The sequence below is a fragment of the Seriola dumerili genome, unplaced genomic scaffold (genome assembly GCF_002260705.1).
Source record: "Seriola dumerili isolate Sdu_G_001 unplaced genomic scaffold, Sdu_1.0 BDQW01001731.1, whole genome shotgun sequence".
Taxonomy (NCBI): domain Eukaryota; kingdom Metazoa; phylum Chordata; class Actinopteri; order Carangiformes; family Carangidae; genus Seriola; species Seriola dumerili.
The window spans coordinates 581,316-653,404 of NW_019175986.1; the positions used below are offsets into that span (position 1 = coordinate 581,316).

Genomic DNA, 72,089 nt, shown 5'->3' on the forward strand with positions numbered 1-72,089 from the left:
CTTTAATGCCCTCATATATGTTCAGATTTTTTTTTCGTTAGTCTATGATGAGTCAAATTTACCAAAAAAAAAAACAAAACAAGAGAACATATTTTTTTGTCTTTTAACCACTGGAGAGCCAACTTTTTTCTAAATCTGTTGTGGGATAACAAATAGATTGCACTTCCTTCTCAGACCGCACAATTAAGTGGGTCATTGCATTGGTAATGTGTACTGGCAGGGATCAAGTCTGTACTGGCACTTAACACCTCTTGTCTAGCCACAATTGAGCAAGCAACACTATCTTCTCTTGAGTGGCCCCTCCTTCAATCCTTCAGTCCCCTCATCCCTCTTCCTGTCTTGTTTTGGCCAAAGCAACAGCACAATAACATAAATCACAGGTCTGTTTGTAGCCAGAATGAGAAAACCAAGCCTGAAGCTACGAGAGCATCTGTTCTTCCCTCTAAAACACACAAACACACACAGACCTGCACGCAAACAAGCACATGCGCTTATGACGGCCTTGAGCTGTCATCACATGGGCCTGAATCCCACAAATGGTTATTTTTATATATATTGACAGGCAGGGAGGGATAGACCTGAGGCGTCATGTGGTCCAGATATGAGGAAAGGATGAAACCGTGGAAGAGCAGGAAAAGGCAGATGCAGATGAGGAAGCAACATACAGGAAAGATGTAGAAAAGGGCTGACAGGCCTTGATGATAAAGGAGATATTCCAAAAAGCACCTTCATGATCTCCAAGTATCAGAGCAGATGCATAGCAGAGGTAAAGGTTTGAAGCTTTAAAACATCAATATTTAACAGCAAAATCAACTAATTCCAATTGAATCACTGCAAACGATAGATTCACCTCACAGGGGCAAAGTAAGTTGTTGATAATTGCCCCACAAATTAGTGCCATCGACCAAAATCCGTCTTCGCAATGTTGACCTCTGACGGAACAGAGAGCAGGAAAGTTAAAAATGAAGGAGGCAGACCTTTATATACGCTCCTCACCTACCTACCCAATAGTTTATTTGAACTACCTTTTAACTTGTTCACGTACATCCTCGGACCGTGACAGTGCACAGACAGTTGTATGCACATCTCTATCACAGAGGCTATGCACACTGGAGATGCACCATATTTGGCATGCATGCAGTGTTTGCTACTATAGCAACCTTTTTGAATTCAGTGAGCTGACTAGCAGTACTATGCTCCCGGCCCACTACAGTGTTAGCAGCTACAGTACTACCAACAAATATTTTGAGGAATTTTGCTGTACCACTTTGACAGGGCCTTAAAACTGAACAAGCAGCCAAATATGTTACACAGACATCCAAGTCCCTTTGCTTCCCTTCTCAGACCTTTCAGCAGCTCATTTTCTGCTTCAGACCATCAGAGAGACTCTGGAGGGTTTCCTCAGCTGAGAGTCAGCAGTTCCTCTGAAGTTGTGCTTCCTGACAGTTTTTGATTCCCCGGTGTCAACGTGTGAATCTTTAAAATGTGACCTTACTTGAATCACAGGTAAGTATTCTTCACCCTGTCAGAGAAAAGAAGATAGATTGGATATTTCCAGTTTGAAATGAAATGCACAGATCAGTTTCAAATTCACAAGCTTATGTTGGGGAAACATGCTATAACTTCCTGACAGACGACCTGGGAATTGTTTCTGTCAAAAGAATTAGAGAAATTCGGAGAAACCTCCAACTGTGAAATACAGTAATATGTTGAGTTTATTAGCGAGCAGGGTTGTGCAGGTTGTCCATTAAAGAAGGTGATATTGTCTGGGAAAATCGCAACAACAATTTTTGTAACAGAATCCAAAAACCAGTAATGTTAAATGCACAGTAACCTCTATGGCACAGGTCCATCTCTCTCTCTCTCTCTCTCTCTCTCCCTCCATCTCTGTAAGGTGGGAATGTGACCATTCAAAGGGGGAGGAGGAACGAGCGCCAAGGCTGCCACTTCCTCCATGGCGGTTCTCAGGGAAGCGGGAGGGCTGGGAACAGGAAACTTCACAAAACACATCACAGACAGACGGAAATGAATATTTAAAGAAATGAAGTGTGTGCATGCCTCTGTGTGTGTGTGTTGGATGATGAGGTACCAAGGGTGTAAGGAGGAGAGAGGACAGGAAGAGAATTACATTAAAAAATGAGTTATACAGTGGAGAATAGTGTGAATGAGAGCCAAAAGAAGTTATGGCTGAAAAAGAAAGAGAGAGAGAAAGGAAAGAGAGAAAAACAGATGGAGGAATTAAAAGGAGGGAGGAATGGGAGTTTTGCACAGGTGGGATGGACGGATGGGTGGCTGGGTGGATGATGGAAAATCTCTTTGTCCTTCGTTCTTCCGCCTTCATCTAATTACGTGGCAGTGGATTTGCGGTGCCTGTCTTCTTCTGGTCAATCCCCACACACAGGTGCTTTGTGCCAAATCAAATCCTACCTCAATTTTATATCTCCCAAGGTCCACCCTGTGTTTTCCTAAAGTTTAAAAAGGGAAGTGGTTTTTTTTATTGGGAAACCGGTGACATGTGGTATGGACATATGGTAGCCATCACAGCTGGCTTAGGACCTGAGCAGGATAAAAGATGCGTAGGGTGAAGCAAAAGATGAGGAAAGAGGAGAGGAGAGGAGAGGAGAGGAGAGGAGAGGAGAGGAAGATGCTATGTTAGCATAGCAGCATGAAGACTACGTGTTGGGACAGCAGGTGAGCAGAGCCAATAGCAGTCCAGCTGGTCAACAAGGTCACCACTGCCCTGAGTACCACATGATGATTAACCCCCCCCCCCCCCCCCCCCTCTCTCTTTATGGGGATGGTGGTGAATACAACAAATTTAATTTGGTTCCCCCTCCCTTGAGGTGCTACTATCAAGTATATAAGGTGTCTATTAGGTCTTTTTATTCTATCACCTATTATTTTCACAAAGTGTTGTTTGTCATGTTACCTGCTGTGAATGTGAGAGGGCTGTCCATTATCTTGGTTTTCTCATTGGCGTCTTTTACCTTTGTTTATCAGTCAGTTTTGCATTACTTCTCATTTGAATACTATGTGTAAACCAAATTGCCCCTCAGGGACACTGGATGTCCACAGTTGTGGATATTTTACTAAATAAAAGTAGCAATACCACAGTGTAGAAATACTCTAAGAGGTACTCAAATATATACTTTTGTACAAAAAGTTAATACTCTCTAATCCATACTATTACATCATAATTTATTAGTTGATTATATTTTGTATTTATAATCTGAATCTTCAAAGTAAAGCCTCCAGATAAATGTAGTGGAGTGCATCAGTTCTTGCCTCACTTTTTTCCCACTCACATTCACTCGTCACACGCACTGTCAAACACAAAGCTTTCCCAGAGGGCTTCGAGTTATCAGCACTGGCCAGAATGTGAAGTTACACTCACTGAGTCTGCTTCCTCTGCTCACCGAAGAGGTTCAGCAAGTTCAGGATCAGCATCCACTCAGAATGTAAAGAAGCAGTTGCAACAGCTGATCCTCATACATGAAAGATATTAGCATCAGCCAATGGATCTCAGATTTTACAAGCCAGTTGAGCAGCAATGACCTCCCCCAAGCAGTGGCTAACGAGTCCAGTGTCATCGCAGTGGCTTCAGCACACTCCTTCATCTGACCACGGAAGTGCCCTCAAGAGAGGGAACAGCTTAGTGCAAAAATGCTGTAAAATACCCACACACTGCTATCTTCTTCCCTCTTCTTCTTTTATTCTGCATGGATATGACAACATTTAAACCACAACTCACAAACTGTAGTAGGACATTAGTGTATATTTCCATATTTGTGCATATGTATTTATTAGAGTTTATTTATTACAAATAATTTACTATAAATTCTACCATCCTGAGTTGTTATCAATTTACTTTAGCCCTCCTCCTAATATAAATTAAGAATAATTATTTTATTAATTAATTAATAATAAAAAATGATTCTTAAAGGAAATAATCATCTAAATTGTGCATGTGTGCATTCCTGGAGGTACAGAACACGGGGTAATTTGTGTGTTGCCGACTTTGAAAAAATGAACAGCATCCTCTAATACCACAAGTGTTAAAGGGATTCTCCAGCTTTTCTCCACATCCCAGCGGTGTGTTGGTGGATCTGGAGGCTTGTCAAAGGAAAGAGTTGGCCTGCACATCAAGGCAGAGGAACTGGGAGAGCACACCTGAGTCTGTCCATTCATTAATGTGAAAATGTGGAATGTATTTTACATGTCAGCCACTGAGTATTTACGGCTGTCCTACATCTTAGGCTACTAAAGCTTTAAAAAAAACAAAAAAAAAACACTGAAGTATCTAAAAAATAGGAGTATTAACATTGATTCTTCACCTTTAAATTATTAGTCTGACAAAAAATCTAAACACAAAGTCAATTTACCAGCTATTTCTAGAGCTTTCAACCACATTTCACAGTGTTTTGGTGCTCTGTTGTAATCATGTGACCAAAGTGCGTGACGTCTCGTTAACGAAGGCAGAGATACAGCGATTCATGGGACAGTGACTTAATGGCCCTATTTTGTTCTCAGCAGTTTACAGAATGTGATCTTTGTGAATAAAGGTCAGATACAAAATAGGAACCAGTGGTTAGTTAAAGTATCTCTTTTGACTGTTTCTTCAATGACCTTTAGTGACCTTTAGTGCTGTTTCTCTCTGCTTCTCATCTCCTCAAAGGAATCGTTTAAATATTTTTGGAAATGCACATTTTTGCTTTCTTGCAGAGAGTTGGATCAGAAGATTGACGATTGACCAAAATCTGCCTACCGGCACCTTGCGTCAGTCTGTGTTTCAGTCTTTATGCAAATATACGCTGAGCACCTGCAGGCTGTAGCTTTATATTCAATGAGAGTGGCATCAGTCTTCTCATAAAACACTTGGCAAGAAAGCGTACGAGAGTCTCTCCCAAAAACGTCAACCTATTCCTTTTAAAAGCTGCTTCAGAGTAATGAGGTTAATGTTCATATGAATGAAAACTTGCACATAAAAAACATAAACACAGAAAGTGTAAGATTTCGCTAGGGAAATGACTTTGAGGCATAGTTTTGTGTCTCCTTTATTTAACGGGAGTGAGCCTACAGAGAAGAAGAAGTCATGGAAAAACAATCAGGAGGCGACAGACTTCAAGCACCTAAGGATCCTGGGGCCTCGGGACACCAGGCTGCACTGTGGGTGTCCATAAGGTTTCATGATTAAAGTGGATCCTCTCCGAGAATGACTCACTCTCCAATTGCTGTGTTGACACCTCACATTAATTGTCTCTTTATTAACTTCGGATTACATGAGGGGACGGGCGTATTCAACACATTTTTCCGCTGTCAGGGCTCCAATGTCGCTGTCATCTGAGAATTTATGAAGGAGGGAAGAGTGGTTGATGATGAAAGAGGTGAACAGTTGCAATAAAAATTGGCAGGAATTCAAATATCAAGACCACTCCTTCCATGTATAAGTATGTCTATAATCGTACGAGTAAGTATGCACGTATGAAAGAAGTCGCTGACCCTTGAGTTAGTTTCACGTGGAAGATTGATTGCTTTCCGAAAGATCAGGCACAATCTCCTGTAGTCCACTGCTGACATCTCCATAAAGCTGAGGAAAGGGGAAAAACTAGAAGTCAAAGTAACAGCATAATCCTCCTTAAAGCCACAATTACAGATTTATTACTGTTCAGGGAAAAGAGAGAGAGGCCTGAGTCAGTGAAAGACAGTGAGGCTGTCTTCGCTGTTTACCTGTCCACCTGTGTGGCACAAAGAAAAAGACCTAACTGTAAATTAAACAGCTTATGAAAAATGCTGTACAACGAGAGGATGAACTGTCTTATCTAAATTATCATGAGTTAGCAGACACAAAAGAAATCTTGTTAGGGGTTTCTGTGTCTGGTTTTGCCTTCAATCTCTGGGTTTAATCGTATGTTTGGATCATTTCTCGGCTTCCTCCGCTCCTCCTTTCATCTCCTCTCCTCACTCGGCAGCAGACTGCAAACCTCAGTGTTAGTAGCTACAGTTGCTAATAAATAGAGAGGGCCTTCAGCCTTTATCCAGATGAAGACTCTCAGGAGAACTGCGCAGAAACAAATGGCTTGTCTCGATGATGACAATTCACATGATGAAAAGCTCCGGCTTACAGTCTTATACACTGATGTAGTCTCCGCTGAGTGCAAATAAATTGTGTTAGGAACCAGCTCAATGTGTGCCCTGGCTATATACTTCACATACCTGAGAGTTAGGCTGCAGAGACATGTGTTGGGATCTGCTCTGTGACAGTTTGTGAGTCCCGTCCTGTCCTCTTTGTGTTGGGAGGATGTTGAGAGGTTGAACAGAATCATATTCAATCTGTCCAAGGACAACCTGCTGGGAAGGTCCCTGCTTAATTTGTCTTCCCGCTGCTCTGCCATTGGCCCTTTGCCATATTTTAAAGTGAAGACAAACGGTCAAAACGTCTCTCACTCTTTCTTTCTTCCATTTCTCACTGCCGGTGCATGGGGTAGAAGGCAAATGGTACAAAGGACGAAGCTTGTTGCTTTCAAATTTGGCAATGAGGATACTGACAATGACAGAGCAACCCATCATTGAGTTAAAGCAAAAAGAAACTGAGAAAACATGGCGCTTCTAGTGTGACGTTAAGATATTTACTTGTAGTTCAACAAGGTCAGGTCTACCTCGTCCATTCTGCTCAACTCATGTAAGCCACTGACAGTTTAAATCCTTGTTTGGTGCAGGAAAGATGAGTTAAAATGTCCTGACAACTCCTTTCAGGGCCTTTACAAACACATGTTAATGCATACTGCAACATATTAGACAGAAGAAGTGTAAATCAATCAAGTTTCATATGAAATATCACAGTCCTATTAACAATCTGTGTATGTTCTCTAATCAGAAATAAGCCCTTGTGCACCAACTTCTATTGAATAACATCAAACCCTTCTGTCCATTCAATAAAACTGTTTCATCAGTAGTTTCACAAAGCCACTCAAGGTTCACTCAGTAGCTTTATCTGGAACTTTCAACCTCATCACATTGTGTTCATCAGAAGGCAGCGATTGCGGTCAGTTGTCATGGGGATGGATCAACAAACACACACACTTAGTAGCTGAAAAAGGTGATATGTGCTATGGATATGCAGAAAAAAAAGTTGTGTATGAAATATAAACAGCTGCTGAGCTCGCAGTGTGCTTCTCAAGACTATGTGATACAATTGACGACTCCAGAAAAAGCCAGTAAGTGGACCTTGATTCATGATGGCAATAAAACAACAAACAACAAACTTAGATGCTCAGTATCATCTGTGTCTCACCTCTAAAATGCGATATCGCCACAAAAATGACACATGTGCTTCTAAAAAATACTGGTAGAGGAACATGGGCTACTAATTTTGGGTTACTATAATCATGAATTTCTTTTCAGAGCTTTAAATACGAATAATCTCTGTTTATCTGTGTGTGTTTCTGAGCGTGTTGGAATGAAACACTTGATACTGAAACACTTGATGTTGTACACGATGGTGGGACATGAGTCATTGCTCCCCGAAGCATTTAGTTGGTAAGCACATTAGGCACTCTGGGAGGGTCAAGCACCTAATCATAAAGTGAAGGATCATGACACCACAAAGTGTGGTTTTTTAAGTGCTCCATCATTAACGATGTCTCATGAGTTGAAAAAAATAAAACAAAGACAGACTGCCACAGGCTGCAGGTTAAATCTGAGGTCTGTGCTGCCATCTGCTGCTGATGCTTTTCCATGCTGCTATCTCCTGTTGATGGTTCATTTGAAACTATCACATTCTCAAATGAGTGAACATGAACATACTGAATGTGTCTGTCCCATGTTTAGCAGCAAGGTGCTAATGATGAGTGATGACTGTCATGATTTAAACAAATGTGTATGTGTTAAGTAGCACATTGAGATGGATGTGATTCTTACCTTGACCAACACATAACATTTGTTATTGTTCTGGCGCGAGTGGGGAGTTTCACTACCTTTAACTTATGACTTTCAGTTTTATGTTTATGGAGTGGAGAAATGTATCTTCCAGTCAGGTGAAATCATGGACAGATTTCTGAATGGGCCTTCTGGGCACAGGCCAAGAGATCCAAGGGATCAGAGGGCTCCAGGCCAGAGCCTCACTATGAAGTGACTGATGGGGACATTTCTTCTTGGGAAGTCAATCAAATGACCAGAAAGGGTCGCCAATCTACCACAAAGAGATGTAAACTGAAGGAATGCAAAACAACCAAAAAGAGACACAAAATGACTACAGAGAGACAAAACAACCACAAAGATGTCACTTTGAATCTGTGGCTCTTGCTTTCATGTAGTGGGGGGGGCTTTTACATAGGGGCCCATTGTCTCATAATCTGTCCATGGGTGAAACACAGAGCACTGGTTACAAAATGCTTTACAAACTGTTTGCATCAGTTTTGTATGTAAAATCTTCAAAGACTGCAAAGTAACTATGGTTGTAAAAATAAATGCAGTGGAGTAAAAAGTACAATTTTTGCCTCTGAGTCGATGTATAAAGTTCTACAAATGAAAATACTCAAGCACAAGTACCTTGAAATTGTAATTAAGTCAGTTACTGTGGCTGTTCTTTGCCATAATATATTTACAAATCTCACCCACAGCAGTTAAAATTTAGAGCTCAAATACTTTATTGGGAGGTTGTACTTCCAAAATTGCACTGAAACTTGAAATCTCCCCCCACCTTCCCTTTTTTGAATTAAAGTGTCTCCACTAATTCAAACTCTGTATATCAGCATGGTCAGCTAAACCTCTACTGCCTCTCTCACTCTAAAAATCTAGCAGCTACAAATTGCATGCATCATCCAGTTGTTGTGATTCCTCCCTCACAACTTGCAGGTCCAAACTCAGCTCACACAGGTGTTTGGGTTTTTTTGTTTGTTTGTTTTTTTGTTTTTTTTTTTGATAAATTGACTTTGTGTTTGTGCTTTGTGCTTGTGCATAAAAATAAACCACATTTGCATCTGATAGACAAAAGTCTCCTCTTGCAGTGTTATTCGTCAGAATGTACTGTATGTGAGAGGGAGGTTGGGCTCATACAGATATCAGACAGCCAGTAGTGTTGTAAAATGCTGGAGAGTGAGATACCTCCATGCCACTGAGGAGCCAGGTGTCATCAATCAACACGTTACCGCCTGACTTGTATAAAAGTAGTGTTCTGTGTTTCAGTGTGTAGCTGCTATCTTTACTTGAAAGAAGTGCAGAGTACTGGTGACTATTGAGTATCTGGTGAGTATCGGCCTGTTTTAGTAACTAGTTTGAGGTGAGGATTTATTCAAATGATTTGACAATACCTTGAAATTCCTGTGTGTTTTCTCTAATCTGTAATCTACACTAAAGTATTTCTCTAAACTCAGACTAAAGATGTCTGGGCGTGGAAAGAAAGCTGTGCCCAAACCAAAATCTTCAGTGTCCCGGTCTTCCAGGGCAGGGGTCACTTTCCCAGTGGGCCGCATCCACAGGCTGCTCAGGAAAGGCCAGTACGCTAAGCGAGTCGGCACTGGCTCAGCAGTTTACCTATCGGCTGTCCTGGAGTACCTCTGTGCTGAGATCCTGGAGCTGGCAGGAAACGCTAGCCGTGACAACAAGAAGCACCGCATTGCTCCTCGGCACATCTTGTTGGCAGTGAAAAATGATGAGGAGCTCAACAAACTGCTGGCAGGGGTCACGATCTCAGAGGGTGGCGTCATCCCAAATATCCAGGCAAGCCTTCTCCCCAAGAAGACCAAGGCACCCAAAGATGACAGTTCTGCCAAAGATGTTGAGTCTCAAGAGTTTTAATCGTGAATGTTAAGTCTTGGAAATTTTTATCATATTAAAGTTCTACATTTTTTTTAAAAGGATGTATGTCTCCTTACTAGTTGAGTCATGGGGAAATGCTGTACACCTTGCTTTCTAGGAATGTGTGTTTTGGTGGGGTTGTGTGTTTTTAAGATTGTTTAGAGGCTATTTGTTTTCTGTACATGTCCATTAGAACTTGACTTTCTTTACTCAAACCCTGCTATTGTTCCTGCACAGGTTGTGAATGTCGGTGTGGGTTCTTGACAGTGTGTGTAGATGTGTCTATCGCAGGAAGTCTACACTGATGCATTTGTGGCAGAGGATTTAAGTTCCAAAATCAGGAAAGCAAGTTTAACACAGAGGCTGTTTACTTGGTCATCACTAAAATCTTGACTGAACCACAATGTTACAGGATCATTTCATCTCAAAACCTTAAGGAAGGATGACCTGCTGCAGGAGTGATTCAGGCCAAAATGTTCCATGTTCAGGGACAAAATGACAAGACTAACTGGCGTTAATTGTATCTATGCCACTTTAATTGTTTTGTAATTTAACATCTTGAATTGTTTAGCCACTGAATTGTGACAGCACTTGACTGAATTGCCCTGACAGCAGGTCAATTCAGGTCGGCATAAAGATGACCTGGCAGTATAGTTGGGATATTTGCCTGTAGGTTCTAGACTTTACATCTCTGAAACCCACTTCCTTCATAGATTAGTTTGGACATAACTTTTATTCCAAAAGTATTCAAATTAACCCTTGTAATTTCTTCGCTTTCAATGAGAAATGTTCCTTTCAGACAGGCTTGTTGCTGCTGAAGCTAAGAAACAATGATAGTGAAAGCATTCACACTCTCCAGTCTGTGCAATACTGAGACTGAAAGTTTCTCAAATATTGTTTTTCCTACAAATTAACTAGGACATTTACCAAACCATCCTGACATGAAACTGCATTGTTTACTGCACACTAATCATCTCACCTAATTTTGCATCACAACTGTCAATACTTCTCATCCAAAAGGTCTGGGGTTTTGCAAACCCCACTCATGCCAACGCACACGTTGGTTGATGAAGATACACCCTCTACATGTGGAGTTGGTGGAGAATTTTGGGTTGTCGGCACATGCACTAAAGCATTGTCTAAAGTGGGCGCATCCAGATTTACATCAGATAATGTATTTTTCTGTATTAACAGAACTGTGCAACCATCAGACATCACAGAACAAATGCAAAATAAGTTATAAATCAGTTCATACATGGCAATAATGTAAGAATGTATGAAATAGAATAAAAATTTAAATACTGCAAAACTTAATGTGATGTTTGGCAATAATATTTCCATGTGTTTCAGACATTCTTGATCATCACATACTAATCACTGCTTTCAATGCATCCTTGTAATTAGGTAATTCAAGGGGAAAAACTCAAAATTTGGGGGTTAAGGTCATACAGTACTGTGGAAAGGTTTTAGGGACTGTAGATGTCTAAATTCTTATCCATCATGCAATAGCATCAGGGTATTCCAAGATTGGCCCAAAATTCATTCTGCAAGATGAAAACAAACTCAAACACACAACCAGAGTCGTAAAAACCTTATCTTCAGCAACAAGAAGATCTTATAATCATGGAGTCAGTCTGGGACCACAAGCAGCAGAAGAAACAGAAGACAATGAAGCTGTCAATTGTGCAAGTTCTCCAAGACACCAGGATGTAAAGTTGAGTTGATTTCGTTTTTGCTGTTTACTATACTTACTATGACATTTACTGATGCACGGCATTATTTTTCAAAGCATCCTCACTTCACTTTTAGTGAGTAAAACTATTGCACATTACTGTTGCACTGTGTGGACTTTAGATGTGGACTTTGTCCAACAATATAATCAAATCGATTATTTATTGTTATACATTATATATTTTGGAGTGGAAGGATTACGATCAAAGTAAGCAACACTATTTCACTTTCCTAATTTCATATTATAATCTCAATATTGCTGTAAACCTTTCAAATATTGTCCAGTTTATGCAAATACATCAATGTGTTTATGCCTTTTTCTCAACCATCTGTAACACTGCGTCTGCTGAACGTACCCCTGTGGGTAACGACGTGCTGACGTAAGACGTGTGAACAACAAACAGTTGTTGGACTTCAACAAGCTAGCGAATGGCACTGCTAGATAAAAACTGGTTCAACAGACTTCTCCCGGATAGAGAGGGACCTACGGGACCTACCCGGTCGGAATATCATTAGTATAATCTCATTATAGTTAACGCTGTTAGTGCTGGCAAGTCTAGCGTCGGTACGGTTCCCTAGCGCCAACGTTAGCCACCGAAACATGCCCATTGCTCGGAGTGTGACGCCTGTTTTTTTTCTGGCTGCCGCTGGTCGAGGGTAGTGATGCGAGCCGACCTGCAGCGCGACAGAGGGTGAGACAAGAGCTATAACCGGAAAATATTTTTCTCGGCACAGGAGAATGGACTTTGTCGTGGGGAAGCAGACGAGCTCACTCAAAGAAGCAGGCATGCGACCGCACACGGGCCTGGATGTCATTGTTGGGCAACAACTTTAGCAAGCTAGCTAACGTTAGCTCTCTCAAATTCATGCAAATGAATCAGTTTGGTATCGGGCAGTAAGCTCACTTTGCTAGCGTAATGGAGGCACCCTGAGTGACTTGTTCATTTGAATTGACTGTCCTGGTCCTGTTAAATACTGCCGGCAATGTGCTGACGACTAGGGAGCCTTTAGTCGGTTCCCACTTGGAGCTTAAGGACACGGTTGGCAGAAATTATTAAGTGCTGGTTGCCTGCCTGGGTGATAGTTTAGCAAAGTTGCCTGGCCTGGCAAAGAAATAATTACTGAAACTATCTATTTCGCGCGGGTATCACATATTTCTTGCATTGATATTTGTGTGAAATTGCACTTTAATTAATTTTTCAAGAATGCACCAAAATGACCTGTGATTCAGGGGTTGGTGAAAATTAAAATTGAAAGAGCCGTCAATACAACAAACCGTTCAAGGTATAGGAATAATTTTTTGATTGCACTTGCATATAATTTGGTCAATTAAGGACCAGGATAGGTGCACATCTACATATATTGTTGTGAGAGACTGGCTCATCCATGTCATCTGGCTCCTAGTTGCTGTTGAACCTAATATCTAGGCTGTCTGGCACAGTTAAAGACTGAGTTTCACTGGAAATGAAAACATGAATATCGAAGAGCAGTGTTTAGATTTGTGCAATGTCAAGACAAAAGGCAATGTTGATGATGATCACAACACTACTAACAACACAGAAGGGGTCACCCCTCGGATCTCTGAACTGATGACAGATAGTAACACAGAAAAGCAAAATACTGTTCCCACAGAGGCCTCTGAAACATACCTGATGCCTCAGCTCACTGACAACCTTCAGACAGCTGAGGAGGATAACCACCAGGTACAAGACACACTGGAAATTGATGAGGTCAATGGAAACAGAAAAAGCAGTGCCATTGACACCCCTCTGATAGCGAATCCCACTGACTTGATCTTTTCTAATGATGAGCAGCACAAGAACGATATTGGGGTGGAGCAAATGAAGGAAGAGAAAGACACTGATCCTGTTGTGGGTAAAGGAGATGATGGTGGGGACATGGACATGGGTGTGGATTTGAGTCTGGATGAGAGTGGGGTGCTGGAAGCTGAATCGACAAACGTCAGGTCATTGTCAGACAATACTTTAGACTCAGAGTCCACGTCTCAGGATGTCCCAGTGGGCAGCACGGCAGAAAGTCCGTCAGATGCAAGCCAGACGAGTAGCACAGAGGCTTCTGCCACAGACCAGGCTGGACTGTACCCCTCGGTGGAGGAGGAGGACAATAAACAGAAACCAAGTGGCAAAAGGGTGACATTTCCCTCAGATGAGGACATTGTCTCTGGAGCAGTGGAGCCCAAGGACCCCTGGAGACATGGTAATACTGTGTATTTGTTTCTGCACGTGTGTATGTGTGAATGACTTTTATATATTTATCCTACTTGTGCCTGTATGAACATGTCAGTGCAATATATTTTGCCAGAATTAATTCTCATAGGACTTATAACAACATTTTCAAGCTCCTGACTGGAGAAAAAAAAAGCTGTTCGCTCTATTTAGACTGGGTTTAAAATGTGCCATGTCATGGTACATATTTCTGTGTTGTTGGTAAAAATGTGAATTGTGTATGGATGTTGACACTGATGCATTGGAGTTGTATCAGTGTGCCGGTCTTTGATGGGACTGTTGTTTTGTGTCTGTCTTCAAAGCTTACAGTCTATTCAGATCTCAGGCAACGCCTGTGCTCCCACCCCTTTTTCAAACATAAGTTTACTTCTGACTTTAAATTGTCAAATGAATAACAAAATAGCTTAGTCTTAGTAGATTTCTTATTCCCAACGGCCAAATGCACCTACATATCTAAATATAGTCCTAGGCCTGTGCTGTGTGCGGTGTTGTGAGTGGATCCCACCACTCCTTGAGGTGTGCCATTTTACCACAGTAGGTTCCTGTTTGTTCAGTGACAACACGTTTAATGGAAACTCTTGCAGGATATGCCCCTGCCTTTACTATGTTGATATAAGGTAACAAATCTTTAAAGTCTCAACAGATCTTTTTTTTATTTCTACAGTTAGTCTTCCATTTAATAATATGCATGTATTTTACAATAAATGTCATACATTTAGGGTAAAATGAAACTGATACCCAGCAAGTACATTTAGCACTACAGTAGCACAAAACACCAGACAGTTAAATAGGAACAAAATACAGATAAGAAGAGAAAATATATACAGTCATATACATTAAACCAGTGTGAATTAATGTAGTGTATGTTCAAAACCAATAACTTCTTCTGCCAGTCAAATAGATCAAATATATTTGGAATTTATTTTTGTACATAGATTAGTATTTATGTATATACCAGTATCCAAGTGTTATGAATACAATCAAGCATAATGTGAAATACAATTTGATTTGTTGTGCAATTTTTTTGTATCTTTTGATTAAATTCAACTTTACTCTCATTGCATAGAGTAAGTTATAGTACAGCAAAATGCGCTTTTTATTGCCATAAACAATGCATTTTTGGCTACATTGTTGTGTACCAGTAACTGAGGTAAATATTGTAGGAATTGTCCAAGCGGCTTTTCTTGCCCCCAGTCCTGATTCAGGACTAATAATATTGGTAATTTGCTTTTTATTATTCTATTTTGTTTATGTTTTTGCAGTCTAGTTCTTGTCATGTAGAGTTATACTGCTTCAGTATACAGTAGTTTCATGTTGAATGTTTTTTGGAAGAGCTGGGAAGTCGTGTGTGATCTGACTATGACTCACACGCTCCTTCATCTGGTGTGGACAATGGACATCATTGAATAAACAGAACTTACAGTCACAGTGCGAAAACTGGTGTTTGCTCACAGCACTGTGACGGCAGTCGACATAGTTACACAGCTGATGGTAGTCTGAGAAAATGCCAGATTTGTGTTAATTTAGAGTATGCTGTCAGCCAGGCCCTTAAGTCTCAGTGTCTGTGTGACGCGTGTGGCTGTAAGGGTAAGCCAGTGAGAGTCCTGTGTTTTTTCCTGGTGTATAAAACCAAAAATGTAGGCCAGGGCAATGCAAGGGTCAGTGGTGCGAAATGTCCAGATGGGGGAGGGGTAGTAGAAAGAAGCACAAAAGCAGCAAGATTAATATGCACAACCAATACTGCCTCATGTTCAGCTGGATATGAATTGTTCTATTAACACCCCTGCAACTGGTCAGAAAGACACTTATGTTTTCAGCCGTTCATCCTAACACATTTTGTAACTGTAAATTATATTCTACCCACTCAACATAATTTACATGTTTATAGCATCTATTCCCCTCACCACTTCATTTAACCCTGTTGCTTTTCCAAACTATCAGCAACTTTATAGTCCACATGCCAGGCAGCCACTCTGATAGTAAATTGGACCTGAAATATCTTAAGCCACACACTACAGGGGCAAAGTCCAATCCAGTTAGCCAAGAGTTCTGAGCCCTTATGAAACATCCAATGCCGGGAACAGTAAAGTATCTTGGTGACTGTAGTGTGGATTGAGATTATTTATCACTGCAAGTTTTTCATATAGTTGATTTAAGATCCAAAGGTCAGCTGATTGTGCAGTTTTTAGAAAGAGGTACACAGACAGTCGATGGCGGGGAAGTTAATCACATGATACAGAATGTTCTGTTTTTAATATGCACAAAGATAAGACTGGGCTAAATTTATCAGAACAATTTTAGTCAAGCGTGTCAGAATAATTTGAACTCCAAAATAGATTAATAAAGTGATTCAGTGTAGCACCGAAGTAGTTATATAGAATTTACCACTGTTCAGTGTATTATAGACAAAACTACACATTCCTGGTAATCTCAAAGTGTTACTGTTTTGAGGACTGTGTCTGCCCACTGATTCCATAAAACATCTAATTCTTTATCAAACTAATTGAGTTAATGGTTGGAGTTTAAATGGATTACTGTGTCATCTAAATGATCTGAGCTGTAAATATACCCAAAGCTGACAGCACATACATGTTAATTGTTAATAAGCTGGAAAAATTTATAGACATCCACTGTAAATAATTGCATAATGTAATTTTTTGCAACTAATGAAGCTAAATAATTACAAAACGCCCAAGGTTTAATAAATCTTATCTCATTTTGGAAATTACTTCTAGCACTCTGTTTTCAAAATTTGTTAAATAACTCTAATGGTCTGTCAGTGGTGAACTTCCTAAACTTTTGACATTCACCTGGATTTCTTTTCCTTTGTCCTGTTTCTGCCATCTGTCTTTAGGACATGTTCGTATTCGAGTGTGTTTGTGTGTGTGTCTGTGTGTCGCGTAAGTCCAGGAAATGAAATGTATCTGAATATCCACCCCAAGGCTCCTCATTCTTCTTCAGAAGTGAGCACTGTCCCACAATAGATCCACGATCCATCCAGACCCTTTATCTGCAGATCTAGTGTCAGGTTCTCCAGGTCCCTGTCCCATGTCATCTGTCAGAAACAAAACAGTGAAGAGGGTCTGAGCTCACAGAGCCTCGAGCTTCATTCGTGGTCACCACGAGTTACTGGTGTAGGAGCAGAGGGAAGAATATGTTAGATGGATATTGAGTGTTCATGAAGCAGCATATATCTCTTTAATTGCTCTCACGAAATGAGTTTCTGAACAGGATTAAACTTCATAGAGTCAAGAAAGCTGCCATTTAAAATAAACACCTGGGATTCAGGAGGAAATAGAGCCAGGAGAACAATAATAGCCAGCTGTGGTGTCATATTCCTATTTCTTTCTTGGTACTCTCATTTTTCCAGAATTTACTTCATCCAGTTTTGTGGTATCAGCTTACAGCAATGTGTGAGGCTAGAATTAACCAAAAAATACAGACCAGCAGCAGTTCTTGGAACTGTTTTTGTAATGCTTCACTCAAGAGCTTAATTTTGGCAGCATACATTTGAACAGCATAAGGGTAAAAAACTTGAATGTCATTTTGGTCTGAGTTAGATAATATCACTCTTCAGAAGTCTTTCTTTTTTCTTACCCCTCTCCCTGTCTAGACTTGAGGGACGCTTGTTCTTTCCCTCCAGGCCTGGGCAAATACTACATCATATCCTGAGATTCCTGAACTTCCCAGCATGCTGCGTTGCTTCCCCTCCTCCCCTGTTTCTTCTCCCTGGCTAGCCAATTCACTCTAGGTGCAGTTTGAGCTTAAATCCTCAAAGCATGTCTTTACACAAACACTGGTGCATACTGCAAGCAAATGCTAAGTAATTTCTTTCATCAGACCAGATTGATTTTGTTAAGTCATGATACACAGTAGCCATACAGAATAGTTAAGTATTACAGTACCTCAACTAGAGGACTACTACTTTATTGTAATACAGCTTTCCTTCACATTAATGTTTATCCTGCAAGCAACCATGCTCTTTGGCCTACGTGCAGCTCTGTCTCATGTCATCAGACCCAAGGCCCACTTGGCACTAGGTTATTAGAGGCTCTGTGACCCATGAAATGTTATGTGTTATGGCTGTGGACCAAGTTACCAACTGATAAGCAAAGCTTTCAGTGTAGAGAATGGACAAAGGCTTTGTAAATGTAGGAGTTAGTTCAGTTTGCACTAGAGGCGGACCAGTACTGGATTTGGGGGGGGCGGGGGCAATAAGGCCAGCAGAGTAAAAATAAAAGTCTCTTTATGGGGTCATCTGACCAAGACATAGCACATTTGATAAATTTACCATGATTGTTGACAGTGTTTTATGTATTCTGAAAGACCTTTTAGATTTGCAAAGATGCTTTTTTGTCTTATTGGGAACAACATGATTGTAAAAATTTAAGTGTTAAATCAAAGTTGCAAAGCTGATAATGCAAGCTGTCTTATTGGTGTCTGTCATGAAACTAAAAATGTATTGATCATTTTGTGCTTTTAGGAGTCTTCTTCATCTCTTGTCAGTGTTATTTTTGTAATACTTGTAATGATTTTTGAGTTGTTGGTTTTGTTATGGTTTCTTAAAATAAATGAAAATGATAGGAGTACATATATACATTTGGATGCAGAGAAATTGACTTGTGAAGAATATTTTGTTGTACACAACTTCATTTTGAGTTACTAACTTTAATATCCGTGAAGTGTGTACTCAACTGAGCAACTGATCTATAACACTATAAATACTTGATCAGTATAGGCTGCAACTAACAATTATTTTCATCATTGATTAATCTAGACATTACTTTCTCAATCAATTAGTCTTGCTTATAAATGTCAGTTTTCCAGAATCTAAGGTGACATCTACAGATACCTACAGGTATCTGACCAACTGTCTTAAAACCCAAAGATATTCAATTTACAATGATAAAAAAAAACACCAAATTGTTACATTGGAGAGGACCAAACAGGCAAATGTTTTGCTTGGAAAATGACTAATGATAATCAATTATTAGTTACAGAATCAATAGTTACCAAGTAATTCTCTATTAATCAATAATGAACTACGGTCATTGTTTTAGCTTGAGATCAGAACTCGGCGTTCAAACCAAGTAAAACTTGATTGGGACATCTATTTACTCTGACACAAGACTTCATACCAGCATCTGCTCAGCTGTCAAACAGCTACTCTGCTGACTCAGGTGTTGCAAAGTATTGTAAACACTGGAGTCTGCTAGATAAACTATGTGGCGATGACACTGTTTCTAAATTGACTTTTTTTTTTTCCAGTCAGCAATACACGCTGGTGCCATATATCTGTGGCATGATAATACCTGCTGATAATATCAGCCCTCTGGGGATGCTCCAGTTTGTACATTCATCCATTATGCATTTTTGACTGTCTGTGCTACACATGCATCTTTGTTTGTCTTGCAAATTTAAGAAAGTGTGCACCTGTTAGTGCTTGTTTTGTGATGATACCTGCTCGTTGACCTTTTGTCTGTCTGCACTGTAGTGCATGGGTCATTTTTACCAATAAAGCTGGGGATTGAAAGTAATTGGTAGGATAGACATAGAACATGCCAGTTCCTGAAACCAGCTTTTGTCTGTGATGATTTCTCATCCTGTCCCAACGTCTGCAAAGGACTTTCTGTCCTCGTCAAACAGGACTTGCTTGCTCTCCCCCTCCCATACCTGCCATTATCACTCCTGAGGAGGCTGGACGTGACAAATATTACCTACACTCTCTACACGTTGCACAAAATGCCCCCTCATTTAAAAATAGATGATACAACTGTTGTTCGCTCATAATGTCACTCTCCATCTGGTCTGGCAGCTTTCTTCCTCTCAGACGCAGGCTTGGTTTTATGTGGGAGATGATCGTTTAAAATGGCTGCTCTGTTTTTTTTTTTTTTAACCATCATCATGCCAAGAGAGAGGCTGTTGTTGATGCTCAGTTATAATGTCTTACACTGCTAAAGGAATGAAGTCAACATAGACATATTGTGATATTATATACTGTCAAGTTATATTTGCTGTGTCTGAAGTAATGTGCAAACAAACCTAAAATACTGGAGATCTATGCCGTGCGCGCAGTGGTGTGAAATTTGAGAACTAGTATTGTGTGGTATGTGTGTGTTTTCTTGGAGACCTGGAGGTTTTCTATACCTGTGCACTGATGATAGCCATGGCCTGAGGCATTGTTTTTTGGTTGTCCATCCATTCTCGTGATGCAATATCTCAGGAACGTCTTGAGGGAATTTCTTCACAATTGGCACAAACATCCTCTTGGACTCTCTTAAATTTTGGTGGTTAAAGGTCAAGGTCGCTGTGACCTCACAAAACATGTTTTTGGCCATACTCTATTCAAGCTAATATTTCACACAAATGTCGAATAGGATAAAATAAGTTATGAAGGTCAACTTCACTGTCACATCATAATGTTGTGCAAAAACACCCTTTCTGGCCATTATTCAACTATTTTTTCCCTAATTTTTCTCAATACTGGATCCAGAATCGAAATGTACATAAGTCTGTGCACCGAAGAAGATCTTCTGTGCTGCCTATGTGTATGAAGTAGGGCTGCACGATATTCAAAAAGTGATATTGCAATTATTTTGCCAGATACTGCGATATGCATTCAGTTGGGATGGTCGTTTCTGCATTTCATTTTCACTGAAATAAATTTAAAAATGACGATGATGTGAATTTTGTTTGGTCTTATACCAAACAAACATGTTCCTTTACATCTGGAGAATATGATTTGTAGGCCAGGGTATCTCTGCAGCACCACAACGCTTATGGCAATGTTGTGACACATTTTGCCTTTATCAAATCATTGCAGCTCCTGTGATTTGCCATTGTGATTTCGATTATATTTTGATTAATTGTGCAGCTGTAGTAGGAAGCATCCAGGTTTAAGAATGACGTATTTTCTGCTGTCATGGCGACAGCTTTGTGTTTTATCAGAATCATCTTTATTGGCCAAGCATGTGAACACATACAAGGAATTTGATTCTGTCTGTTATTTCTCTAAATGAACTTACATAATACTACAGTAGACATAACAGCAGAGCAAGGAACACAACAAAGCTTGACAAAGTGAAGTCATATCATTTATATTTATATATCCTTATATCACGCATTTAGAAAGGAAATACTTGTACCTTTTATTAAATTCGTTCAAAGTCTGGACAGGCATACATGTAAACTACAACTTTGCAGTCGTAGTAGTTCTAGTTCAGGTCCTGCCTCAGTTTACCTTGTGTGCTCTCTAGTAATTGTTGATCTGCATGCCACTACTTGCAATCAATTTCAGGGTTTTTGCATAAACACACTCCTACGATGTCTTGCCATTTCTTGAGCCACACCATTAGAAACCATCAAATGTACTTGGTTTGCTTTTGATCCTCTCCCTCATGCAAACCTGTGTTGTACAGTATGTACTGTATGATGTAGGTTATGTAAATGGTTTTAGGTGGTAGTTTAAACTTTGGGCTTATCTGTTTTAGAGCATAAGGCAGCTCCCCTCTAAAATTCGGAATTTTATCTCTTAGCTGTGTTTACCTACTGTCCTGTCTTGTCATCCAGACTGGTAGAAGCACACAGCAGCAGTGCCACAGACTCTGCCATTCTGCCCCACCTCTGACCAGCCAGCTGTCATGTGTGAATGACGCTGCTGTCACCACCCACAGCACAGCAGTGTGAAATGGCAGGGAACTGGACTGGAGACTGGGAGAGGGGGGCTATTTTGAACACTGGCACTTGCATGTTAAGTAGGAGCTGGCAGCACTTCTGTGTTCCACCTCCAACATACTTGCACCCGTCTCTGGAAGTTTGCCTAAAGGCTAGGCCTGTTATTTCATACATCTCTGTTGTCACCTCAAAATATACGCAATTTCATGTATTCAATGTAGACTACGTCCACACCAAGCCACCTAAATTTGAAAATGCTGCTTCTTGTGAAAACAAAATGCGTTCACCTTAGCATTTCCTGGTTGTTTTTAAAAAGATCTTTGTAGATCTTTGTCTACAGTGAACCACCTGAACAACATAATCAATATAAATACAGGTTAATGACAACAGCCGTGCAGTATCATCAGCTGTATCCATGTTTAAAATTTCATTACACAAAAAGTATCCTCTTAACTTTTCTGCCTCACAGCCCCAGTCTGTGAGTAGGCTATTCACGCAGCTGGTTACCCGGCCGAGTGACAGCCCATTACACATGCTTTTGCTGTCCTCCTGCTCTCTGTGGTCGCCTGTATGGTGTTTAAATACAATTTATTATGTAGGTGTTCTCATTTACATATTTTTTGTCATTTTAAACAGTGGCCCATAAATGCTACATGTTAACCTACAGTCATTCCCAAGCTGCTGCACTGCAGTGATAAGTTAAAATCTTAATTTTATAATCGTGACATCATCTGGTAAAATCTGCATTAAAACCAGGTTAAGAGTAACAGCTCTGCTGTGTATTTGGCTATAGATCACAGTAACATTTTGAGATAATATTGTCTTAGCTTTACTGGCACACAGCCCCCAACCCTCACTGGACTGGCTTAGGTCATCATTTTGCTCCAAAGCTCCATTTACCCCGTAAACACTGAAGCACCTCGCTGGTGTTTTCAGATTTTGCACACTCTGGAGGGCATTTTGGAAAAAGCTCAATTTTCTCTGATCATCTCTCTCTGATTACCTGTGCGGCGTTTAAATACAGCCTAACTCATGATACAGTTGTATTTATAATTTAAAATTAGTGATCAGAGTGTTTTAGAAGTGACAGAACATTGGCTTCTTACTGCTACATAAACACTGGCTGTCTCTGGGCACACTTAGGTCATTGTTATCCTTAAATTCAGTTATCCTCATCCAGTCTAAAACAGGTAGCCTGTGTTTTCAGTTTCATCCGCTTTGGAGACCATGTTCAGAAAGGGTAGGCATAGTGTGTATAAAAGGCCCAAACAGAGAGAATAAATTGCATTATCAAATGTAGCCAATATAATGTGACTGTAAGACCATTTTGTAGTTTTTGTACTGAATGTTATCCTTGGTCTTATAAAACATTTTTGACGCCAAACAAGATAAATTGAGATAATAATGAATGTCAAACAAATAAATAAATATATTGTGACATTTTATGTGTGCAGGATCTTCATCTGACAGCACCAAGATGCAAACAGTACAATACCTAACTGACTGACAGTGCAAACCATTTTCAGATGTGACTGGTTTCAGTCAGTGGGGCAGCAGATCACCTAAGGACTTCTGAAGATGTCAGCATACATCTGAAAAAGAATAATGTTAGTTGGACAGCTGGCCTCAATGTGTTAGTAAGTGCTCTGTACCCAGTCTTGGAGCACCTTTTTTGAGCTTCTGGTTAGGAGTAATTTCTTCTCAAAGCATGTAACCTGTCAACACTGGTTTCTCTGCTGTTACACTTCATAACAGACATTTTAGCTAATAATAATAAATTATGTCTAAATGATCAGTTCAAGGTGGATATCACTTTCCAGAGGCCACATGCTTTCAATTATGGAAGCATTTCCCTCCTATCAGCATGCTAATCCTTCAAGAGGATTGGTTGGTATTTGCTGTAGGTCATTATTTGTATTAGCTGCTGCCGAAGACATTGTCCAAGTATAAGGTGCCTACCTTGTTGCCTTGTAAGTCAGTCATCAAGCTGACTAGCTCTGTAAGAGAAAGGACTGTAGTGGGAAAAGTGCAGTATTTGTGTTATGTAACCAAAGATTTTTGAAACCCCAGCTGTCTATGCAGTTCCAGATGTGTGCAGATGGCAGGTCAGGTGTTTATCAACAGCAGCTTGTCTGAGGCTGGTACAGTCTTCACCACATTCCCAGTCTCTGCCAAATTTTTCTTAAGCTTTTGAAATGCAGAGCATGCTATATCATTCTTAACTAGTGAAACCAGTATGTGCGGACTAGTTAAACACAATAAATTCAAGACATTATGAAACTTGAACATTTTCAGTGGAATCCTCTCTTTGTGCCAGGTCTCTCAGTCGTATGTCTGTCTCTGCAAATATAGTCGCCTCTTTGTCTGCACACATGCAAACATTTGTCTTTGCTTGTTTCCTCCTTGTTGTTGGGCGGATGGGGAGAAAGCACAGCACCACCTGCAGACTGTGTGTTTGCACTTTGTTTCTTGTAAGTTAAACAAAGAATAAGAGTGAGTAATGACGGTACAAAGATGTCAAGGCTGACGAGGATAAACGGACATGTACAGAAATTGGGTCAGACTTCACTAGAATGCCTTCTCAAGAATTCAGGTAGCCTTCATCTGTACTTATCCTTGATACAGTGCAGTAAACAGCTACTCTGAAATGATGATTTGTTGTACAAAGGAGCAAGAGCGGGCAGAGGGTGATTTTGTGCTCAGATGATGGCTGTCTACATCTTTCAGCACCTTATGACAGCAGCCTCTACGTAGGTGAGGTGCTAGCTCTTTTTCAGCACCTTGAAAAATAAAAATTACGTGTGTATACAGGCCCTAAAGGTTTGGCTTCAACATCAAATGCTTTTGAAGAGATTCGTAACAAAATAGTTAGGGCCCTTACATGTTCCTTTTTAGATGTTTTTCAAAAAGTCTGAAAACAATGGAAAGCTGTTTTCATAAGTTCGGAGAAAGGGAGGTGTCAGTGTTGCCCAATTTTATTTTGTAATTTTCCAAAACTAACAATCCAATGGTTGTGCTGTCTTTGCAGCAATTGGCCAGGTGTGAATATGTGGGGGGGGGGAATGGGCAGTGCTTCAAGTCAAACCCCACAATCCTCACAGTCCTACTTCCATACCATGTTTTTCACCAAGTCATCAAAATGCGATGCCGTTTCCCTATCCTGTTTATTGATCTCTTACACCAACAAATACTTGTGCTTCATCATGCAACAAGTAGCCTCTCACCGCACGTTACATAGGTAGCTGCTCTGAAAAAGTGGAAACAATACAGTCACAAATTAAAATTCCTGACTTTATATCTTATATAATAGCCTGTCATGGAGATGGAGATGGTTTACACCAGTTCACTCATCTGTCCCAGTAAGACTAGCACAAACTGAGTCTGGTACTAAAAGCCCACGCTCACACTGTGGGCGCTCTGGGTCGATCTGTTCTGACCTTTTGTGGGTGGTGGTAGAGGCTTTGACTGCAACAATGTTATGATGTTGTTCAGCTACAAAGGAAAAAAGTCTTGTATTTTTAGCTGCTGCATTTAATAATGATACATCATTTTTTAATGAGTTGCCATACTTGCATAGTAGGAGGCTTGTTAGGCAACATTTGATTTGATGAGATGATATAAGGAACTTGCAGCGTTTAAAAAGGTGGCATTATTGACAGTAACCGAAAATAAACAAATTAGTTTACAGCATTGGTTTCCCCTATCCTTTGTCACCTCCACATAGCTGGCTAATCCCTGTTTAAAGTCAGTGTGAATGTCAGAAATTGTCGGAAATACCCCCCTGAAAAGGCCCAAATGATCGGTTGCAAGTACAAGTTTTCACAAGTCAGGTGAATGTATGACATGTACACCAAGTACAGGCTAAGAAGTGGAGGAGTTTGGTGGTGAAATGAATCAATGCAATGAATTGTATTGATTCATTGTGTATTGTGTAATTATGTGTGGCTGGAATTTGCCATGCTGACTGTGACCTCAGGTGTCTAATTACAAGTTACTGTTCTTATATCTGACTGCCATTGTTACAGTAAAATGACGTGTTAACTTTTTACTGAAAACCTTGACCTCGCCCTGTGCTTTATAGCTCCAAGACAAACTGTAACTTCACTTTAAAAAAATACTTTCTTTAGAAAGCTTTGACGTACTCTAAGCACCATTCTTATCTGAGCATATGTGCCCATACTTGTTGCAGCTCTGCCAGTTGCTCAGTTTAAGTAATTGATTTATAATATATGACAGGTACACCTCCCTCGCTGCCTGCAGTTTTTCCTCGCCGCAAGATACCAATCCAGCTGGCTGTGCACTGTTGCGCAGATGCAACAAAGCCAGAAGATGTTATTGTAGAGTTCAAACACACACAGTTTAGAGAAGAATTTAGTAACATTAAATCTGGTATTGTTATACATTTGGTATATTTATGCCGCACTAGACTGTTAGAGGAGCATACCCCAGCACATTAGATTATCCTGAATTCGTTTCCAGATCTGTTGCCATACTGAGACCATCTAGATTTGATTGTATTGATTTCCTATTGACCTTTAACTCTATAATAATGTGGGGAAATGTGTGAGGGTTAGAAAGCTGAAGAGTTGTTGTATGATATTGTTCAGCTTAATTCACTGGATGGACAGTGGATGGTGGCCAACAACAATAACAGGGGAAAAAAGGGGTGTGCTGCTTGTTTGTGTCATTAAGCAGATGCACTGAATCAGAGCAGAGATGGACCTTCCCTTCACTCCTTTATCTTTGCCTCATCTCCTTGTCTCTCCACACCTGCAATTTCAATCCAGGGTGTTTTTAAAGCAGCGGACCTGCCCTTTGTGTGTTTTTTTTGTCTTCAGTACAACATGAAGAGCTGGTTTCTGTCTATTGAAGGGATAGTCAGAGCAAATTTAGTATGGTGCAGTGCAACTAAGGAAAAATATTGCCTGACAGCTTTACTATGTTTATGAAATATCAGACCTTCCTAAGCTGTTTAGCAGTGCGATATTCAGTCATCTAGGTAGTTAAATGTATTGTCTCTCAGAGGAAGAGGTGGATTTAGTGATTTATTTTTTTTTATTTTTTTATTTTTTTATTTTTTTTTATTTTTTATTTTTTATTTTTTGCACAGTCAGTGTAATCTTACCTTTTTTTGACCGTGCATATCATCAGCTCTCTACTTCCTCGTAACCTGGTTTTCAAAGATGTTGTTTGGAGCAGTTGTTTTCCCTCCCTCTCTCCCCCTTCTGTGTACCTCCTCATCACCACTCCCTCCATACATGTACCAGCAGCACTGGAGGGAGTGCAATAAAACAAGGACAGAGCGAGCAGAAATGCAGGCAACAGCTGTAGCTCAGCTCTTAATGATCCTGCAGCCCTGAAGCTCACATCTCTGACTTCTACTTAACATCGAACATTTGACTCTGAAGTAGCTCTGTTACTGGTTTCTGTTTTTCTGTCTCTTTTTCACCATTCCCTGCTTTCACATTCTTATATTTTTTTTTCTGATGTGTTCAGCGTAATTTTCCATACAACCGTTTCTTTGCTTTTGGGTACAGTTGTGATAGATTATTTTTCATAAGAACAAATGGGCCCATCTTCTTGTTTTATTCTGTGTCCAACAGGCTCACCTCTACTTCTCTTTATAATTAATGAGCAATGCGTGAAAATACTGTATAGTAAGCATGGGACACCCCACCCCCAATACCCCACTGTCCCTCAGGAAGTGTTTACACACACACTTGCTCCACAGCGACTCTGCACAATAACACTTTTCCAAGGACACAGTGTTCACTGGAACGCACACACTGTTCTCTACTATTTTACAAGATTGCACTCTTCCATACTGGGAAGCAGAGGCATTTAGGTTAAATTAACAGAGCTGTGTCTAGATATGTTTTGTCGATAAAGTACACAATGTAAATTAGGACTAATTGGGTCAAATAAAAAATAAAATAAAAAATAAAAATGTCCTGGTTTGATGCCAATGAAACCCTGGAATTTGCATGAATGACGGTGAGCCTTACCTTGAATCCACCACAGTGAGTTATTAACGTGTTTTTATGATTGCAGGGCTACTTTGCATCATGGGTGTAGAGAAAAATGAGAGGTAAAACTTGAAAGAATAAAAAAAGAAGACAGTCTCCAAAAGAAACCCATCGCAATTTTGACAAAAGTAGGAACATTTGTGTCCCTGACATATAATATGTGACTGTTAGTGTCACCTTTGTGCTTGGTCGAAGTCTCTGTAGAGGTCATGATCATCATGTGTTGCTGTGCCTGCATTTCTACACCTAAAAATGTCGGACTGTGTGTCTTCTGGTGCTGCAGCTAACAATTATTTTCATTATTGATAAACTAATGAATTGTTTGATCTATAAAACATCAGAGAACATTGAAAAATGTCCATTGTAATATCCCTGAGCACAAGGTTGTGTCAGTCAATTGTCTTGAGAAATATTTCATTTTGTATAATAACAAAAAAACAGCAAAATGTCACATTTGCAAACCTGGAGAAATCAAATGTTTAATATTTTTGTTTTTAAATGTCGTAATGATTAATCCATTTTCAACGTAGTTGCTGATTAATTTTCTTTTGATCAACTAATCAATTAATTGACAAATAGTGGCAGCTCTAGTGTCTTTCTTTGTCTTCAGTCTCATCACGGGTATTGGTGTAAACTTCTTTTTATATATTCATGCTTTGTCAGATGCCCACTGTGGTATAAACTGAAAGACTTTATTCTGTTTAGTGAAGTCCTTAATTTAATATTTGGATTGTTTTTCTTTCATTTCTGGAAATTTCATGGGTATACATATTTCTATGTCTTTTTCAAAGTGAAGTTTAGATTTTAGACAGACAAGGTATTATCATAGAATTACTGCATTTACATTTCAATCTTGAGGCAAAATGTTAATTTCTTACTCACAAAATAACATTTTAAAAGCAAGGACATGTAGTGCAATTAATACTAAGAACCATTCTTATATAGACCCTTTAGTCCTTGGCAGGCAGTCTCCTCCATAACCTAGCAGGAGCATGTAGATTTCGATGGAATAATAGTTTGAATGATGTGACGATTTGAAGGTAATGAAAGACTCGTCATACGACACACGGTTTAAAGCCAGACGAGGGTTCTCATCCTTGTTAATGCACCAGTGATTCATTCTGGTTGGGGCTCTTGCACGGTGGACTGTGTGTGTGTATGTCCATACAGTATGTACCAGGAACCTGTTGCAGGATCAAAGAGTCACTGTTCTGGTGACTGTTTGGTGTGGGAATGAAAACACACACACACCATTACTCGCCACAATGCTGGTCTCTAGTAGTAATTTTCCGCCCTAGTCTGACGTTGCAGAGTTTCATTGAGACAGTAAATAACACGGTCAGTCAGACATGCATGGCTGCTCATGCAGGTTTTGAACTGCCTCTTTGTCCCACCAGCAGGTTATTCATTCTGACCTTGTACAAACCTATAGACATACAGATTCAACCATCCAAATCTGCACACTGCTAGTGGTGCTACACTCCAGGCCAGCAATGCCCTGTGCGTCAGCATTATTAGCAAGTTATATCACAAAACTATTTCAGAAGAGGTATCTCAGAATCTGGAGTACATGTTTACCTCTAAGGCAATACTGAAACTATTTGTAAAGAAAGACAAAGGTTTCATTATTACTTTTACATTAGTAATGCTAGCTAGTGTAGTTTGGTCTGTTGCTACATTGTACAGGTGGATGGATGGTAAACTTAAGAACATGCATCTGATACTGGGAGACAAAGGGGAGTGGAGATAGAGCTGATGGAAAAGTGAAGTGGACAAATTCTCACCTTGGCGAGAGAAATCAAAATGCTGACTTCAACACAAAGTCAGATACACACACACACACACACACACACACACACACACACACACACACACACACACACACACACACAACAGTGCCATGTGTTAGTACAGTAGGTTGGGCTCTGTCTGTAACAGCATACCCTGCTTACTCTGAATGTATTTATCTGTCTATGTATATACCTAGAGGATCTAAAATAAGTACCGATTGCAAGTAGAATGCATATCATGTCCTGTGATGTCCATGTAATTTCATGTCCTGACCTTTGAGTCCAATTTTTTTTTCTTCTATGTTTCTGTCATTATTTTTCTCTCTCTTTCTCTGCTTGAGTACCTCACTTCATCTCTCAACAGAGTCTCTCAGCCAGAACAGTGGGTTTGAATGTTGCCTAGTCACCTGACGGGAGTTAGCCCCCGCAACAGTCTGGGATGGCAGCAGCGGCTGACCCACACACACACTGAGAACAATACCTCCTTTTTGCTGACTTAAGTAGGGGAGTCCTTAAAGGGGTTACAATTTCTGATCCTCTCTGTCAGGAGAGTGCTCCCCAAGGCAGACACACAAATAGGTCTCATAAAAAGAAACTGTTTTCCAAGTGTGTCCCAGTCCTAGACCTTTATTATTTTGATAATTTACTGAGCTGAACTGCAGGAAGATCGGTATCAGGGCAGATTCATCCATGTTTCAGACATTTACCTCTGTAAAGCCCAAACCATTTCAGATGTTTTATCTGTTTGCTTTGCAAATGGTGGCTGTCAGAACCACTGTTGCGCTTTGTTGGACTAGTGTCACTGGCACCACAGCTTCATAAGCAAGTGACCTGCAAGTGAACTGCAGCGCTCACAAAAATAAATGGGCATCATTTTACTTAATGATATGGCAACTTACACCAGCAAGCAATGTGACCGCAGCCACTTGATTAAAAGCCTTTTGCATGTATTTATGCTTTGCATATTCCTACTGCTCACACCTTTAAAGTGATTCTTTTGAACTTCAGTGTTGGAGATAAAGTGAGCCTGTTTAAATCGCATCCAAACCTTCCTGACATATAACACAAAAGATTATAGGAAACCATCAGAGGAAAGCTCCCATGCAATTAAACTTTAGCACATAGGATTACTAGCTTTAATGTGTGTAAGTGTGAGCTTTGCAGCTTTATTATGTGGAAACAAAATTAACAGGAATATAATAAACAGAGTATCAACAAAGGTGAGACAGTATTAAAGGATGCAGAAAGAACAGGATCTGGACAAAACACTTGGTGTGATGTTTTCACTCAGTCTGATTCTTTTTGTGTGTGTGTTTGTTTACCACCTAGAGAGTGACAGATGTGCTCAAAGAAACAAAGCAATAAAAGCAATCCTAACCTTTTTAATCTTGTGTGTTTTACAGCTCAGAATGTGACAGTGGAGGAGATCCTCTCTTCCTACAAACAGGCCTGTCAGAAACTCAACTGTAAACCTATACCCAAAGTGCTCAAACAGATACAGGTAAGGCCCAACTTAACACAAACTTAACACAGCCAGCCCAATGCTAACAACATTGTTTCTTTACACTTTTGTCCCCTTTTTCTCTCTTGCACAGTTATGAGAGTGTTGATTGATAGTTTTCGATTCGATTCAATCGATTTGTCTGTTGTTAGAAAAGGAAAATAAAAATTTCACCCTGTGAGGAAATGCTGAGAACAATATCAGAGAGAGGACGAATAAGAAGGCCCACTTCAACTTTAAACTATGTTATTTGCCACCTCTTGTGAAACGTCATAATCCCCTCCTAAATCTCTTGGCAGAGTGGAAAGCCGTCACATCCCCAGCTGGCTGAATTTGCTTTTTTCCCCCGTTTGCTCTTAAATTTGATGTGGCTGGTTCCCCTTTACTGCAGACCTTGTCATTACAAACACGTCATGAAGCTGCCCATGGCTGCTTTTTGATGGCAAAGGCTTCATTAGGATACCCCAGATATCCCAGCAAACCACAAGTGCAGTCAGAAGGAAATGATTTCTGACCAGATCCCTCCACAAAGACAAAATCTAATTGTGTTTGTTTGTGATAAAGCTTTTTTTTTTTTTTTTTTGTAAAGAAGTGTAAATCATCTTTCACCTACCTTATTGTCAATAAATCCCTCTGTTAATCCTTTACTAACAATAAATATTTTAAATGGGGACAATTTTGTGAATGAAATAATCATTTCAGCAATCTTTTATCAAAATTACAATAATTGACAGGTTGGAGCTCCTCTAATGTTAGTATTTGGTGACTTCTTAGTCTTATGTGTTGGGGTTTTGGACTGGTGGTCAGACAAACAGGCACTTTGAAGTCTTGGGCTGTAGAAAATTGATGGACATTTTTCATGATTTTCTGCCATTTTATAGACCAATCAATGGATAATAAATAGAGGAAATAATGTGCAGATTAATTGATAACCAAAATAATGAGTTGTTTAGCATTGACATATAATAATATTTATTTTGCCTCATCACAGTGTGAATTAATATCTGGTCAAAATAGTTATTAAAGAATATGTATTTTATGAGCACCAAAAGATGGAGTTTGGAATCTACTGTCGAATATGCCAGTGGGATAAAGGAGAGTGACCCTTCAATTATGATTTGAATATACATGTGAACAAAATTTGTTTTCAGTGTCTGAAGTGTACATGCTGTGCAAATTCAAAACCCCTGGTGTAAAAATAACTATATACTCACTCATATATATTCACCAATAGAAACTTATACAGTTGTGCCAGCAGTGGGCTGCACTGTGCAGCCAGGAGCTGGACAAGTAACAGTTAGGAAGTCGCAGTGGTTCCACCCAAACGTTCTTGGTAATTGTGAGGGTTCCTGTTCTTGAGGTTGAACAAAATATTCTTTTTGTCTCGTGATGAAAACACTTCAAAAGCCTGTTAATGTAGCTTGAGGGCACGACATAACGCGCCAAAGCATGAGCCTGGACAAAGTATCCAGTGGAGTTAGGCCTTTTTCCTTTTTCAGCAAGCGTGGTTGTGACTTCCAGCAGGCAGACGGGTGTTTTGTGTCTTTTTTTTTTTCTTTCTTTTTTTTTGTCTTTCTCTTGTGGGTTAGCCAGCACAGTCATGTGTCCCATAATCCCTCTGTATAAGCATTTCTTCAAATCCAGTGAGGAAAGCCTCGGGGCTGTTTGTTTTTATAGTTCTACCAACCTCGTGCCTCTATGTGAATTGGTGCACATGCTTGATCTGTGTTGCGATTGTTAACATACTCAAATGTTTCCTTGTGAGGGTGTTGTGTCTACAGAATGTGAGACATGCCGTATCAAAGAGGAGCAGGCAGAGGAAACATGAATGAATAGGCAGAGCTTTTTTTAATGCCCTTCTCAAGCAGACATAAATTCCTGTCCACTTATCACCCAGTGTTAATGGGGCTGGATACCTGAGGCTAGAGGACTCAACTTGTATTGTAGATATAACTAAGTAAAAAGGCCTATTAGTTATCATGAAGCAATGCATATTATAGCAATATGTTTCATGTGAATGTGTCATATGATGGCCTGGAAAAAATATATTTAAGACACAAAAGCTCTCTTTTGTGTAGGTAAATAAAGGCCAGAGCCGTTACTGAAAATTTTAATGCTGGATCTGATAACTCTGATAATTTAGAACTGTGTGTCTGCAAACATATGGGTGCCTGTCTCTTGCCTTCTATTTGAGATACTGACAGGACAGAGGAGTTTACAGTGCTAGCCTTTGCAGCAGGGGCACATTAGCACTTTCGCTTGTTTGTTCTGCCGCACAGTCACCACAGCACACGCTCATATAACCTTAACTGGGCCTCTCTGCTGGAGCTTTGCACATTTGTACCTGCAGGTGTGTCTCCATGTGTGTGTGATGATGTTGAAGGAGAGTGAGCCCCAGCTGGAAACACATTTGTGATTCGAGAGACTCTGCAAAGAAATCCCCACACGCCATGTCAGCTGATAGAGAGAAGTTCTGTTAACATCTCAGCTACTTGTGGAAATGCACATCACTGTGCTAAGCTGCTGCTGTGGGCTTCATTTAGTCCTATGGTCTGGGTACATTTCCACTGGGAGATGACTGACCTGAGATTCGTGGTCATCACAGAGTTGTCCCACCTTCTCCCCTCCTTCCCTCCCTCATTTTCTGCATTTTTGTTATTACTCATGGTTGCTCATGTCTGGCCTCTCTCCATCCCTCCCTTCCACTGGAGTCTTTTGGTCCACTACATCCCCCTCTCATTTCTGCTTAGTCATCCTTGCAGTAACCAGCCAAATAAACAAGCCGGTCAGACCAAATGGCTGGCCAGTGAGAGGGGAGTTAGCAAGAGCAGCTCAACTATTTACAGTTTTTTCCTCTTTCACTCTAAATGCTTTCTTTATTAAGTTCAACTGCACAGTACACGTGGCAGCCTGCCAGGGGCCCTACAGATTATGTACATTTCTGGCCAGTTGTTTGTGTGTCTGTGTGTTTATAAGGGTTGCTATTTAGCGACTGCATGTTGAATGTCTGCTCCGCAGTAACTCCCATCAGAGTCTTAAAACCTGGACACTTGGTAGCCTTGTGTCACATTTCTGCTGCTGCAATTCCCCCCAGGGACAAGTGGTTTCCCTATTATGCAATGTCTCGCACGCAACTAGGGTGCACACTTGCTTTCTGTGAATATGCAGAAACATGCTCTCCTTAAATGCTGGTGGTGGGTCATATGTTACAGGGAGTATACAGAAACATGCAAAAAAATATGCAAAATCTTCAGCCACGTGTACATCATGCTGTGCTCATGCTGCTGCAATTGTGATATGAAAACACAGATATATTGTTGCACATTGAGGACACCATTCAGAGGCCATGTAGGCTGTGTCACAGTTTAAGGGTTGGACCCTTCAAAGTCCATATTTCTAGACTAAAGATGTCATTGGGCCGACAAGACATTTTAAACGCCTCTTCAAATGCGGCTTAGAAATGCAGCTTTCTTTTCAGCAAATTTGGAGGACTCAACTGATTTTCACCCTTAGTATCATAATTCCTTCAGGACCATTCAGTTGTATATTGAAGTGATTTCCACAAAGTCTGGAAATGTCATGACACTCAGCCATATGTAGCTGTTTCTATTCAGATTGTAATACATTTACAGATAACTTGATCTCACGCTGAAGTACGCCCATGTCCTGAAGTAATCCTTTACATTTTCCTGACTGATCGCACAATACAAAGTACCATTGGTAAAACAAAGCTTATAGTGAATGGATTTGAAGTGTACGCACAGCCATTAGACAATGGAAAAGCATTTGGGTACTTACCAAAATTTCTGGTCAGTCGGAAGTCAGTAGGCCGGTCACTTAGTCAGCGAGTGTAGCCACTAGCCGACAGACTGAGTCAATTCTTCTCTCACTCTCATTCTTCTCTCTTAGAGTTGTTTGACATTTTCTCCCTGGTTCACATCTGCAGTAAAGACTTGGTGAAACATCACAAACTCATTTTCAGTCATCATGAATTTATTTCTTCCGTGGCAGCAAAACATGTTACACCTGCCTTCAGAAACTCCTGCAGGTTAAACTGGGCTAATGAAACATTTGTAGGGCTGACTAACTCTGAAACACTCACTGTGAACAGACTGAAAAACACTCACTAGCCTAGCAACAATAAGGCTACAAACAACCCGCAACCGAACTACTTGGTCTGTCTGTAGGGCGCATCTAGTGTGTGCTTTGAGCATCAAATTATGTGACATGATGCTGCCAATGTATGTTGCGCTTGAACAGCACAAGGACCTTGTAACTGTCTCATTTGGAGGGGAGGAGCAGGTCCTCTGACGGGCCGATTATAAGGGCCATGTCTTTTAAAAGATCCAGCTGCTGAATTTGGACTTTTTTTGTAGAATCCTTCAATAACAAGCAACAGGAAGTTTTTTCGCGTGCACCTCCACCTGTCCTTTCCCATTTGAAAACTCAGCAATCATTGATTACAGGCTAATAATTTGGTTTGCAGAAGGTCATTAGACTATAGGACGCTGTTTCAGAAATGTACGAATATACAATATACAGTCTGTTTAACATGCAGGCACATCATGGCAATAGTCACCACAGCATTTAATGAACAAGATCACAAATGGAGTCAGTAGCTCAGTGTAGTACACCCACTGTACACCCACCCACACACACACACACACACACCCATACCACCACTCATGCAGAGGCTCACTGTGCGTCATGGGCTATTTTGGGTTCTGGCACCTCTGTCGGAGAAGTATTTACACTGATACAGTCATTCTCACTGACAGATGCCCAAGTTAATGGTAGGTGAAGATTGACTTTCTGTTAAATTGCCCAAAATGTGCAAAAAATGTTTGCACAGTCAACGCCCTCTGGATTCTGAAGAACATCACGTTTTTGATTAAACCATATCTCCCAAAACATACTGAGAAAATACTGTTGAAATTGAAATACTACCTAAAATGAATGGTTCATTTCGTTTATAACTCCTGTGATATATTATTTAGCATCATAGTGTTTCCTGCTGTTTTTATTTATTGGAATACAGATTTTTAGATGTGGCGTGTGTGTGTGGTACATGTCTTTGGGACCTGTTGAGTCATGCAGGAGGCGGTGAACCCTCAGTACAACTAAACCAGCATCTGTATGTTCAGCCACACACAGAGGAGTGGTGGCAAGAGGGCAGAGGTTATGGAGTTCATGCTGAATGGGTTGGGCAGCCAACTAGAGAGAGAGGGATTTGCTGGTACATAGTTTTGAGGGCAGTTCTCTGTATGTTTTCATGTTTGTGTGGTTGGTTGGCTGTTTTACCAGGACAAGAGGTTAAATAACTTTCCACCTTTTGATCTGTTCTCCTGTGGTGTCAAACTACATCGCAGAATAGATGACATGGTCAGGTTGAACACTCACACTGACAGCAGTACATGTTCAGGTTTAAAAAATCAGCTGGTACATACAATGGGCTCAACGTTTAAACGGTCAAGGCACATTTAAGCCAAGTTTCCATGTGCCTGTTTTAATGTCGCTGAGTCTTGCCTAGCCGTGAACATGAATATCTTCACATGAATCTGTGGCTCTGAATTTAGCTCGACTCTAATGTGCCTGTTCATACTGTAGATATCAGCCGTATTTTCCATTTTACTGAACAATATCAGCTGTATCAGAGCTGTGCTGTTACTACTGATGCAAACCAAATATTTACAACTGTTCTGCTTCATATTAAGAGTTTTCCACCAGCAAACCAAAGGGAGCCATTTATTGTGAAGCAGTTATAGGGATTGCAATGTATTTTTTCGCCAAGTTATCAGGGCTTCACTGCTACACACTGCGCCATACTAAGAAAACAGCATTAGGGATGGCAGAGCCCCTCTTCCATCTAATGCTCTGCTCCTATCAAAGTTGCTATCATTGGGAGTCACTCAATATTCATATTCAGTACTTTCCAAAACTTACAAATGGTGCTCAAAGGCACAGTGATATAGCGGTTACACACCAGAAGTGTGTCCTGCAGATGCTTTTCTTTTCAGCAATGGTTTATCTTAGTTTACGCAAGATGTGTATTTTGTCTCGAGTGCTGATTTATCAAATTGCCTCCTGTGTTATGTGAAAATTTCAACATGTGAAAAGCAAAGTTTACTCCCATGGGGAAATACATAAGCTCACAAGCTTTTACTGACTCGGCTTCTTTTTGTTTCTGTAGGAACTGAAAGACCTGACACAGCGAAATGAATGCTTAGATCTCAAAGGTAAGCTCCCATACAACAGCCTGAGAGCTACGTCAACACTAAAAATGTAACTTGTGTTGAAAATTTTACAGATTTCACAAACTTTGTGTTACGTAACAAGATACTGTGTGCTGCTACAAAATGGTTAATTGACCAGACGTGTATGTCTTTAGGTGAGAAGCTGGACTACAAAGCATGTGAGTCTCTGGAAGAGATTTTGAAGAGGGTCCAGTTTAAAGTGATAGACCTGGAGCAGACCAACCTGGATGAAGATGTAAGAAAATCTCACTTAAAAAAAAAATCTGTCTCTGTCCTTCTCCTTCTCTTCATTTCTCTTAGTGTAGCTTACATACTTTTATATTTTCTTCATCCTCGTCTCTTTTTATCATTCACCCTCTGTCACTGTTGTGATCTGCCTTCAGTCTCACACTGGTCCTCTTTTTCACTCTTACTGCACCGGCAGGATGTGGAGGGTTTGCCATGGGTTTTCTGATTACTCCAGATGTCCACTTGTGTAAACACCATTAGGGACTTTTGGGCTGTAGACATGCAAAGGATAGAGACAGCGCTGCACTGTGGAGCAGAGGGACACAGGCCCTTACCACTTCCTGTCACACAGAGTCCCAAATATACTGTAGAGTGCTGTATCACACACAGACACAAGGACTGCTTTTAGCCACAGTCACACAAGATACATTCCTTTAGGGTAGGTAGGGTCACTTTAATTACTGTTCATTATTTTTATACCTGTCTGGGAAAGCCTTGTCAGTTCTTTCACCCTTTAACTGCAGAGTTAAATTTGGCCCTGGTCTCCTTTGGTTTTTCAACACGCTTGTAGATGGTCTGATAATTGTGGTCCTGTCTTCAGAGACACTTGTGGACTTGTGGATATTTGGGCAGCTGTTATGTTACTTCCAGACTGTCAGTCAAGTATGCAGTTAAATTTTTCTTTTCCATGAGAGAGAGGATGAATTAAACGTACCCTGTGGAGTTTTTGACCAGTGGTCATGCTATTAAGCAATATCTTAAAGAGTCATCCCATTTTGTTTGTGTCATGTGCAACTGCATGAGGACACCCGTAAACGTGCACACAGTTGACAGGATACACACTGCTGATAGTTTTTTGACCTTATGTATCCCTCCCCTTTTTCATTTGTTCCATTTCTTTCTCTCTTCATTTCTGGTTGCTATTGCTGACTACAGTAAATACAAATACAAAGTTATAGTCCTGGACAGTTCAGACAGACTACTATACATTTCTCAAAATTGTGAACACATCCATATTTTTGAGGAGGTCACATGTCCTGACAGCATCACATACACCACAGATATGGGATTAAAACACTTCAAACCCACATTAACTCCAACCTCGGAGCTATTAAAACAGAAAATTAACGCCTGTGCTATAATTACCAATGATTTATTTTGGTCATACGATTTATTAGCAGGCAATAATAGTACCTCAGTGAAGAGCACTATTACAGAGCATGAAGGACCAAATAAGTAGCCCCAACCCTTTCTGTGTAGAGGATGCATCTTCTCCCTGTGATTTTGAGGTTTTCCTTTGTTTACTCTGGGTTTCTCCTGGTTTCTAATTTAATAATAACCTAATCAAAGTTTAACAGACTGAACGTGTTAGCCCTGAGATGGACTGGTGTGTTGTGCGGGGCATTTCCTTGTACTGCTTATGGGGGTGAAGTCCAGCCCCACAAGACGGCACAGACAAATACATCACCACATCTAGGTGAAATTTCACTGGCAAGTGAAACAGATTTTACCCAGTTGTGTACGGAAACCTTTTCTTATTGGTTTATCAAGATAAACAGCTGGTGGCTCAAATTTTCCAGTCAGCTGGCATTCAACCATTGCAGAAAATGCACAGAAAAACGAGTGGATGGAAACGCACCTAACACTGGTATACGTGGTAAGAGGCCTTCCAGTTTTTCTAGATACATAAAGCAAAATGCAAGCGGTTACATTCATGGACCATACTGTACAAATACTTTTTTAACAGTTACTTGTTTTACAAAATACACACACAGCTTAGACACACATGCACCAAGGCCTCACATAACACAAACAAATGCAGAGTGACATACGCACTTTTTTCACACAGCATGGAGCACTGCCCCGGAAATATGAATGGAGTAGCTGAATGAGTCAGTGACTGAATCACAAGAGAGCAGCATCTTGGTCTGAGACAAGTGTCTTGCCTCAGGCTCAGATAAAATGAGACTCTGAAAGGAGAAAAATTGAGGAAGTGTTGCTGATTGAGGAGAGAATAGAGGAAGCTGGGATCGAGAAGGAATCGAATGGGGATGTGAGAGGATGGGTTCATCTTTGAAGTGACTGAGATTTACAGTAGATGGCTTGATTTGGAAAAGATATATTTGCAGTAGTGGCGTCTTGTCGGGAACGATATGAAAAGTTCAAAGACGAAAAATTGTTTTGGAGAGATGAAGGAGCGTGAGGAAGAGCAGGCATGTGGCGCACTAACACAGGCTGGCTTTTATTGGGCTGAATGTGACTCATCATCTTCTCCCGCCCTGTAGACAAACACACATGTATACTCAGTAATGTTTCCCAGTATACACACACAAAGGGGAAAACGGTATAAGATGCTTTGCAGTAGCCTGTCTGATTTTTTTTCAGCTCATTAGCCTCAGTAGAGGATAAACTCATACACCCATACTCCCACTTTAATATGCACACATCCTGAAACTATCAGTATAGGAGCAAGTCCACCACTGGCTGATGATTGTGTTTTTAAGTCTATGACATCAAATGAAAAAATACAAAATAGACAGCAATCCATTCTCCACTCCACTGTCACAAATACATTCACAGAGTCAGTGTATCAGTAATAGATGGAGCCCCACAGTGCCACCAAAACCAAAATGAGATTAAAACACTCTGATCACATGAGTGCACTTCGACCTTATCCCGCATCACCTGACATTTAATTTGAGCTCTGTGTCTGCTCCCGACTAGGTTTGGTCCCTACAATTTTTATGCTGATAGTTTTGCACAAGTTTTCAGTCTATGATAAATATCAAAATATTGCTTACATTAAACCAGTTTTTCATAAAATCTTTGTCAAGAGTGTGTAGTTTGTGGCCCTTGCGATGTCTCAAATCTCTGACTTGTTAGCAACAAAGGGAGATTTCCTCTCTAAACTTCTCAGATGGTTTAATTTAAATAACAGTTTGAAGCCTAAAGAGGTAAAATTATACAAAATTTCTCAAAAAGCAAAAATCTGATTATACTTGATCTACATTTTGTTTTTACCTAAGTAAAGGGTAGGAATACTTCTACCACTGACTGCTGCCCTGCTCTAAAATAAAGTTCTGTCTTTAAGATAGAAGCTGTTACTCTGTTCATTTTCACATTTTCACATTTTCAATCCTACTGAATCATTTTTTTTTTTATTTGCAACAACAGACAGGAGCCCAGATGGGTGCCTCTTTACCCCCACCTGAGGCCCTCAGCAGGTCTCACCTACCCTGAGGGTCTGTTACCGTGGCAACAACAGTTGCTCCTGACTGTATCTTGCAACATCTCTTTCAGGGTTTTGACACTGTGACCAACTGTGAGATTTGTTTAAACTGTTGGATGTTAATCTGAAATGCCATAAAAGTTGATATATTAATTTTTTCTCTCTCTTCCATCTCTCTTTTTGCTTTTCAGGGTGCATCAGCTCTGTTTGACATGATAGAGTATTATGAGTCAGCCACACATCTCAACATCTCCTTCAACAAGCACATTGGCACTCGAGGATGGCAGGCTGCCGCTCACATGATGAGAAAGGTGAGAGTTCATGGATAGCTCATCTGGACAGGAAACGGACAGGGTGGGAAAAAGAAAGGATTTGATTAGATTATTTATTGATCTAAAGAAAATACCCAACGATCCAAGGAATAACATGTTCAAGTAAGAACCATTTGTTCCAAAATGGTCCCTAGATATTATAAGACAGACATAAAACATTGAACATAAAATTAAACAATGGAGTCTTAAATACAAAACCACATCACTCTAAAGTAAGACATTAAATAAATATCTACCCAGATACAACATAAACAGATTTACAGTGCAATAAAAATGTCAGTAAGAACATAAATAAGATCTGACCTGACCTCTAGGTTCAAGATAGAATTTATTGTCATTCACTCCATGTGTAATAATCACTATACAGGAGGACAACATTGCATTTCATCAGTGCTGGTGTTTTCACAATAAGAACAGATGCAATAAAACACAAATACAAAGACAGTAATGTGTAAGTATTATTCTGTTAAGTGCATAGGACTAAAATGAATAAATAAAATGGATTTAAAAAAAAAAGGAAAAAGGACTAAAATTAATTAAAAATATTCTAATGGATAAACAAATTCTATAAAATGTATTAATAACTGCAAAAATAAACTCATAACACATAAGATGGGAACAGGAATGGCACTAGTAGCAGCATAAATATTTAATAAAATATCAAGCAGAGCACCAGTAAAGATAATAAGAGGATGGGTGGGATTGTGACAGAATAAACAGGATGATGGCAGTGTCGAGCAAAAGGTTTTCTTCTCTCACAGAGGGCTTTAAGAATGGACAATAAAAGCAGTCATTCGTAAAGTAAAAATGGTGTTTGATGGAAAGACCAAACTGAGTGCAACATATCTTCTTATCGTATCTTACTGTATTTGGCCATAAAAGTGTGTGTTTGGTCTCAAATACTACTGACTTCAAAGTAAAGTCTTTTCCTCTACTTTTGTAATTGTGGCTTTGTGCTCGGGGAAAAGACCAGTCTTTCCACTGTTCTATATCACTGGCCAGTTTGTGTTGTGCAGCGCTGCTGTTTTCTGTCAGCACTCAGACATGCTCGCATGCTCTTCCAAAGTCATGCTCTTGCCCTTTACGGTGCACTTTGACGTCAGTCATCACTTATTACTGTTAAGAATACAAATTGGTAGTGAGGCAAACACATTAATATATCACGTTTCAAGCTGAATATGTAAGAAACACAGGGAAACAGCTGCATGTTAGTTTAAACAAGTGGGTTTTTTTTAATCAAACAAAGGCAAGGAACCGTTGATTTTATGTCAGAGGAATGGGAAGGGTAAAACCACTCTACAAAAACAGATTTCATACAGTTTTTTTGTATCATTTCATACTGCACAGTAGTTTAAAGTGTAAGAGAAAATGTGAGATGAAACATGCAATAAAAAAAAATGTCCTTAACCAAATGTCATAAATTAAGCATTAATAAAAAATCTCTCAGTTCCATTTGTACATTAGGTTTGCTAGATTGTGGAGCTTGTGGGTATTTTCACTGTATTGTTGCTTGTCCTGGCAGTGTACCGCAGGGAACAGCACTAATCTGTTTGCCAAACCACAAACTACTTTGCAGTCTTTATTATTAATATTGTGTCCTGTTTATTTGTTTTTTTTAAGATTCTGTTCATTACTCCCCATCCTAGAGGGGGAAACAATAGATTCTTAATCACAGTTACTAATGACTCAATAACCATGTTTACAGAATGGTATGAGTACCATAGCTCTACTGTAATCACAACTGTGACTGTGTGAGAAGCTAATTCTTCAACTGATCAGTGTTTGTACTAAAAGGAAATCCCATGTCTACAATCATGGAGTGTGTGACAATAGATTAAAAACTGCTTGGAGACACTTCACACGTGTACTCCAGCTTGTAGATTGGCTGTGTCATAGGTTGATGATAAAAAGTCGTCACTTATTTGAGCAAAGCCCAAAAGATCTTAACACATAAGTGCTTTGACAGGTGAAGCTCTTAGAATCTCTCAGGTGAGGCCTTGGATTAAACAGATGAAAAAACAGTGCGTCATTGCCTTTATCTGGGCTTCATTGTGCATTCATAAGTTATGTCATTTGAGGATAATGTTGTATTTATCGAGTCTGGTGAAGCTCTTAGCTGTCATCAGTGTACTACTGCAGCTATAATGACAGATAATGAGAAGTTACTTGATTAGGATAAAGGCATCCAACTCCCTCAAGATCCACACTTAGTGTATATAAAGACTCATCACATTAATGAAGACATTTTTTCACACATGATTATGATTTCTGATATGGGTAAATGCACTTTTTATCCATGCATACCAAATTAATTGTCTCTGTTGGTGTTTCCCCCTCAGACGAGCTCTCTGCAGTATCTCGATGCACGTAACACTCCTCTGCTGGACCACTCGGCTCCCTTTGTAGCGCGAGCACTCAGGATCAGTGGCAGCCTGGCAGTCCTCCACCTGGAGAATGCTGGCCTGTCTGGCAGGCCACTCATGTTACTGGGTAAGATAGGCGAAGTGACAGTAGAGGATGTACAAGGAGAGGGGTTTTTCTCTTTCCAGTCCCATCTTCATTATCAGACAGTCCTGATAAATTTATACATTTATTCTTGACATTTTTGTTTTTCTTCTTTCCACCATATCTCCCTTTCTTCCCTCCTCTTCATTTATGTCTTACTCTTCTGGTCAGCTACGGCTCTGAAGATGAATATGAACCTGCGGGAGTTGTACCTTGCAGACAACAAGCTCAATGGCCTACAGGACTCAGCCCAACTTGGCAACTTGCTCAAATTCAACTACAACATCCAGATCCTGGACCTGCGTAACAACCACATCCTGGACTCTGGTATGCAGCAGTGATCGAGCACAAACACATACGGTGGCATTGTTATTTTATAGCCGTGAACGCTTTCTCTAGGTGGGATTGTTTTGTTAAGAAGATTTGTTTATTGTGCGTACATCTCAATACCTTTTCACAACGTCAGATAAGATGAGAGTTTATTGATCCCTGTGAGGAAATTAGGTCAGAATGTGCCTTCTGTGTATTTACCAGCTGTAGGACAAAGGTGTATAAAGCCAAATATGAGTTTTGTCTTCTGTCCACAGTATAGTATGATAGGATAGGCTTTTTAGGATTGTAGTTTTAGTCTTCATCCCAATCTTTTTAATTTGAATGATTTGGTTTTAGTTAAATCGAAACAATGATTGCTATCCACACTATGAAACAAACAGAAGTTGGTAAGAAGTATTATTACAGAAGTATTATACCTCGTCCTTTTTGTTGTTTGTATTGTTTCGTTTTGTAACAGCTTATCAAATTAACATCATTGTGATATTTCTTTGGGATTTATGGATAGGGATATTTATGGTTTTATTGATAGGGTAAAACTTTCTGTAAAAGAAAATGGAAAAAAATACAAGACAGTGCAAATAAGCTCTCTGCTAATGCACCAGACTCCCTTAAATTAGACATTTTATTTTAGTTAATGATATTTTGTTAAAATTGTGATATCGTTAAGTTAAATGTGCATGTACTATCTCAGTTGTTTTATGTCTCTGTTTGTCATCACAGGTCTGGCTTATGTGTGCGAAGGACTAAAAGAGCAGAGGAAAGGCCTCGTCACTTTGGTGCTATGGAACAACCAGCTCACACACAATGGGATGGGTTACCTCGCTGCTGCACTGGTACACACACACACACACACACACACACACACACACACACACACACACACACACATTTATCAGAGTTTTTGTGCGTGTGTGTATAACAGCTGGCACAAGTAGAATTCAATTTTCTCCTCATTACCCTATCAGAGAAGGGATCATAATAAAAACTCCGCTGTTTGTTATACCTCCCTTCACCTCCTATCTGTTCATGTTTAGCTGCTGGACCACAGCGTACTGTCACATCTGCACATTGTAATTGTCACTTGATTTCATCTACACCAAGTATGTGTGTTGTGTAATGGATAGGCAGACATCTGCTCATTTACCACCAGCAGCATGTATACACACCTGTAGCTGTACCTGTGGGATCCTGTTTAAAACAAATAAGATTAAGACCTTTGTATTTTTATGGAGTAAGACGGATGAATCATATTTGCGTTTCACCAGAGAAATCGCAACCTGATTTGATTGTGTAAACTTAAGAGTAACAGGTATGTAGCTGAGACATTGATGTGCTGTGAAAGTAGGTGTTATAATGTGAGATTTGCCTGAACTTTTCCACATGGGCTCCTCATTAATACACCTGACATTTTCTGCAGTCATTTCTCACTCTGTGAACAAATGTGAGCTCAAGTCTTAGTGCCACACCATTTCCCACAATTCAGCTTGGTATGAGTTCACAGCTGGCTGGTCTAGATTATCTATTACTAAAGTAATTGGTTGCATTTCTGTTGTTGAGCGATAGCGCCATTATCTCTTGTGCTCTGTTTTCCTTGTGGGATATCAGCATGTTTTTTTAGTATTACAGTGTTTATATTCAGATACTGCTGAGTCATACAGTCTCAGCCTCATCAGAGTAAGAAACTTTTTTCTGCTGTTTTTAATGTTCAAATGTTTTGTTAAGGTTCTGTTATATTAATATAAAAATATATAATATAAAATATATAAAAGGATATTTTTAGCTGTAAAACTGTGTGGACCACCAAAAACACCTTGGAGAAGCATTGGAGCGTTTAGCAGCTCAAGAACCAAGCAGAGCTAAAGAAGAGAGAATATTAGACTTAAATTCACCAGGTGGCAATAAACTCAACTCCAAATGAAGGATGATGTTGCTTTATAACTGCTGGAAATCAGAAAGAGTTCCCCTTATAAACTTAAAGGTGGAATGTCAGTGCTGTTTTGACAACTTTTTCCCACTGCCCCCAAGTGGCCAAAAAGAACAGTTATCAGGTTTGAATACGAAACAGTGGTTAATGATTCAGGAAGATTTTATCAGTAATATCTTTCATTTTGTTTATTAACTGTTAATGGATCAGATAGCTATTGTTACATTTTCTCATAATGTTTATGTATATCTATTTGCAGTTGATGCTGTTGTATACCACTACAGTCCATTTACATACCTTTCTGTGTAGTTCATCTAATGTGTCCCTGATGCAGAAAACGGAGGCCAAGAGAAAATAATTTATTTGTACAAAAACCTTATTACAACGACAGCTTATGTAGATGAACATTGTTCTTTATTGGCAGAATTTGAAGTTTCAAGTGAAGCTTCTTTAATTTCAGTTAATGGAAATAAATGGATGGATATAAAATCAAACATCAGGGGATAGACTCCAGTGATGTGACCAGTAACTACTGAAGATCAGGAAGGTTTGATTAAACAAAAAGTATTAAATCTGAGCTCTATAGACGAAAGATATTGTTAATTATGGAGAATTATGACACAGCAGGCTGTTTATTTTTAGAAGCACGCAATTGTTTTGCTTTTAGAACATAAAATACTGCATTTTTGAACTCTTCCATGAAACCCATCTGGTGTTTTTTACTGAGGCTTGTACGATGTGCAGGACACACAAAATGACTTGAAACCTCCAATTATACTGATAAGGTACATCTCAGGACTGTCCTGTCTGCTGATAACCCTGGACATAACCACATTGTAGCTTGCTGCCTTAATGCAATATATATAGTCATTAGAAATACAAACTATTATGATATGATTTCACTTATCATATTATGTGAATCATGTTGTTTCATCAACATCCAGAGCAGTTATACAATAAATTATATGAAACAGACTGTACAGTAATACAGATGGCACAGCTACACAAAGCTACACGTTTTACACTTACTGTAATATCAGAAAATTCTCAGCAAAACAGCATATTCAACAATGTGATTTTATGATGAACCGTCCCATAGCAAAACTTTTATTTGTGTATTAAAATAATTGTATTATTTTGAACATTAAATACGGACATGTTTGCATCTCTGTTTGCATTTTTAAATAACTTTTCATTCTCTTCTGTTGTTTCTCTCAGCCATGCACCCAGAGTCTTGAGACTCTGAACCTTGGCAATAACTCAGTGGGTAACGAAGGGGTCCACAAGCTGAAAGACGGACTGATTGCCAACCGCTCTGTGCTCAGACTGGGCCTCGCTTCTACCAAACTGTCCTGCGAAGGTGGGAGTTAGTGCCTGTGTGCCTCTGGTCCAGTTTTTGTGGAGGTTTTTTGCTGTCTTGCATTTTATAACTCCTGTTTCTTCCTGTCATCTGTGCTATAGGAGCTGTGGCTGTGGCTGAATTCATCGCTGAGAGCCCCAGACTGGTGCGCCTGGACCTTCGAGAGAATGAGATCAAGACAGGTGGACTGATGGCCCTGTCACTCGCCATAAAAGTCAACACCTCTCTGCTACGTCTCGATCTCGACCGGGAGCCCAAGAAAGAAACTGTGAGTATAGGGATAAGGCGTAGGGATGGGGATAGAGGAGAGTAGGTAAATGGCCAGATATAGTCTAAACAGACATGGCAGTGTTTATCCTCCATTGGGTGTCTTGTTCACATGTTCGTCAGCACAGGTAGTCTGATTGATCAATCCCAGGCTACATAGATGTATGTCAAACAGGCTCTTCCACATGGATTTGGAATTCTGGGCTCAAGTCTGGCAATATTATATATTTTTCTTATCATCAACAAATCCCATGAAAAGACCAAAACCAACAATGAACTGATCCTACCAAAAGTGTTGCACTAAAAAAGCAGTTGAAATGAATTCCCAACAAAAACACTATTTACTCCTGTTTGAACATTTGATGATGAAATTATTTTGCCTTGATTTGAATCAAAGTGTGTAGATTTATGTCTTCAGAAGGAAAGATCATGCTTGGTCGTGAGAGCTACAGACGGGGTAGAGAGGAACCTTGGTTCCATTTGTTAACAATAAATGCAATACAGAATAACACCAACCTTAGCCCCATTTTAAAATAATTTTTTGGGGCACTTCATGCCTTTATTTACCTTGCTGACAGTGGAGTGATGACAGGAAATGGGGGCAGAGGGAGATTGGGAGTGACAAGACCCATTTTTCTTTTAAAGAAAACTGTGGTTTGAAAGATGATAATCTTACTGACTAAAATATCAGACTGAAGAACTCAAATTACACCATAGGAATAGCTTTGATTTAGTTGTATTTATTCTGAAATACTTGTGGTTTATGTTGCATGTTTGAGCCATATTCTCTGTCTCTCAGGTGAAGAGTTTCATTGAGACCCAGCGCGCCCTGCTTTCTGAGATCCAGAACGGCTGCAAGAGGAACTTCATCCTGGCTAAAGAGAAGGAGGAAACCGAGCAGAAGATGAGGCAATCAGCCTCCATGGCTGAAATCGCCACAGAGGATGGAACTAGAGAACAGGAGGAGGAAGCAGCATCTGGGGAGAGAGCTGATGGAGGGGGGAAAGGGGGAGAAGAAGAGGAAGGGGGTGGAACAACAGGAAATGAAGGACAGACAAGCAACCAGGCAGGAGCAAGCTCTGAGATCGTTTCTCAAGTAAATCTGGAGTCGGACTCGGACACTGAGGATGAAGAGGAAGAGGAGGTGGTAACGAAGTCCTCCTCCACGTCAAACTCCTACACTCATTCAAACCAGACTGCTCCTCAAACCCGGAAAGCGGCTAAACCCCCCCCCCTTAGTGCCTCATGTACGTCATCATCCCAGTCTGCTTCACCTGCTGGAGGGCCAAGTCTCATTTCTGGCATCACAGTCACAGAATCCGCAGTTCCTCCTGGCACCCCTCCATCTCCTGGTCGCTGTATATCAGTCTCAAGCCCAGGGAGGGGACATAAGATCTTCATGGTAACCCGGGTGGAGAGCCCCCCTGAGCAGCAGCAGCTACAACTCCCGTTAAGTGCACCAGCAGCTCCCAGCCAAACTAAAGAGGCTTCAAAGAAGCCTGTAGAAACAAACACACAGCCCATCACACAGCAGACACAGCCCCTGCCTGCACCTCAAACACCTACACAAACACAGCTAACACAGGAGGACATGAAGGAGCGCTCACCTGCTCCGTCAACAGACTGTAAACTGACAGAGCAGAGTCCAGTAGCACACTCAGAATCTGCAGTAAATACTACACAGACCCACACATTAGAGCCACAGTGTCAACCCAGAGAGGATGTAACAGCTAATACCTTAGACGCAGAAGTGACAGATCCAAATCTACAAGCACCAGCCCTGCCTTCAGATTCCTCCCCGGTGCAGGCTGCAGCATTTCAGCTCACTGAGGAGGTAATAAAGAGCACCAAAATCCCCCAACTTGAGCCCACTTGTGAAGAGGGAGAGAAGGAAGGAGAGGCGCAAGAGGAAGACCCTATGGAAGATGAAAGAGAGGTAATGTCCCCTGATAGCACAGAAGAAGAGTGTAAACAGTTAGGAGAACTGAGTCAAACCCAGGATAGCATCCCTGCAGTAGACACACAACAGCAACAGTTAACATCTGCAGCTGAACAGCTACAGAATGAGCTAGCATCTGCATCAGAGGACACGCAGTCACCAAACCAAACAGAGGAAGAAGAGAGAGAGGAGGCACCTAAACACGAAGAGAAGCAGGAAGCACCAGCCAGCTTGTCAGAAATCAAAAAGCCCAGTTTAACGGAGAAAGAAGACAGCCTGCCAAATCAAGAGCAACCAAATGAAAAGCAGCAAATAAAAACAGATGAACAGAGAGCAGAGTCTGTTCTCTCTGTCCAGACTGATCAACAGGCACAATGTGTCATTCAGAGTGGAGCACACGAGACAAATCCTCAAGCAGACAAAGCCTCCGAGAGTCCCGAATCTGCCACGACCTGCTCTGTCTCCCCAGTCGAAGTGGAGGATTCACCCGATGAGAGCTCTGCAGACGAGGTCGAGTGTTTCGCCGAGGCTCTAGAGGGAGAGGTAGTTGGTTCAGCGCTTCCCAACGGCCTGAAGCCCGAGTTCTCTCTCCATCTCCTTGATGCTGAAAGCCCCAAGCCCAGCAGCTGTGTGATGGAGCACGGTGGGTCGCTGTAATCACTGATCTTTTTTGATAAATAAAGTCATGTGCAGTTTTCCGGGTGTGAAAAGCCTGTTTGATAATGTGTGTCATGTGTTACTTATGTAGTGAGCGTCAGCTGTGGACAGGACCTAGAGGAGCTGCTGCTAGAAGCCAGTTTGGATACGGGGAGAGATGCACCATGAGGTTGTGAGGTAAACATTTGTCTTTATGTATGTACAATAGAAGTCTTAAGTAGACACAGATTCATCATCATCATACTTTTGACGTACTGTAAAGTTTCCATCAAACAGGGATTTCAACTTGGAGAATTTACTCCTTCAAAAGCACTTTATCTCTATTAATGACCTCATGCTCAAAAAGTAGGTCTGAATGTAAAACTCCATCAAATAAAATATTTCACCAATACAAATCTCTTCTTCCCTCCTGTAATTAATCTGCCTTTCTTTCCTTAAACAATATCCCTCTGTCTGTAGTTCACCATGATCACCCGCCATGTTTGGTCGTTATATTATTACCAGAAAAGACACCTCATTTAGGAAGTAAAAAAAAATATGGCTCATTGAAATGAAAACTTTTGTACCCCAGGCCATCTGCGCTAGTACTTTCCTGTGTAACTGTTGAGAACTTGAACCAGAGCATCATCACTTCAATGAGTCCATAGGGAGAGAAAATAAAGACAAACACTAAGTATTATTCAAACTGTCTGTTGTATTTTGGCCCAGTTTACAGACAGACTTCCTGTTTAACCTCCAAATTAAAAGGTAGCCAATCTGTATAAACTGTTGGCTTGTTAACAGCCTGTTTGATCAGCATATTTTTACCACAAAGGTGCTTTCAGACAGCAAGTGGTTGCCACTGCGGTTGACGCCCAGCAATATCAGTGTTCTGTTGTTGCAATCGGCAACAGCAGGGCACAACGTCGCCATCGACTTCGTCCAGTCCCTTTGTACACCACAGGCTGCTGTCCACCCACTGTGATATCATCACGCAGTTAAATAAGAGTGGGTTGTATCTTAAAATAGAGAGAATGGATGGCAATATGATGTGATTAATAGAGCAAGTTTTGCTCACTAGCACCATAAATTTAGTTTATTTTCCCAGACTGGATAATCAAGCTTTGAAGCTGATGTTGCTTCAATACTGTTTGTCTTCATTGACCTGCCTGTTCTCTGCTGATGAGTTGTGTAATTCAGGGAACTCAAATAGTAGAATCAGCTCCCTTATCATTTTCCTCTCTGTAGTTTCTGTAGTTGCCATGGTTGCACAGTTAGCCACAGAGGTAAGTTAAAAAAAAACTGAACCATCATAAACTCCAATGGTAGCTGTAAGAAGCCTACATGTTCACAAGAGTGACAAGCGCCCTCCCTCCCCTTGCCACTGCAGCTGAACTCAGATACATGGCTTCCCGTTTGAAAGAGATGAGGTGGCGTGTAGACGAGGTGAAAGGTTGGCCGTATTGACAGAACGAAATTCAGTTTTTTTACACCCAAATTTTGATGACTGCAAGGTAATCCTTCAGATGTGCTGTAATGGCCTCAGACACTGCAGTGAGCACAGATTGGTTAAGCAAAAGGGTTTTACTTTCAGAAATTAAAACCCACACAAATTGGCTTTGAAAGATTTTTCCACAAAGAAAAAGATTTTTGGAGATACAGTGTTTCTGATGAAGATCTCTTTTACAGTCAGTGCTGACGCTACTGGAATTTAACTTTCTCTGTTACTATTTCAATTTTCTGCACATCTGTCTACCAGGGTAGCACCAAAAGTAATGCTTAGATAGTTTTTTGCCTTAAAATATGTGATGTAGAATAGATAGATATAGATATAGAATTTGTTTTTTAAAAAAAAGTTTTCTGCTACATTCAGGACTAATTTATTGCCTCTCTTCTACTTCCACAGGGACCGCAAGGACAGGAGAAAACAGCACTCAGATAGTTTGTCTGGCTCTACTACGTGACTGTTGGCCCTACAATGTTTTTCTCGTTTCTTTTACTTTACCAACAACATGATGTTTCCATAAAGGACAAAAGACCTGGTGTTACAGTTGAAGCTCTATACACAAAAATACAAGCAAATTATGGGAAAGACACAAAGGACAAAATCAACCTCTCGAGCTTGGCTGTGACAAATAAGGAATCCTCTACATCCACACTACATCAACCACTGAATCACATACATGTGCACACTGAGTATGAGAAAGAGGGGGGAAAAAGAGAAATAAAATCACACTGTTATCACTACATTTTGTCAATCTGAAATCTTTACACGCAACGCAACCACCTGTGGGAGAGAAAGAAGAGAGATGGGGGACAAAGGAGGGAGGATAAAACACTAACCAAAGACAGATCACAGACCTTTCTCACAGCCCATACTCGCTCTCCTCTGTAGATTTACACTGTAGTTGGAGAAATAACTAGCAATTAAAGGTTTTTCATAACACATACACAAAGACATAACGGTGATGATAAGAAAAGGGTGGTTGATGGCACACTCAGACAAGACAAAATAACGGTGACGGACCGGTGATGGACCCTGCCGAGTGGACCTGCTGGCTTTAAACACTTGTTCTGGGGGTGGAAGTAGGTCACCGTCAAAGGCTTTTATAACCACGGACGCTGAAGAGGTTAACGTGTCTGTTTAAATGTCAACGTTTTATGTCTGTGTCCCCACTCCCACTCATTCTCCCCCTTTGGAAAAAAAAAACTAAGGGACCTCTGCCAAAGTGACTTCCCCTCTTGTCTGTTTTCTCGTCCTCTGCTCACTTTGGCCCCTCAGGAATCAGTGTCCCCCCCTCTGGTCAGTCTCTTCAGACCTAATGTGGAGGAATCGCGACTGTATCCCGCCTGTCTCCGCTTTTTGAGAGTCACAAAGCTGAAAAACCCAGAACTTCTGCGAATGTCGGAAAGCAATGCTGTCTGCTTTTGATTGAGTTGTTTACAGTAAAAAAGAAAAAGGTCGTTTGTCTTTGATTATCTGCAACTTCAGACACTATTATTGCTTTATTCAACCAGTCATTGTTGTGTAAAACTCTTTCAAGAAAAGCAGCTCGATCTCTGTCGTCATCTCCCCTCTCCATCCTCGTGTCCCTCAGTCTTCCATTGGTACTTTGTGCCATCTCACCTCTCTGCTCCAGCTCACATTCATGTTGCCTTCAAACTCACCACTTCAGATTCAGTCTTTGTTTTTTGTTTTTTTTGTTTGGCTGCTTTGAGAAATTAGTTATTTTGTATTTATTTTATAGCTATATGAGCCTTTTCTGATTTATTCCCCCCCCCCCTTTTCTTCTTCACCCCTCCTCATTTTATCTTTTCTTTTCCATTTGGGGGTTGCTTTTAAAGGTTGCCCTCCTTTTTGTTGTATATTTCAGATTCAAACTAGAGCAAATATTTAGGTTTTTTTTTTTTTTTCGTTTTTTGTTTTGTTTTTTTGGAGGGGGAGGGGGCAAATCCTTGTTGGGAGGAAAGGTAAATATGATTGAATGGTTGATATTGATAACAGTCGGGGTGCAGTACTGAAAGCGAATACAATGACACTTCAAACATAATCAAAATCCTTGTTGTTGCTTTAATGCTACTCTGCTGGGTGAAGCTGTGGCCACATGGGGGCGCTGGTGGTTGTTTTCTTTTTTTCCCTACAGTGGAGCCAGAACAAAGAATATCACGGTATCATATTAAAACACACTGCAGGCGCTAAAGTCTCTGTTCAAATCCAACTCCTGTCCTGAATTTTCCAGAGCAAGGCAGTAAAACTTTAAAAACAAATGTAAACTTCATGTATGTTTGTGAAGAGAGCTGGTTTGCCCTGCTTTGAATTTTTTCCCGAGACAGATACAGGCAGGTGTGTTATTTGTTTTTGTTTTGTTTTTTCTTCTGAAAAGGAGCATATTTCGACCCTCCTGCTCTTCTCCACCCAACAGATAGTTTGCCCCCACTGTTTGTAATGCTTTAATTTTTAGAAATTTTTAATAATAATTTGTTAACTTAATTGAAATGTGCTGGTAATCACAAAGATATGTATGGCGAAATTTGTTCCTCTCAAATAAATGCATGTAATGACTAATGATATGACTGAATGATTCAATTAAATTACTCAGTATAGAACGTCAAAATATCTAAACACTGCAGATGAATACATAAATCTCAGAAAAAGTGTGTACAGATCAGGTTTGGTTCGGATGTTTGGATACAGCTGGTGGTTCTTTTTCAAATGTGTGATTTGGGTTGACTAGTTAACCACATCCACCGTATAAAATCTCTTGATCATTAGCTCATGGGTAGCCAGCGGATCTATATCAAAGTAATATTGTATGTATTTGAATTTCAGCAGGTTACATTTTTGTTTACATTTCCAAAGACTGTGTTTGAGGTCTAATTTGTTTATTTATTTAATCCTTATCCTCCTCCTGCTGAACTACCAATGTAGGTGAGGGAGGGGAGTTCAGTGTTGTGCTTTACTTGCCAAGCCACACACATTTTTTGTCATCCAATCAAATTTCAGAGATTCAATTCAAATCGTTTTGTATTGAACCCACCCTTATATATCAGTCTCTAAATAACATCCCTATACTGGAGGTAAAGCTTTGTTTATGGAGTTACTGTAAGTCATCATTACGACTTCGACATTTTTTCTGAAAGCTCCGTTATATCTGACGCAGCACTTACTAATACAAAACTGACTGAAATCAACGCAAATGTGGACTCCTCACATAAGCCAAAGACTATTGTTCAATGTAATTAAACCCACATTTAATAGATATGGTGATATATTGTGGACAATATTTTTAATTCACACAACAGTTTTGATTTGTCAGTTGCTCGCAAGTTGTTACATGGGAATCACAGCAATGTTGACATCAGCATGCAAACATGTTGACAATGTTTATCATGTCATATATCTTAGTTTAGCATGTTAATATGCTAATATTTGTAAATTAATATAAAAGAAAAAATAAGGCTGATGGAAATGTCATTAGTTTGGCAGGTATTTGGTCATAAACCAAAGTAAGTGATAAGTTGAAAGTTTGCATGATGATGGCGTTTGATTAAAAGTCAGAGCGTCGCCAAAGTTATTGTCACTCAACAATGCCTGAACCAAATTTCATGGCAATCCATCCAGTAGTTGTTGCAGTAAGAACCGCAAATGTTAACCTCCTGGTGGCGCTAGAGGATTATCAACCCCATGAGCCATGTCTGTACAAAATTTCATGGCGTTCCCTCTGACAGTTGTTGAGATATTCTAGTCTGGAGCAAAGTGGTGGACCAGCTGACACTGCCATAGAGCCACACCGCTGTAAATGCAAATGTTCAAAAGCAACATCTCTATCCAGAAAGTAGTTCCACAACCTGAGGGTCCGGATCTCACAACTGATCACAAGTTTAATCTGAATGATCACATGAATGTTAACAAGTTAAGAAAAGTAACCCGTTACCAATTCATTTTTCAGATGTTCCTCCAATTTTTGCTTTTGTTGTCGTAATTTTTGGAAAATTGTAGGTTTCGTGTCTTTTTAAAAATATTCAAATAAAACAAAGGAAAAAAATCATTTTGGTTGAACTGGTAACCAATCATGAGGGGCCACAAGTAGATGTTGCTTCAGTTTAAGGCGGAACTGATTATGGAAAGAGAAATTTATGCAGAAACTTCCCCTCAGCTGGTGTGATGTGGTGGTGAGGGGTGAGGGGGTTCACGTCTCCTGGGTGGAGGGTGTATAGCCATGGCAGGGGGTCGAGTACAGTGTGGGAGCTCTGCTCTGTACGTCTCCTCTGAAGGAATTCCAGACCACACTAATCCACTCCTACACTATAATGCTCCAGTAATACAGGAGATTGTGAGAAAGTCAGAAGTTATTAAAAAGTGATTTTTAGTGACCCTTCATTACTTACATGACCCCAGTGTGTTGAATGTCCCTAACATGTAACAGGGTCCTTTGTTCTTATATCTAAAGCCAGTTGCCAGTTTTTCATTTGTATGACTAGCCTAAATATACTGTTTCCAACCATTTCCTATGACCCCTCAAAATGAAGAAATATCTACTGTGGCAACTGTCAAGATTAAATCTGTGCAACTACTTTGTTTTCCAATTACTTTTTGAACAGATAAGTAATTGCTGCCTGAGTTATCTTTACTGACAATAGAGAAGGAAGGTCACAAGAGCCCTGTGGTTAAGCTTAGGGAAAGATTGTGTTTCCATTAAATGTAAACATGTTGTGTCCTGTGCTTCAAATCACTGTTAACTTTTTCAGTGTTGGACCAAAGCTACAATTTTTTCCTTACCTTACCTAAGTGCTGGTTAAGGTCTAAGGACAGAGGCTGTTGTATGTTGGTATGTTACACTGGTCTACGTTAGTAAAATTGACTTGACTTGCAGTGAGTGCCTAAACATAACCGTCAAAACATTTTGATCATGCTTTAGTTGCTATGAGCAGATATTGTAGAAAAACAAATTAAACGCATAGTAAATGAACATTTAGTAGATACATTTATTAACGTTTTAATAATTTAAAAATAGTAATTTACAGATCATTACTTATTATTTTTAGATGTTAGACACTAAAACTATCTGGTTATTTCACAAGATGAAGCAATAAATTGAGTTAGCTTAGCTTAGTTTAGCTTAGCATCGTAGAGACTGATTGGTTGCCTGGCAACCTCACGTTGACAATAAAACTTACCAATGCTGGCAGGCAGACTGTTTTACTGTTAGACAGAGGCAGGCTAGCTGTTTCCCCCTGTTTCCAGTCTTTATGCTAAGCTAAGCTAACCATCTGCTGAAGGTAGCTTCATATTTAGCGTACAGACATGAGAGTGGTATTAATCGACTGATCTAACATCTAACTCTCTGCAAAACAGCAAATAAGTGTATTTCACAGAATATGAGACTATTCCTTTAATCATCCCGAGGGATAGTTTCTTTAACATAGGCAGCCTCCTTCACTCCTCTTTCAAACTACCTGTCCTCCCTATCCAAAATATGCACGTTGTTGTTCTCGTGGGAGTGTCTCTTCTCCCTCAGGTGAAGGTAAACTGCTGATTCTCGACCTGAGGTGTTGGTCCTCCTGTGTTGAGCCATGTGTTTTTTAATGGTTGTTTAGCTTCTACCCAGTTAGTGAAAATAAACAAACACATGTTTGGGCCATACGTTTGTTCAAGTGTTGTTTAGTTTCACCAAGTTTTTTTTTTCATCCTAAAAGAATTGATAGTATGTTTAGAACAAATGTTATTGTTAGATACTGAAATTATCGGTTTGAAAGGATGTTGTACGACACTGCAGTCTGTTTTAAGCATACACAAAACATTCATGAAGGAAAACCATCTGCCTCATGTCACAGTGAGTCTAATCATACCTGTATATTCACAAACACAAACCGGCCATACAGTCAGTGAAGTTTGCTGTTGTTCAGTTGTGGCTTTCTGTTCAGTCTGGACTCTGTTTGGACATACAAATACTGTGACACTTCTGTGGCTCCTTGAAACTCAAATTAATTCATGTGAGCATCACTGGATTTTGGTTTTATTGCAGTGACGGGGATCCTGTAAAAATTCTGGTTGAAATAAAACATTTCCTAATGTTCTGTTTGCATCCTGTTTTCTCTTGTTTGTAACTCATCATACAGCCAGAGAAACTCCTGAGGGCTGCCTCTGCACACATTAGTATGAAACATGTGATTGTGCACCTCAGGGTGAACAGTGGAAAGAGTGTGTCAATGTGAAAGCTCTTTTGTTAGATCCACAGACACCGGACAGCAGCAGTTTCATTTCCTCATCTGACAGTAAGAAGCTGGAATTTATTTGATACTGATTGATGCATGCTCCCTGCAGGAAGTCAAACTGGACCTGGATCAAGTATGTTGTTTCATAAACGTGAACTAGTTATAGACTGGTTGATGTTTCAAAGGTTCAGATTACTTTATTTTTTTTATCTGCACAGAGGAGCACAAAATCAAACTGAGTGAAATTCTTGGGATTAAACTTTGTCAGCAAAAAGACACACAACACTAAGGAAGGAATAATACACAAATACTGTATATAAGGTACAAATGAAGAAGATTTTTAGTGACTATGTGTAAAAGAGCACAAAGTAGAAAGTAGAAACATATGAGTAAGTTATAAATGTGGCGCAAACAGCAAGAGAGTAATACTGTGAATGTTGCAAGAAACAGAAATAGCAGGTGATCAATGCTAACATGATCATTCAATTAGTTAATTTGTTGATTAGGAGAAAATGTATTTTGATAATTGTGATAATTAATCATTTTGTTCATTCAAGTAAAAATATCACACATTTCTGGAGTGTGAAGGTTCAATCTTGACACTCACATTACATAACACTCATTCTTATACTTGTTGTCTTCTGACACTTTCAGCCACATCTCATAGTCTTCATCAGCTGATGAGAGTTCAGTTTTCATGGAGATTGGTGAGTATTTAATATATTTATCACTGCAGAACTCAAGTGCGGTACTTATACACAATGTTATGTACTTGTATATTCCTTGAGTATTTTCATTTGATGCTACTTTTGAAATGTGTTTTTATTTTTACTCCACTACCTTTATTTGCCAGCTATAGTTACTAGTTACTTTGCAGACTAAGCTTTTTTCTTACAAAACATATTATCATCCTATTAAATATGATGTATTGTTATAGATTAAACTGCCTAATAATATATAAAGTTCTTAAAGTACTTAAAACAAGAATTTTGTGATAGGGTTCTCAAGAAAGCACTTGATGGCTACATATAACTTCTTTGACATGAGAGGCTAAGGATAATGCAAAAAGTCAACATCCTCAGACATGCAAAGAGCGGCAATGTTTGCAGGGTACAGCTAACCCTTGAATTGCTGTATTATAAACAAAATTGTAATTGAAATGTTATTTGGTCCAACATAAACCTTGGATTGTTTGAGAAAACGCCAGTATACAGCGGCCCAATGGCACACTGGAAACTAACTCAATCGTTCAGCTGCTGAGCATCAAACAGCAGATAGACACAGTTAGCAGCTAGCTGGTGAACATAGTGGAGCATTTAGCAACTAAAGAAACAGGTCTTTTTCTCAGGAGTTAATGGAGACCAGACCAGAGTTAAAACACAGAACGAATATTGTCTTTGCCAAACCACAATCCCAAATAAATGCTATGTTTTTAGATTATTTTTGCTGCTTTCAAGAGACCAAAAAATAATGACAGCTTTAAAGAGACTCTCCAATGATAAAGAAGTAGGCAGTGCTACTGGAAAACAGCTTTATGGGTGCTGAACGTTTAGCCATGCTGCCAGGTCGGTGGCTTCTCTTTCTGTGTGGGGACAGTGGTAAGTGATCAAATGCTTCCTCGCTGGGTCTTTCCTTGGGCTTAGCCGTGCCTCAGGAATGTGCTGGCATGCTGGTAGAACAGTAGGGATTTATCCATGGTGTCAGCCCCTATCTGGCCTGTTGATTCGCAGTCCAGTGGACTGCAACAAACCCCTGCACACTGGCACACATGAGCAGGGGCTGATGGGACTGCAGCATCATTTGTGGGATCGTGAGAGCTGAGAGGGGGACAGAGAGGGTGCACCACCTCAACACCCTGAGAGTGCAAGTAAATAATTAGACAGCATCCAGTTGCCAAAATCCAGTGGTGTCAATCTCTAAAAGCTATATGAAGGCAACTGGATTTGGTTGAGGTACTTGAAGATGTTCTAACTGTCAGATAGAAATGAAGAAGCCTTTTAGATGAGAGGTGAAAATGTCCTCAAGAACCTCGAGCAAGTCCAGTTGTCTTCATCTTGCTCTTGGAGATGCCAAGGCCTGACTGATCTTCACAGTGGTATCCATCTTCCCATCTAACGCTTGACAAGAACGTGAATAAGAACTTTGTCATATTCTAATCATTTCCCCTTATAGCTTTAAAGTGACAGTGTGACTTTTGGAAAAAGGAATAACACATTATTCCTCCCTACAAAGAGCTGAATTCAGTACTTCTGTAGCCCATGCTCAGCATTTTTATTTTGCTACATCCTTGCTTGGTCTGGTGTGACCAGTAGCCTACGATGGCTAATGTTATTAAATGTATATATTTTAAGGTTTTGTCATTGTCCTCAATTTTCCATTTATGACCACAGTGGTTGCTGATCAGCAAAAATTACATAGGCTATAGTTTCTTTAAGTACTCCACACTGTCTGAAAGTAGCACATTTATATCCTTTATCAGCTTGTCCCAGCTCTTGATTTGATTGAAGCTGTCATGTTTACACTGGGGTAAAAAAGAAAACTGAAAAAATTGAAGTTGAATTTGAAACTCAAGTCAGTGGAAAAATTCTAGATGTCTCTGCATCATTTCCCCACGTTTCAGCATGACACATTTGGTATGTTTGAAAACTTTAGGATCTCCTCTAGAATTTCAAATACATGTGTGTGTTTTTGTGTGTGACTTATTTATTTACTGTCCCACCTGTAGAGCGGGGGGGAATGAAGAGGGAGGTGATACACATACAGTTTTTCTCAATTGCTAAAACACTAAACCCTATTGTCTGAACCAAATGCTCAGTTGCCTGAACCCACTGATTGAATCATTTACTCCTTTGGCAAAACCATAAGCACTTTTCACCTGTTTAGACACAACTTGCCAACACATTTTCATTGTGATGCACCTGTGTTGCATAATGGTGAGCACAGGTGGCAAAAGTCAAACACAATTAAAACACAGGTGTCACCGGTTGAACACAACAACTCAAAATTGATCACACTTGTGGCTAATGATGTGAGGGAACAAGCCAGTTCAGAGAGCACTGGTTTGTGAGGCACTACAATGGATAGAAATCTGAGAGGAGTTTGTGTGAGAGGTGGTCGAGGAGGTGGAGGTGGTTGATGCACAAGATTTCTGTTTGTTTTTGTACTGTACAAGTGCTACGTAAATGCGCAAGATTTCTGTTTATTATACTTTTATATTTTTACTACGAACAAGTGCTAATGCACAGGTTTTTTGTTTTGCAACATGCATTTAGCCTACAGTGAACAATAAACATTTATTTCGAGAGCTTCATGTCCTGAGCATTGTGTTTTCTATTTTTCTATGTAGTGTTTAGTGACTGCTCAGTAGTGTTTTTAATTTTGATTGACTCTGGGCACGATTTGACAACATAGTTCAGTTTTGAGCACAGATTAAACTGTTTTGAGGTGAAAGTTTGGTTTTGCAAGAAGAGTCTGAGGTTTTGTGAATGTAGCTTGAAAATTGGGTTTTGTGTTCACAGTTTAGAGAAAAGGAGAGCTGCTTTCGAGAAATGTGTCTTAGCAATCGAGAAAAACTGTAATCTCACCAAAAGGAGAAGGAGAGGCCGTAGCGTGATTGGCCAACGGGCCATTGTTGGTGTCCCTGGGCAGCGTGGTGGCAATGTCACATTGTGTGCTGCCATAAGCAATCATGGGGTTGTCCACCATCATGCCAACCTTGGGCCCTACAACACTCACCAGCTCCTCATTTACCTCAATCACATGCGAGATGCTCTGTTAGGGCAGCAGGATGAGCATCCCATCTATGTTGTTGTTTGGGACAATGTGAGTTTTCACAGAGCCCTCCGGGTTAGAGAGTGTTTCAATATGAACCAAGGTTTCATCAATCTTTGCCTTCCACCGTACTCCCCTTTCCTGAACCCCACTGAAGAATTCTTCTCCTCATGGCGGTGGAAGATATATGAATGCAAACCTTACACCAGGGTAAATCTCCTGCAACCCATGGAACTAGCCTGTGGTGACATAGGTGTGGAGGCATGCCAAGCCTGGATACGGCATGCCAGGGGTTTTTTCCCCGTTGCCTGGCTACACAAAATGTGGCCTGTGATGTGGATGAAGTCCTGTGGCCTGGCCCAGTATGGAGAAATGATGCTGTGGCTGAGTAATGCACTTCTCATTTGTATATTTTTGTACTTTATTTTTATGTAGGCTTACTGTATAAAAGTGCTAAATGCACAAGATTTGTTTGTTTTTGTACTGTACAAGTGCTACGTGTAAATGCGTAAGATTTCTGTTTATTGTACTTTTATATTTTTACTACGTACAAGTGCTAATGCACAGGTTTTTTGTTTTGCAACATGCATTTAGCCTACAGTGAACAATAAACATTTATTTCGAGAGCTTCATGTCCTGAGCATTGTGTTTTCTATTTTTCTATGTAGTGTTTAGTGACTGCTCAGTAGTGTTTTTAATTTTGATTGACTCTGGGCACGATTTGACAACATAGTTCAGTTTTGAGCACAGATTAAACTGTTTTGAGGTGAAAGTTTGGTTTTGCAAGAAGAGTCTGAGGTTTTGTGAATGTAGCTTGAAAATTGGGTTTTGTGTTCACAGTTTAGAGAAAAGGAGAGCTGCTTTCGAGAAATGTGTCTTAGCAATCGAGAAAAACTGTAATACATTAATATTACTAAGCGGTTATAAAATGCTGTGAGGGCTGCTAAAGCTAAGCGAAAATTAGCTTCACTGGATCTGCTCACAGTGTGTGCGGAGGGTGGGTGGGCTGTGTGATCGTCCACTGAAGATATTTTCTCCCACCGTCGACCTCAATGCAAACGGGGACAACTGAGGAGGACTGACGATACCACCCGCCCCCTCCCCTCCCCAGCTCACATGACTGCGATTAGAGCAGAGGAGGAGTGTGGTGGGAGAGAGAGAGAGAGTGTGTGAGAGAGAGAGAGAGAGAGAGAGAGAGTGAGAGAGAGAGAGAGAGAGAGAGAGAGAGAGAGAGAGATGGTGAGCACGATGAGTGACATTTTTCTGACTCCGGCGCACACATCACATCCAAGAAGTCAACTTGCCTTTGACTGCTGGCCGAGGGTCGTCTACTTTCCTGGGGTAATTAAGCTTTAAACTGAAAAACAAACAAACTGTAGCCTAGACTGTTTACAATTGTTGTGTTTTTACTGCTTGAGCAAATAGCTTGCTGTGTGTTACATGTAAATGTAATGTTTATTCATGACTTACAGTCAGTGGGTGAAGAAGTATTTAGATCTTTGGCTTAAGTAAAAGTAGCAATACCACAAATTTCGGCATTCAAAATGTTACTTTAGTAAGAGTATTCGCATCAAAATATACTTAAAGTATCAAAAGTAAAAGTACTCATTATGAAGGCCCACCTCAGAATAATGTGTTTATATTGTTGGATTATAATTATGAATGCATTATGATAACGCTGGTAAACGGGTGGCTAATTTTAATTGCTTTATATACTTCTGAATTCCCCAGGGATTAATAAATCTTATTCTCAGGATTTATTTGTTGATTATATTTTGTATTAGTAATGTCAACCTGCACAATATCGTTATAGAAAAAAATAACTTGTGGCTCAGTGGTATAAAGTCACAAAAAATAGAAATAAAAAAGTAAAGTACAGGTACCTCATGATTGTACTGTATGACAGTCCAGTCAGGCTCATTTATGCTGTGGCACATTTGTGTGGTTGATTTTTAATGAACTCAAGTAATGTACTTAAGTACAATAGTAAGGGACCTTTAGTATGTAAGTAAGTATTGTGTTTTATGCAAGTTTAAACTACTCCACTACATTTCAGAGGGGAAGATTATACTTTTTCTTGACAACATATATCTGACATTTATCTGTGAAAAATGTATAGATTTGTCTAAGCAACACTCCGAAAGTCAAAAACACTCAATTGAATGAATGAATAACATTGTTGACAAGGTTTGATGTTTTCTCTAGAAAAATAACTGAACTTTGAAACTGTGAAATCTTTGTCTGTCTGAGACCTCCTCTCTATATATAGATAGATAGATAGATACTTTATTTTTCCCCTAGGGGAAATTCATGAACAACATAAACACAAACATATGGACACATACATCGACACAGACATATAAACATTTTTGACTGGGATCCCTCAGGGTGAACAGTGGAAAGAATATGTACTGAGCAGGACATTTTACAATTGAAAAATAAACTCATTAATGCTGTCTGGTGGGAAAACTATGAAATGGAGACACTATTAATTTACCAACCTCAAGCAAACAAACCTTTGGCACTTTTCCACTACAACTTCTTATTGCTTATCATCAGTGATATACTCATTGATACAAATACCAATATCAATACTATTTTAGATACTATATTAGCTTTGCAAAATTCTCATTCAAGCTTTCACTACACAAACAACAATCAGTCATTGTTTGAATGAGATTTTTCTTTTATTGAAATCATATTTACAAAAAAACCCAGAAAATAATGGACCTCATGTGTGCTATTTATACTCTCAGTTGCAGGTATGAAGGTGCTACACTGGTGCATGCTGGGAGTGACCATCCTGCTGCTGGTATGCGAGGTCACCATCAGTCAGCTCTGCAAGTCCCTCATCACCCTGGTGGATGGCTTCCACACACTCTTCATCCTCATGCGCATGGCTCTTCCTACTCCTCAAACTGCAGGCGTAATAAAACCTCCGCCCACCTGGCTGGACTCCCCTTCATCTCCACATGCTTCCTCCTCTTCAGCAGCACCTCCTTGTACCCAATCTGCAGGGTCATCCATCGAACCTCCGCCTGGCACCCACACAGCCACCAATGGGTCATCCACTCCGGATCAACTTCCCGCTCCTCAGCCTAACCACGAAGCTGCCTCACCGTTTAACTCTCAGTTCTTCTCCCCAACAACCTCTCCTCCAGCTCTTAACTGCGGCGTCTCCTATGCCAACAGCAGGATTGAGGCTGTGGGGGTTTTCATGTCCAGTCTGCTCCTGGCCTCTCTGAGTATCTCTTACTTATTGGAAATCATCAGCTTTTCCCTGGAGCCACAACCAGTGCAGCGCCCCCTGCTGCTTGTGGTGGTCGGAGCCGTCAGTCTGCTCTACAAAATACTGGTGCTCTGGCTGAATTGGGGGCAGCTGCAGGAGGATAGGGCTGAAGCCAGTGGGCAGCCAGTGATCGAATCTCACCTTGAAGTGAACCACAAAGGTAACATTACCCATGGATTCACTCTGAGAGCTGATTGTCCATATCCTAATACTAAAGCATGCAGTATAACAATATGTGGTATCACTCTCTTAAGCAAGTGTTAAACCTTTTGCAGCTGTGATTATGTGAGGGTCCGCAATGTCTTCAGTGATGAATGTCTTCCAGGAGATACTCCCCCTCTCTGTGATGGCTAGCTTTTCACTCTGCCTTCAAGTGTGGCTGTTCCAAAAAAAAAACAATGAACACTTTTGGCTTCAGATGTGGTTGAATAACACGTCTTAGAAACCAGCTTGTTTCATCTTTAAATCAACCAGAAAGTAATCATTAATGGCATCCAGCAGCATGTAGACACTTCTCAGTAAGGAGTGTAAAACAGAGCTGTTGTCTAAAAAGACCAGGGAGGGGCACCTGGTATGTAAAGCCCCTGTGCAGGAAGATACAAAAAAGCCTTGTGTTATGTTTTTGTGGAACTTATGGTATCTTTCAGGGCGTTTCTTCTGCAGGCAGATAAAGGCAATGTTTGGAAAAATGTGGATGTTGAAAAAAGATTTGATTTGCCATCAAGAAATAAGACTTAAGGGTTCAGTATGCTTGAAACAAGTTTCTATAAGTGCTGTCTGAACACATCTAACAGCAAAAGTGTTTATAGCAAATAGGGATAATGGCCCACTTTTTCAGACAGTCTCTCCTGAAAGCATTCGTGGTGTTACACTCATACATTCTTCACACAAAAAGTGATGGTAGTTGTGCAAAGATTGAAATAAGAGCACTCAAGACAGCCGTTCAAACCCTGCTTATTTTCTCACCACCGGCCAGCTCCTGTAAAGCTTACACATTATAACTCTTTGTTTAATTTGTACAATAACCAAAATGTAAAAACAACTATTTGTTAGATATTTCCCTTGTTTCTTTGCTTGATGCTAAAGCTAAGCTAACAGGATGCTATGTAGGTTCATATTTACCAAACTGATATAGTTTTGGTCGTAATGCATGATTTTTACAACTACAATCTGGACACGACAAGAGAAATCTAAATATGATCAATCTAATCTGAGATACAGCAGTTAGTTATTTAATATGTGATGACCAGACTTTTCACTGGACTTAAGAATTTTAAAGTCTAATGTAAGATTGTTGTTGTATGGAATTTATTAATTGTGGAATTTGTAGCAGCTCACAACGATGCATGAAGCTGAAATATGTTGACAACCTAACAGAACAAAGATACCATCAAAATGAATGATTACTTGTGAGTTTAGGTTAGTCAGTGTAAAAGCACATGCTTGTACTGGCGTTATGTAATAATAATCTTACTACAGAAGAACCCGTCCAGGAGATGATATTGCTCTGACAGATTTCCCTTTGAAGCAGCTTCCAAGTGTATATTCAGCTGTAAGGAACATCAAACAGTATCCATGTTTGTTTTTCATTCCTCTGTTCAATTCCCACAGTGTTGGCTACAGAGGAAACCAAAGGCCTGGCTGAGCAGGGGCAAGTCCTGGATGACGTTAGCCGAGTCCAATCTGCTGTGGACGACTTGCACCACAACGGGGCACTTGTCCTCTGTAACCCAGGAACCTCTAGTGTCCCGGACACTGAGTCTAAAAGCTCACAACAACTGCCAGAAGTTCACGTGCATGCAGAAGCTCCACAGGACAGCCTGAACTGTGACGACGTGAGTGGTGTTGCAGATCTGAAGGCTTGCAAGTGTGACAGTCTTTCAAAAGACATCACAGAGATTTCTAAAGCCAATACAAGCATGGGACATCTTGGTAAGATAGTTTAACTCCTTGTACTGTTTCCTTTCTCATCTTAGGGCCACATAGAACAGAGCCACGTGAAAAAATAACATTTGAATTCAATGTATGTTTTATATCAGTGGCATATAGTGGCATCAAAGAAGAATAATTCAGTATTATTTTTTTTATCAACGTTAATAATAGAAAGGTTGATGGAGATAAGACATCGAGCAGAACTGTGAAACACATTTCACTGCATTTTACATACATTTGCCATATTGCGATACATAAATATCAATACAAAAAACATACTTATTCATATTGTGATACGTATTCTAGTATATTAAGTATCTCTAGTATTTCAAAGTTTGTTGGTTTTTTTTGATAGGTCTGATTTCATGTGTAAAAAAAATCCTGTTTTACTGCTTTCTCCCATTGCAGACAGTCAAAATGCGTCTAAAACCTCCCCAGTCTGCAAATCATCACATCACAATGAGAGCCCTGTACCACACAGCCAGCGGCCAGTCTGCTTCCTGTCATTCATCTTTGTCATTCAGGGCCTTTTTGGTGCCCTTCTGGCTCTGACCAACAGCCTGGTGATGCTGCTGGTCGGCCCACAGTGCAAACAGAGCTCTGGAGCCTGTAGCCTCCTGGTTTACCTGGATCCCGGTCTCTCCCTGCTGGCTGTGATTACACTGATCACCATAGCTGTGCCACAGGTCAGGCTCTGTGTGTTTATGTCATTCCATTTAGTTTAAAGGATAGCTGAAGCTTTTATCAAGAGTTCAACCCAATAATTACAAGAAACCTAGAAAGGATCAGTTGTAGAAGATTTGAAAAATTAATTCTTTAGATTACAGCCCACAGGTTACCAATAAAGGTATGAATTAAATACTTATTGGGTACCTATAAGTACGTACAAGTGAAGAAGGTAAAACGGTTAGGCAAGAAGTGGGGACTAACTATTTGTTTAAATGACTGTAATCATTTTTTAATTCCCTATTTAATTATTGTGGGGTACAGTACCATCATTACTGTGTATCAAGGCAAGAACAGTTGAGTAACACTGATGCTATTGAAAGTGAAAATGGGAAAAAAAAAACTCAGGATTTGGGGAAATTGCATGTATAACTGCAATGTAAGAAGTTTTGAAATATGGAGTACTTAATTATGAATTTATTTCTAATGTTTTTAATGTGTTTCTGTACATTATTCTCATTGCTGGAAAACAAAACATTTGGCTTTGATTGGGAAGAAAGATGTGTCTTTATAGCTTTAACTACAAAATTGTTTACAGTTTTAAAGGTTGTTTTTCTGTTTAAAATTATTATTAAATGCTGGGCTGAAACATAAAGTGTTCCATTGTTCACCCAACTTTTCATGTAATTATAGTGTAGCTACACTGAAATGACATATTGACTAAGCCTGCTGGTACCTTGTTTTTACCTTGTTATTATTCAATATGCGCTGGGTAATTTTTAAAAAAGTACTTACAGTCCATTTTAGTCCAAGGTTCCCTCTAAATGCTAATTTCTCACCCACTTGTTTCCTGTACTCCTTCACTTGTACCAATAGGTAGCCGGTAAGTATTTGTTTATGTTGTTCGAATTTGCTGCAGCTGATTGTTGCCACTGTTTCACTGACACATCTCCCCTCCAGGTGCACAGGTATGGACTGCTGCTGCTGCAAGCAACACCTCCACACATTTATGTGTCTGATCTCGGACGCAGGATTGCTAGTGTTCCTGGAGTGCAGGCTGTGCACGACCTCCACGTCTGGCAGTTAACTGAATCATTCACTGTGGCCTCTGTCCATGTACACTGCCATGCTGGGTTTCCAACACACAGGTGAACTGGAAAAGTTTGACAATCAATATATTATTTAGATTTTAATGTTGTTCTATGCTAGAGCCCCAATTTCAGATTTCATTTCAATGGTAGATGGACTGCATTTATATAACAGTTTTCAACCTGTGTAGTACGTTACAAAGCATCTCAAATTCACAAATCACTGCTGGTTTTATATTGTTTTGATTTAAATCTGCAATGATGCTTTTTTATAAACTCATTATAACATTATAAGCCAGTTCACATTGGGCGACAAGTGTGGTCCAACCTGGTCCCTGGACAGGTCGCCAGGCTATCACAGGGCTGATACATACAGACAGATAATCATACTAACATTCATATCTATGGGCATTTTTGAGCTTTTAGGGGCGGTTACTGACTGTTAATCATGTTCTGGTTTTGGTCCAGATTGAAAACAATGTATTTTGTTAATGCAGAATCATTTCACAGGTGTGCTGATCTGATGTTGGGGGTCACTAAGGTGCTGCAGAGTGTAGGAGTGAGCTGCTGCACTGTACAGCCAGAGTTTGCTTCAGGCTCTGGGTGCTCTGCAGTCAGTCGGGGGGACGCCTCCCCTGTTGTCAACAGAGAAGACCCCTCCCTGCCACTGTACCTACCCTGCAGCCTCAGCTGTGGGAAGACCTGTGCTGGGAACATGTGCTGCTCTCCCCCAGAAGAGGAGACCAGGAGTCTGGTGGCACCACCAGCTGGAGAAACAAAGGAAGAGCCTCAGACACTCATCATAGAGAACACCTTCCTCTGACTGTCAGTTTTAACCAACGAATTACACTTTAGGAAAATAAAACAAAACACCGTATGCATATTATTAGGAAGTGTTTTGTTCATTTTATGACATTAACAAGGTGCTATACCAAAGATTTTTATCTAATGTCAAGTGAAAGTCTGTAAAAATAAATCTAGTGCTGCTTCATTTGTATCTGGAATTTTTGTATTGTCTCTCATGTATGATGCTAAAATATAATAATTAATAATATTTAAGTGTCTCTCTTCTCATTTTATGATAATAGTATAAACTTTTTTGATCCCACACAGTGAAATAGAAGTGTCACAACAGCAAAACAACAAAATTGATTTGTGATTTAATACTCTTTACAGCTGCAGTAACTAGTTACTTTACCAAGTCAGATTTTACATACAAAACATATGAAGACTTATGAAGTGTGATGCATTGTTATAGATTGAAATTGCCAATAGTATATAAAATTAATGCTGAAATGACAAGTCAATTAATCAATAGTCAATTCATCAGAGAATTAAAAACTATTTTAAGAAATGATTCATTGTTTAAGCAATTTCTTCATGCAGAAACTTGAAACATTTATTGGTGTCAGTTTCTAAGAAGTGAGCAGTCATTGATTTTCCTTGTAAGTTACATTAGCATACACAGGATAATTTGGAGGGTTTTTTCTCCAAGAAAAGCAATTTGAAGGTGTCACTTTAGCTCTTGCTCATTTACCTGATTAAATTTTACTTAATTTAAAGTAGTATTAGTATTTTTTACAGTGAGGTATTGGCACTTTAACTTAAGTAAAGGATCTGGATACTACTTCCACCACTGGGTGTAGCTAAAAACAACAATGACAGCTTCAACATGAACAATAACTGGTACATTTAATTGGGATATAGAAGGTATTAATGGAATCAGTTACACCTTGGCCTTTCCCATCCATGACATACCAATCTGGATTTGTGTTTAGTTGTAATCCTGAACATATCGCTTACCTGAGATGACGCGGTCTGTTTCCACCTTTTTATTTCCACACAGCCAATCAAAATGCGTCAGCTTTGCATAAAACAACACAGACTCAACTGCTTACCCCTCTTTTTGTATTTATCCGACATAAATTTAGCTTTAGAGTATCCAGCATGTGTACACAATGTGTACGCATGATATTTGATAAATGAATACAAACTAATGGCAGTCATCTATTGTAACACCCTGACTAAAACATCTGTCGCTGGCCTGAGTTATAAATAAACCTGAATGCTCTGCTTACAAGTGCCCGGATGAGCCTCGGTGGTCCGGGGTGCAGGCTTCAAACCTGTAGCTGCTTAGCGGCAGAGTGGTTCAATTCCACCTTTCGGGCGACAAGAAAATGTCGTGTGTTAAGATTATTAGGCTATGAACGACTCTCAGTGGAAAATTATATGTTTCATCTTGTAGCCTCTATGTACCCACGATAATAGTGTGAACACTCTCGTACACGGCGTGTGTTTCAATGACATTTAGATATTGTTCCCACACTGTCAGAATGACTCGTGTCATTTTCTTTTTAGTTTAACTATTACAACTGTCAAAAATCTCCTCACTACATCACGAGTCTACTTCCTGTCAAGCTTTGTCCTTGCACTTCACAATAAGCGTTCGAGTCATTAAACTGAATACTGTAAACTCTTTATTGTTTCTATCTATTTTATTTTAATTTTTAATCAAGGTACTTATCGTATTACATAGTGAAATTAGAATAACACCAAAAAAACAAACAAAAAGTGTATGTAAAATATGTAAACTTGAATGTTTAGTTGTGATGTATTTTGTCAGAGAATAGCTGATTATTATTATTAATTTAATGGCAATGAAAATAAAATCATACATACAATAAATGGTGAACAAATAAATTATACATAAAAATACATTTTAATTCTTCGACCTGTGGTCTGTAAATCTACATCCGGTATACCCGGAATAGAAAAAGAAAACTATTGATTGGCAACCGTGTGACCCAATCATCTGTGAGAATTTCCTGTCCGACATCGAATCATGTCCGTCGGTGTAGGCAGGCCGATCAATGTAGGCAGAAGTCGTGTGTACCGGAGATTCATGTCCTTGCTTGTTTGATTTTTCCATAACGTGGGTTAAAAACTCACTTGGTATTCGGTGTAGGTCACTGTTTTCTTATCAGTCGGTAAGACAGACTTTTGAATTTGTTGTTATCGTTATATCAGACTCGTAGAGGCCCTGTTTGGCCAAACAAAGTGATTTTATCGTCGTTGTTTGTCTGTGTCAGTCAGCGTCCTGCTAACGAGAGACGTTAGGAAAGTTATTCATTTGTGCTTGTGAGTGTCTGTATATCAATATAAATTAATTTAAGACAAACTGTACTAGGTAACCACCAGCCAGAAACTAGTAATCTGTATCTAATGGATTTATTTCAAAGTAATGCCACAACTTTGCTGGCAGGTATAGTTTCAAAAATAGTTTAACCACGTTTTAAATTGCTTATCAATTTAGTTAGTGTAACTGCACGTAACCAACGTTTCGATTTGTTTTTTCTTGTTTGTTTACATTTGAAAAGACTGTAAGTATAGTGGGTTTTTTTATGTAGACCAGGTTTAATGTGGTCCGCAAGTGGGAGAAAAGTGGAAGAGCTATTCCACTTGCAGACAAAGCATGAAGGAAGAAGAAAAGATTTGGCTCTCGAGCAAAGTTTTGATGTGCAGCAAACCTCTTAATTTCTGTTTTTATCTTTTGCATTGCCTGCATTTAAACATCACCCAACTCGTGTTTACAACAGTTTTGTCAAAAAGTGATTATGAATCGTTTTCTTGTTCTGTCTTCCAGATTTGACTTTAAAACACAGTCCATCATGCCTCTTCTTAAACAGTCCCCCAAATTCTGGGAAGCCCTGAAACTGAAGCAAGGCATCTATGCTCGTCTCCCTAAACACTACCTCACATCCCTCGAGAAGAAAGAGCCCACCCCTGTCCACTGGAGACCCCTGGGAGTCCAGTACCGAGCCAACCCAAAGACTGGGCACAAGGAACGGGTTCAGGAT

The 72,089-nt window shown here is 39.9% G+C and overlaps 3 protein-coding genes across 4 annotated transcripts in view; all 3 read left to right on the forward strand.

The window, feature by feature from the left end:
• The first annotated feature begins 9,378 nt into the window (after positions 1 to 9,378).
• Positions 9,379 to 9,795, forward strand: LOC111238896 (late histone H2A.2.2-like). The gene has a single exon (XM_022768615.1). It carries the CDS (start codon positions 9,379 to 9,381, stop codon positions 9,793 to 9,795), a length of 417 nt encoding a protein of 138 aa, XP_022624336.1.
• A 2,156-nt stretch (positions 9,796 to 11,951) lies between these two features.
• Positions 11,952 to 56,558, forward strand: ppp1r37 (protein phosphatase 1 regulatory subunit 37). Its single transcript, XM_022768593.1, has 13 exons — positions 11,952 to 13,743; positions 30,666 to 30,763; positions 36,954 to 36,999; positions 37,152 to 37,252; positions 40,666 to 40,785; positions 43,146 to 43,296; positions 43,483 to 43,638; positions 44,365 to 44,477; positions 46,787 to 46,928; positions 47,030 to 47,196; positions 47,995 to 49,777; positions 49,883 to 49,968; positions 51,677 to 56,558. Exons 1-12 carry the CDS (start codon positions 12,999 to 13,001, stop codon positions 49,957 to 49,959), a joined length of 3,699 nt encoding a protein of 1,232 aa, XP_022624314.1. The 5' UTR covers positions 11,952 to 12,998; the 3' UTR covers positions 49,960 to 49,968; positions 51,677 to 56,558.
• A 14,540-nt stretch (positions 56,559 to 71,098) lies between these two features.
• Positions 71,099 to 72,089, forward strand: part of mrpl28 (mitochondrial ribosomal protein L28) — a 2,809-nt gene continuing 1,818 nt past the window's right edge. For both annotated transcript variants that reach the window (XR_002665834.1, XM_022768625.1), the window contains exons 1-2: positions 71,099 to 71,219; positions 71,876 to 72,089. The exon at positions 71,876 to 72,089 is cut by the window's right edge and continues 96 nt beyond it. Coding sequence is in view for 1 of the 2 variants with exons in the window: in XM_022768625.1 (XP_022624346.1) it covers positions 71,901 to 72,089 (189 nt within the window). In the remaining variant the exon portion in view is untranslated. The remainder of the gene's footprint in view (positions 71,220 to 71,875) is intronic.

Coding starts and splice junctions, on each gene's coding strand:
- LOC111238896 (XM_022768615.1), top strand. CDS start 9,379: ATGTCTGGGCGTGGAAAGAAAGCTGTGCCCAAACCAAAATCTTCAGTG.
- ppp1r37 (XM_022768593.1), top strand. CDS start 12,999: ATGAATATCGAAGAGCAGTGTTTAGATTTGTGCAATGTCAAGACAAAA. Junction 43,639..44,364: donor CAACCACATCCTGGACTCTG/GTATGCAGCAGT, acceptor TTGTCATCACAG/GTCTGGCTTATGTGTGCGAA. Junction 44,478..46,786: donor GTTACCTCGCTGCTGCACTG/GTACACACACAC, acceptor TGTTTCTCTCAG/CCATGCACCCAGAGTCTTGA.